General features: G+C 41.0%; 1 long non-coding RNA gene across 1 annotated transcript; it reads right to left on the reverse strand.

Moving 5' to 3' along the window:
* Positions 1-18518: 18518 nt before the first annotated feature.
* LOC132616087 (uncharacterized) lies at positions 18519-21968 on the reverse strand. Its single transcript, XR_009572986.1, has 3 exons — positions 21345-21968; positions 20468-20518; positions 18519-18763 (listed from the first exon to the last, which is right to left on the reverse strand). It is a non-coding gene; the product is annotated as an uncharacterized LOC132616087 (long non-coding RNA).
* Between the last annotated feature and the right edge of the window lie 29965 nt (positions 21969-51933).

Raw genomic sequence — 51933 nt, forward strand, 5'->3', positions numbered from 1 at the left:
GTTAAGACATGAATCATTGTGTGTTTGTTTGTTTGTTTAAAGGATTTCCTGTTTAAATGGTTTCAAATGAAGTTCATAACTTGTTGTGGCTTAAACTCTGCTTTTACTAAACTTCTGTGTTGTATCAAGAATTGAAATCTTGATGTCCTGTCCCCTATTTGGTACTGGTCATGTTGTGTTTCCTGTTTTTAAGGCTTTGAAGGCAAAACTGAGATAAAAAATGGTTTTTTTTTTCAAAATGTTTGTTTGTATCTTGCTTGTTTGACCTCTTGCTAGCCTCTTAGGACTGTTTTAAAATTTAAAAGATGGATTTGAGAACTGGCCTTTTTGCTTTCTATATGTTCATTGCCTGCAAACTAGTCTAAAAGGGTTTTTGATATATCCCTTGAGTGAAACCTGGTCTCAAAAGTGGTTCTGGATGTTTATTGTTCTTGTTTACACCTGGCAGGATGTCTTTTGGATTTCCTGTGCTATTCTTGGAAAGAAAAGAGCTTGTCATGTTTAAAACCTTTTAAAACGATTCATGTTTTCTTCTGTCTAGGTTTAACTAGCTGTGTTAAGATGTGAGGATTTGGATTTGTGTTTCTTAAACCTGTTTACCCCGGATTCGGGTAATCAATTAAATTTATAGGTGGGTATAGGATATGTGCTTTGTTCTTGATGTGTGCTAGACAAAGAAAACAAAATATTTGAAGGTTCCTTGGTAGAACGGCTAATGACGACAGTTGGCTAGCGATACAAAGGTTTGTGAGCAATGTATGATACTTGATGGATGAAATGCAATAATAACAATAACAGGCGGCCTTGGCCGAATTAAATGATGAAAGAATTTGTATATAAGAATTCTTCTACTACAAATGTTCTTAGAAAGTAAGAAGAGCCAACCCCCCCTAAGGGAGGAGGATATACCCTATTTATAGCAGTGAGCCCATGGGCCTCATACAATATGAATTAATAAAATAGCAATAAAAAGGACAGCCTCTGCACGGATTTGGTGGGATTGGACTGACGGCGCCGTCTGACACACGCATAGTTGGTAGCCGACCATGATGTGACACCACTGATGCGCTTCAGCAACGGTCATAATGGACCAACGGATACACGGACAAACGGCTGTCTGGATCAACGGTGATGAACCCTCGGGAAGAGTCCCCGAACCATCGGTGGCATAAAGACCGGGCCAAATGGCGCCTCTGCTCAGCTTCGATTAAAGCGCTTATCCGGAAAGGTGTGATGCCCCTCGTGCGAACTCCCGGCCCTTTTCTTCCTCCGATCCATAGTTTCTCCGGATTGACTCATATCCGGTTTTTACCGTATACAGATAGCCCCCACACTTCCAGGACCAACGATCCATCGGAGTAACGGGAAGTGAATGAATCATACAACCGACCGCCCGGATGGCCTATCCTTATCTCCTTATTTTGGCGGGAATAGTTGTGTCACGTCTTCCCCTTTGTCGGCCACGTGTCCTGCTCCGGATGGTCCGCTCCTGTCAACCGCCTTTTGCACGTCGTTTCGGGTCGCTTCGCATTAATGATGGGACACGTGGCGATCCCCGATTGGCCATCCTCGATAACCGTTCCCCTCCTTATGCCTATATAAAGCCCCTCATTTCCTTATTTTTTCATTTTTACGATCTGCTCTTTCATTTCTTCCTCCTCTACGTTCTATCTTCATCCTTTCTTCAGCAAATCTGTTGCCAAATCTTCACTTATTTTTATGTGAAAGGGGGATTAATTTTGTCACCATTCTCGCCAACTGCCTTTTGCTTCAGTTGCTCTTCAAATCACCATTTCCTTCGTTTCCTTTGCATTATTTTCCGAAATCCTCTTCCCTTCATTCCTTCAACATGTCTGAAACCACTTCTCCAGAAATTCCCTCGGTTTCATCCCCGGGGGCCGAGGCCGTGTCTCCGGCTAAACAAAAGAGTAATCCCGAGACTACGGCCTCGGATATTATACCGGCCAAATTTAACTTCAATAAAGACCTTGAGGCGGAAAAGCCCTCTGCCGTCTCAGACCGGGGATACGACGTGAGCCGGTATCCTTCCTCCATAACCGAGGATAAGTTTGACATAGTCCGGGCAGACTGTGGGTGGAACACACGCCCGGTAAGGGTTTTTGCACCCGGGCTGGACGAATCCATTACCGACCACCGGGAAGGGTTCTTGTACGTGTACACTTATCCCTTTACCCTTAAACTCGACCCCCCGATTGATCCGGTCATACTGGATATGTGCCGGACCTATGGCGTGACTTTGGTACAGATCGGCCCAATCGTTTGGAGGGTCGTTGCTTGCCTCGGGCTGCTGGCCAACAGAGCGGAGAAGGAACTTTCACTGGGCCACCTAATACGCCTGTATTCTCCGAGAATATTCCGGGGCAGTGTCATAAAACTAACCAAGCGCAGCCGGAACCCGTTCTTCTCGAAGATGGACAAAGACCGGGACAGGGGATGGCTAGAACGCTACGTCCGGGTAAAAACCGAGGACATAATCCCGGCCGCCCATCTACCTTTTCCGGAGAAATGGAACGACAAGCGTAAGTTCGATCCTTTGAGCAATCGTTCTTACTTGTTCAGCCGCTTTTGGTATTGTTTTCTCATTGCCCTTCCCTTATTATTTTTTTTTTGCAGCAAACGGATTTGTTCCCCCGATTATTCGTAATCTGAGTGAATGGGTCACGACACTCCTCAGCCAGCTTCCTTATGAGGACCAAACATGGGCCCATTTGTCACGCGGTCGATGGATCGCTCAAAATCATGGTAACGTTTGACTTTCCTTGGTTTTTGCTGCATCTTTAGCCATTCGTGGTCGTCAGTTTTCTCAATCCTGCCTATGTCTTTGTCGTTCAGGTTTGCCGAAGGGCTCGGTGGCATCCAGATCGGATTCGGGGGTCGCTTCCCCTGCACCGGCATCCGCGTTCGACACGGCGGGTTTTTCCCGTGTTCTTGCCGAAGCTGCCAAAAGGAAACAGCCCTCTGAAAAGGGGTAACCGTCCCAACGGAAGAAGGCAAGAAGTGTTGCCCGGCCCTCGAGGGAAGAAGCGGAGCCCGACATCATAGTTCGGAGGGTCGACCGGGCTCCGTCAACGGCTCCAGTACCCGAGGAGACTGCCTCTGTTCCGCCTTTGCCTTCTATCAGCGAAGGTCTCTTGATTCTCGTTCTTCCTTCAGGTGCGGAAGAAATCCTTTTCCCGGCTCCTCTTCGGTCGGTTGACTTTGTCGACATTTCAGGTGAAACTTCTTCGGAAGATACTCCCTTGCAGAGGAGAAAGGGACCCGGGGAAACGGCTGTCACTGCAGCTGATCAAAGGACTACCCCAGTTCCGGAGACCGAAGCCCCCATTCACGCTCATCCGTCTCCCGACCATGAACTTGTTTCTACTGCGGAGCCCCCGGTCTTTGCCAGAAACATTGAGTCCATGCCAAGTTCATCTACCCCGGCTCCGAGGGCTGAAGATTTTGAAGATATGTTTTCAACCACTCCTCCTGCTACCGGTGACGCTGCGGGTTTCGGCCATCTTCCAATTCCTCGGGTCACGAGGTCGGCTAACCGACAGTCAGAATCTGGTTCTAGAGATAACCTGGTGACCATCTTCCTAGCCCCGAGCGTAGAACCAAGAAGAACCAGATCGGCCGTAATCACCGTCCCCGAGGATTGCAGCTTTCTATCGCGCCCGGTGGGAGTAGCAAGCTATTTGCGGCCTCTTGTCTCCGACTCGGACAAGCGTAAAATGACCGGAGTCATCTGGCAGTGCCTTATGAACGAAGGCATGCACGCGGGCAACCGGGTAAGACCCTCAGCCACCCTTGTATTTCAGTAGATTTTATGCTCACTTTGTTTGATTCTTCATGTTTGTTTTTCTTGCAGAGTGTGGTACTGGTCAACGAGGCCTTCATCCATGCCCAACACGAGATGGACGATCTTCGAGGCCAACTAGATGCCCAAGGCCGAGAAACGAAGAAATATAAGCATCTCCTCCGAGAGAAAGAGGAAGAGTTGGGTCGGGCGGTTGTTCTTGCCAACCTTCGTCCCGAGCTCGATGCGGCCAAGGACGAAAATTATCACTTGAAGAGTGAATTGGCCGCCATGACCGATTATAATCGAAGCCTCGAGACTGAGAAAATTGGCCTTAGCCGAGACAAAGCCCAATTTTCGTCGAGGCTGGACGAGCTGGAGACCACCGTATCCCAACTCCGAGGGGAACTGGATTTGGTGAAGGCCGATGCAACGGGCCTAGCCGAATGGAACCGGCTACTGGAATCCGACACCGCTCTGTACAAAGAACGTATGAGAGTTTTCGAAGGGAAAGCCGAGGAGCGGTCTCGGATATGTGAGGGCTTAAAAGCCAAGTTGGAGGAGGCGGTGAGCGCCAACGATGTTCTTAAGGCCGAGCTAGAAGCTGCTGTTCACATGAGGAATATTGTTGTGGCAAACCGGGCCGAGCTGGAGACTAAGTTGGCTAAAGTCGAGGCTGATTTGGAAGAAGCCTGGAAAGGCGTGGAGGCGGCCGAGGCTCATACTGCCATCGTCGCCGAGTACGAGAAGTGGAAGTCTCGGCGGCTCACCCTCGAAGAAGCCGAGCACGGATTCTCCGATCTTCCGGCCCTGATAAACCAGGCCAAAGAGATGGAGGAGGAGGCAAACCATGCCCTCGGGTCCGACTCAGATGATTCCGAACGAACCGAGTCCGATCATTCTGCCTCCAGTCATCTAGCATAGGATTTTTACTTGGCTTTTGCTTTTTGCCTTTGCTGGCCTTTTGACTTTTGATGTAAAAGTATTCTTTGTAAAAGTATCTTTTGTATATGTGAAAGTTGCACTTTTCTTGTTTCTTCATTTGAGTGCTTGTTTTCATTTGCCTTGAATTATTGGTCCGTTTTTCGGACAAGATGATCCGTAGTCATTGATTAATTCTGCCCGTAGGACTTACCAAATGTTTTGTGACTTCGGATCTTTCCATGCCCATGATAGGCGCTTCTTTAGGACCGGCATTTTTCGTGGCCGGTTCGCAATGACCTCGTTGGCCTTGTCGAATTTCGACCATAGTGCCCGGTGTAGGGCGTATAAATTGAACAATGCTGAAATAAAACCATTGCAATGGTTTCTGTATTGTAAGTGTTTGTACATATGAGAATTTTCCTTTCTTGTATCTTTGCCGCAACAAACACTAAATGGGACACGATTCATTATGATCGTTTGGTCCTTACATCGAAGGCAATGGCCAGTGGCCAGCCTTTGTTTTTGCCGTGGCAAATGCTGAATGGGACACGATTCATTATGATCGTTTGGTCCTTACATCGAAGGCGATGGCCGGTGGCCGGCCTTTTTTTTTGCCGTGGCAAATGCTGAGCTTCTTTGTTTCTCTTTATCGTGGCATGCTTCGATGTGGGTACTGTGCCCCCCTAACACTGGTCCGAGCTTCGAGGTCGGGTGAGTGTTATCAAGCCCCCACTCGGAAGGTGTGACCTCGGGTGTCCGAGTGCTGGCCCTTTATCTTTGTTGCGTAGCATGTTGTACTTGTTGCCTCATTAAAAACCTCGTCGGAAAACCTATTTTGGGACAAAACCGCACTAAGGAAAAGAGTGCAACAGGTGCTTTCAGTCCTAAATTCTAATTTTAGGATTAGAATACGGTTTCCTGCAAAAGAAAAATACGGTTAACAAAAAGTATACGGGAAGATCATACCTTAGCAGTAGTATCTTTTTAGATGGGCTATGTTCCAGTTGTTGCGCAGGCATTGCCCATCCATGGACTCCAGTTGGTATGATCCTTTGCCCGTTACACCAGTTACCTTGTACGGTCCTTCCCAGTTCGGTCCTAGCTTTCCCTCGTTGGGGTTCTTTGTATGTAAGGTGACTTTTTGAAGTACTAAATCCCCCACTTGGAAATGCCGAAACTTGGCTCTTCGGTTGTAATATCTTTCCATCCTTTGTTTTTGGGCCGCTATGCGGACCGACGCTCCTTCGCGTAGCTCATCCGCGAGGTCGAGCTTCACGGCCATAGCCTCCCCGTTTGATTCTTCGGTGGCATATCTGAAACGGAGGGTCGGTTCGCCAACCTCCACGGGGATGAGGGCTTCGGCTCTGTAAACCAATGAGAACGGGGTTTCCCCCGTGCTCGATTTGGATGTGGTTCTGTAAGCCCAGAGCACCTCCGGGAGTATTTCCCTCCAATTATGCTTCGATGCCTCAAGTCTCTTCCTCAGATTTTGGATTATCGTTTTGTTCGTTGATTCTGCCTGCCCGTTTGCACACGGGTGATACGGGGTTGACACGATTTTTTTGATCTTCAACCCTTCGAGGAATCTGTTGACCTTGCCACCCACGAACTGGGGGCCATTATCACAGGTTATCTCAGACGGGATGCCGAAGCGGCAGACGATGTGGTCCCATATGAAGTCGATGACTTCCTTTTCTCTTATCTTTTCGAAGGCCTGCGCTTCAACCCACATAGAAAAATAGTCAGTCATAAACAAAATGAAACGGGCCTTACCTAGTGCCCGAGGTAACAGACCAACAATGTCCATTCCCCACTTCATGAAAGGCCAAGGTGAGATGACCGAATGCAGCAACTCCCCGGGCCGGTGAATCATCGGAGCATGCTTCTGACACCCTTCACATTTTTGGGAAAAACTTTTCGTGTCCTCGTCCATCCGGTTCCAGTAATAACCGGCCCTGACGATTTTTCGAACCAAAGCTTCTGCACCGGAGTGGTTGCCGCAGGTTCCCTCGTGCACCTCTCTTATCACATATTCCGTTTCACCGAGGCCCAAACACTTAGCTAAAGGACCGAGGAAGGAGCGTCGATACAGTTGACCATCCACCAAGCAAAAGCGAGCAACCTTGGTCCGTAGAGATCGTGACTCCTTCGGGTCCTTTGGGAGCTTACCATCACGCAAGTAGTCGATGTACTTATTGCACCAATCCCAGGTCAAGCCCATTGTGTATATTTCGGCGTGCCCGGTTTATATGGCCGTGTTTGATAAGTGCACCGTTGCCCCGAGGTTGATTTCCTCCCTCTCAACCGAGGATCCCAAGTTTGCTAATGCATCGGCTTCGCTGTTCTGCTCCCTCGGTATGTGCTGCATGGTCCACTCTTTAAATTGATGAAGTACCACCTGTGTTTTTTCGAGGTACCGTTGCATCCGTTCGTCCTTTACCTCGAATACGTCGTTCACCTGGTTCACGTCCAGAAGCGAGTCGCACTTTGCCTCGATTGTTTCGGCTCCCATGCTTCGAGCCAATTCCAAACCTGCAATCATAGCCTCATACTCGGCTTCATTGTTAGTCAATGTAGCAGTTCTAACGGACTGTCGGATGACCTCCCCGGCAGGGGTCCTAAGGACAATCCCTAGGCCGGAACCTCTAAGATTCGAGGCCCCGTCCGTATGTAGAGACCAAATGCCCGCGGTCTTTCCCGAGGTCAGCAAAAGTTCCTTCTCGACCTCGGGGACCATGGCCGGGGTAAATTCTGCCACAAAATCGGCCAAGATTTGGGATTTGATGGTCGTCCGAGGCTTGTACTCGATATCGTAACCGCTAATTTCTATAGCCCATTTTGTTAACCTACCGGATAACTCAGGTTTATGCATGATGTTTTTTAAAGGGTAAGTGGTTACCACACATATGGGATGGCATTGAAAATAAGGTTTGAGCTTTCTGGAAGCGCTTACCAATGCTAATGCCAGTTTTTCCAAATGGGGATAACGGGTCTCTGCATCCCCCAAAGTTCTACTTACATAATAGATAGGGAACTGCGTACATGATTCTTCTCGGACCAAAACGCCGCTTACCGCCATTTCGGAGACTGCTAAATAGAGGAAGAGTGGCTCATCGGACCTCGGTGTGTGCAGCAACGGGGGGCTGGATAAATACTTCTTCAATTCCCTTAGGGCTTCTTGGCACTCCGGTGTCCAAACGAAGTCGTTCTTCTTTCTGAGCAAAGAGAAGAAACGGTGACTCCTGTCCGAGGACCTCGAAATGAAGCGACTCAGCGCCGCTATCCGCCCGTGAGCTTCTGTACCCCCTTTATGTTGTTCACAACCTCGATGTCCTCGATGGCCTTGATCTTGTCCGGATTGATTTCAATTCCCCGGTTTGACACCATGAATCCCAGAAATTTACCAGACCTGACGCCGAAGGCACATTTCTCCGGGTTGAGCTTCATGTAGCATCTGCGGAGTACATCGAAGGTTTCCTGCAAATGCTTTAAATGGTCCTCTGTTTCCAGGGACTTAACAACCATATCGTCAACATAAACTTCCATCGTTTTCCCTATTTGTTCTTCGAACATCCCATTAACTAGGCGTTGGTAAGTTGCACCGGCGTTTTTTAATCCGAAAAACATGACGTTATAACAGTAAGTCCCATAACGGGTGATGAAGGATGCTTTCTCTTGGTCCTCCGGGTGCATCCGGATTTGGTTGTACCCGGAGTAAGCATCGAGAAAACTTAACATTTCATGCCCGGCCGTCGCATCGATCATTCTGTCGATGTGAGGCAATGGAAATGAATCCTTCGGGCATGCCTTGTTTAAATCCTTATAATCGACACACATTCGAAATTTATTACCTTTTTTGGGCACCACCACCACGTTAGCAAGCCAATTCGGGTATTTCACCTCCCGTATGGAACCTATATTCAATAGCTTTGTTACCTCGTCTTTCACGAAGGCGTGCTTTGGCTCTGACATGGGCCTTCTTTTTTGCTTGACCGGGAGAAACTTCCCGTCCAAGCTGAGTTTGTGTGATGCTATTTCCGGTGATATACCTATCATATCTATATGCGACCATGTAAAGCAATCGGCGTTAGCTCGAAGAAATTCAATTAATTTACGCCTGAGCTCCGGAGTGAGCCCCGTGCCCAGGTATACCTTTCTGTCCGGTAAGAACTCGAACAAGATGATCTGCTCCAGCTCCTCCACGGTTGACTTGGTCGCGTCCGAGTCATCCGGCATGACAAAGGATCTGGGCATCCCGAAGTCGTCCTCCTCGTGCACTGGATCCGGTCCAGTATACTTTAGTTGCTATTGGGGGACCTCCTCTCCGGTTGTACCCTTCTCTTCCTTAGCCGGCTTCTTGGGTCGTGGAGCTGCCTCATCTACTACGAACATTTCCTTTGCTGCGGGCTGCTCGCCCCGGATGGTTTTCACTCCCTCCGGAGTGAGGAATTTCAGCAACTGATGCAGTGTTGAAGGAACTACCTTCATACCATGTATCCAGGGTCTGCCCAATAACGCGTTATATTTCATGTCCCCTTCGATCACATAGAACATCGTTTGTTGAATGGTGCCATCCACGTTTACGGGCAACGAGATCTCTCCCTTCGTGGTTTCACTTGCCATAGTGAACCCGCTTAATACTCGGGCCACTGGTACGATCTGACCGAGCAGTCCCAGCTGTTCAACCACTCTCCATCGGATGATGTTGGCCGAGCTACCTGGGTCAACCAAAATACGTTTGACCTTAGTTTTAAAGACAAGTATAGAAATTACCAACGCATCATTGTGGGGTTGGATGATGCCCTCCGCGTCTTCGGCATTAAAGAAGATAGATCCCTCGGTCGAATGATCTCGAGTGCGCTTTTCACGAACAACAGAAATCTTCGTCCGCTTCATTACCGGCCCTCGAGGGGCGTCAATGCCCCCCACTATCATGTTGATCGTATGTTGGGGTTCGACAGGTTCGGGCCTTTGATAAGATTCTCTTTCCTTATAATGATTTTTGGCCCGCTCGCTCAGCAGATCTCGGTGGTGACCATTTTTCAATAACCGGGCTACCTCCTCTCTCAATTGGCGGCAATCTTCGGTTCTATGACCGTGGGTTCCGTGATATTCACACACTACGCTCGGATCCCGCTGACCTGGGTCCGACCTCAATGGTTTAGGCTATCTTACATCGGGGACACGTCCAATAGCCGAGACAAGTCCCGAAGTACTAACGTTGAAGTTGTACTCCGAAAGTTTTGGCGGAACTTTATTACTGGCGGAACTTCCAGCATCGCTCCTAAACGAGAGTCCCCTACTGTTCGACGGGCGTTCAACCCGCTTGCTGCCCCGTCTAGAGAAATGGCTTGGACTCTCGATTATTTTTCCGACCTGAAATTTTGTCTCTCCGAATGGGGATATGGCCGAAACCTCTCTTTCGATGATTCGGACTTCGTTTCGTATCCCTTCCTTGGTGCCTCGAAACCTCTATTTACTTTGATCCTTACCGGTGGGAGCTCGAATTGATCGTCCTCCACCCCAATCTTCGACTCATACCGATTGTGGACGTCGGCCCATGTTACGACCTCGTATTCTAGCAAACTTTCTTTCAATTTGGCCGAAGCCACCAAACTTAGCATGTTGAGACCCTTTGTGAAAGCCTGCGCGGCCCACTCTTCTGGCACCGGGGGGAGTTCCATCTGTTCCCTCTGGAACCGGGTGACGAACTCCCGCAATAGCTCGTCGTCCCTTTGGGTTATCCGAAAAATATCAGCCTTACGGGCCTGCACCTTTATGGCACCGGCATGGGCTTTTACGAAGGCGTCGGCGAGCATTTCAAAAGAAGTGATCGAATGCTCAGGTAGATGGTCGTACCACGTCAATGCCCCCTTCGATAGAGTCTCTCCAAATTTTTTCAACAATACCGACTCTATCTCATCTTCTTCCATATCATTGCCCTTTATAGCATAGGTGTATGAGATCACGTGCTCATGCGGGTCCATGGTGCCGTCGTATTTCTGAACATCCGGCATCTTGAATCTCTTCGGGATCAACTTGGGGGCCGCACTCGGAGGAAAAGACCTTTGAATATACCTTTTTAAGTCTGGCCCTTTTAGCAAAGGTGGAACCCCCGGTATCTGATCCACCCAAGAGTTGTACGTCTCGACCCTCTTTTCGGTGGAATCCACTCGCTTCGCCAAAGTTTAGAGCATCTTCAGAACCTCGGTGGAGGAACCGGCTCCAGAATCATTACTCTCGACCGCCCGTGGCTCGTTCCTTCCTATTTCCACTGTACCCTTAGCCTTTTCAGGCCCAGCTTCACCCTTTCCGCTCTGCAGTTGGGCAATCGCTAATCCTTGCTCGGCGATTTCCGCCCTTTGTTCCTGCAACATTTCAAAGATTAAACGCAAGTTAATGCCATCGTTTGGTGCGTCCGGTTCTCTCCGGCCCCGATCCCGGGACAATGTAACGGAATGGTGAGTGTTTAGGGGGTCGGTGGCCGGTGGGACAGCGTTCTCTTGATCTACGGTATTTTGCCGGTTGAGTCCTTCCCTTGAATCAAAGGGGTTCGGATCAGCGGGGTTCGGCAATGCCCGCAGTCCGCTCCCTTCATTTTCCGCCACGATCTCGGTATTATTGACATGACCGGATTGTTCGACGTCAGCCATTTGGACCGTTTTCACAGAGATGGGTAGGGACGCTTTTGGCTTTGATGAATATAGTAGAAGTCAAGGCCAAAGACCACTATTATCCTAGCCCCACGGTGGGCGCCAAACTGTTTACCCCGGATTCGGGTAATCAATTAAATTTATAGGTGGGTATAGGATATGTGCTTTGTTCTTGATGTGTGCTAGACAAAGAAAACAAAATATTTGAAGGTTCCTTGGTAGAACGTCTAATGACGACAGTTGGCTAGCGATACAAAGGTTTGTGAGCAATGTATGATACTTGATGGATGAAATGCAATAATAACAATAACAGGCGGCCTTGGCCGAATTAAATGATGAAAAAATTTGTATATAATAATTCTTCTACTACAGATATTCTTGGAAAGTAAGAAGAGCCAACCCCCCTAAAGGAGGATATACCCTATTTATAGCAGTGAGCCCATGGGCCTCATACAATATGAATTAATAAAATAGCAATAAAAAGGACAGCCTCTGCACGGATTTGGTGGGATTGGACTGACGGCGCTGTCTGACACACGCATAGTTGGTAGCCAACCATGATGTGACACCACTGATGCGCTTCAGCAACGGTCATAACGGACCAACGGATACACGGACAAACGGTTGTCCGGATCAACGGTGATGAACCCTCGGGAAGAGTCCCCGAACCATCGGTGGCATAGAGACCGGGCCAAATGGCGCCTCTGCTCAGCTTCGATTAAAGCGCTTATCCGGAAAGGTGTGATGCCCCTCGTGCGAACTCCCGACCCTTTTCTTCCTCCGATCCATAGTTTCTCCGGATTGACTCATATCCGGTTTTTACCGTATACAAAACCTACTTGTTGAATTTATTTGCTATTCTATCCTATTTGAACTTTGTGGAGATAAAATGGTTTTTTCAACCTAGTGAAATGAATTTTGAGGCTGTAACTTGGTTACTTGTTTAATGAAAGATCTTGAAAGAGGTTGTCGCTTGTTTGTTAAACTTTAGATTGGTTCACTCTTTATGTGCACATGGAATTTGACTTGCAAAGTGTTAAAAGAGAAAGTACTAGCATTTGAAACTTGTTGTTTTGACACTAAAACTGGGAATGAGAGAGGAAGGGGGTGATTGGTATATTGTTGGACCTGTTTTGCTTTTGTGAATCATGCGACTGGTTTCTTCATTTGAGTTAACTTATTTAGAGGATTCTAGTAGTACTTGCTATAGTTTGTTCTTTGTGCCTGTTTTACTGTTTATAATCTCCCTTATGTATCTTGTTCACCTAGGCTAATTAGGATGATCAGAAAAGGCTAAAGCAAAGTTAAAAGGCTAATTTGATGTCTATACTTCTCTTCCTACTATTATTGTGTAACTTGAGTTTCTTGCCACTTATGTGCTCCTGTGTGTCTGTTTGAGCATGAAACTAGGCCTAATATGTTGATTTGAGTGTCATATTCTATATGTGCAATCTTAAGGCCTCTGGGTTGTTTAAAAACTGATCCTGGGAATTGTCTGTCCTTCTAAAATTATATATATATATATATATATATATATATATATATATATATATATATATATATATATATATATATATATATATATATATATATATATATATATATATATATATATATATATGTGCTTGTGTGCTGAGTGTATGAATTTGGTCCTACTTTGATATTATCTCTTGGCCAGAGGGAGTGTCATGCCCCTATTAGTGCTATTTGAGACCTTTTGTGCTGATTGAGAATTTGTCTTAAGCCTTGTGTTGCTTTGAGTAGATCCTATACATTATTCTGATTAGTTTGACATATATGTATCCCCTGTCCTCTTGCATAATTTTGAGAGTCAGTATAGATTAGCTATCATGTTTGGAGTTCCTATTAGGACCTGTTATTTGCTAAATCATTTCCAGCACTTGAAGTTGAACCTTAACTTAGAAATTGAGAACCTGGAGACTTAGATCATTTTCAACCTACGACCTACATACTACTTGCCATTTTTATCCTGCTATAAGTTGAGCTAGATTAAAAGTAATTTTGCATTTGAAATGAATATGTATTGTCTGATCTTGAACTTTGAACACTTAGAGGGAATAAATCTAGGCTTAAATTAGTAAGAAAACTCATAGTAACATCTACTTGCACCATGGGAATCTCTACTTGCATTTTTTGACTTGTCACACCCCGACCTTACTAGGGTGTGATGGGCACCCGACCCTTACTTAGGGTCGAGCGAACCCTCAGACTCTTGTTGCACATAAAATCACGTCAAACTTTTTAAATCAAATAAGATAAAATACAAAGCAATTTTTTTTTCCAGAAATATTCTTTCTCGTAGCTTCCAAGCCGAACAAATCTATAATCATACATAATTCAGTACATAACACAGACCGAAATATATGCTGACGGAGCCGCTTACAGACTGACTAACAATACCCACGACGCTGTCTGCAAAGTCTCTAACACAAACCCAGAAATCATAACAAACAAACTCTGACTTGGCAGCCTTCCGGGAGAATGGGGTTTTCCATCTCCGCTGGAACATCTTCTATAATAACTTCAGCTCATCTGGGAGTACCTGCACGGCATGAAACGCAGCCCCCGAAGAAAGGGGGTCAGTACGGAATATGTACTGAGTATGTAAAGCATGCATCACAAAAAAAGCAGACAGAACTAACAAACAAATACGGTATTCAGAGTACCAGACGCTTATTACTTTTCAGACACAAGGCGTACATACCTGTCGCACATATCAGTGAATAGACAGAAAGTAATGGCGTTAACCAAAGCACATAAATACTTATTCTATAATTACAGATCGCATGTCCGAAGAGGTGCAGAAAATACAGAATACAGAACGGAGTACCGAACGTACAGAGGTGATGTCACACGCCAGACGGGGTACAAAACGTACAGAATGCTCAGATGATGTCATATATCGGACGGAATACAGAACGTACGATTTACTAGAGTGCTTACTTTCCGGACACAAATTATGCATATCGGAATCATATAATATTTCCACAGATAATAGATCCCGGCCTTGTGATAAGGGACGCAGTAAACAGAATCATCATATGTCAAAATCATGTGTCAATATATACATATGCAGATAGCAGATAACAGATCCCGGCCCTGTGATAAGGGACGCGGTAACAGAACCCGGCCCTCTGGGAAGAGACGCGGTGAACAGAATCATATGCCATCCTGGCCGCCATCCCCATATCATCATATACAGATAACAGAACCCGGCTCTCCCATCGAGGGACGCGGTGAACAATGCAGAGGAAACGCACGATAATAGAACCTGGCCCGGGACGCAGTGGACAAAGCAGAAGAAGGGCACGATAACAGAACCTGGCCCGGGACGCAGTGAAAGAGTCATTAAGTCATGCACGAGCAGAGTCATGAGAAACCATATGCACATAAATCCAGACTCGATGGATAGGTACACTTGCCGACATTCGAAGGCTCAGAAGCGGATTTTGGGTTCTTCCAATTTAGTATCAGGAAGTTATGAGCATTTGAAATACAGAAACCTCTTCGGACTTTTAAGCGATCCGAGATCGTACATAAAGAACATTAAGACTTACAGAGAATACTCAGATCAGAAGACTCATATCCAGATACTCATAGCCGAATACTTATATCGGAATACCCGTATCAGAATACTTATACCAGACACTCGTAGCAGCATACCTAACTCAGGATATTTATATCAGAATATTTATATCGGGTTATTTATATCGGAATGCTTATATCAAAATACTTATATTGGAATATTTACATCAGAATGCTTATATCAAAATATTCGAACCAGATCATTCATAGCGGAGTGGTTATATTAGAATAGTCGAGTCGGAACACTTATATCTGAGTTACTAGATACCTATAGCAAACTCGGAACATTAGCCAAAGTTTCCCTTAATTATCGTACGGAAATAGGACAAATAAAACAATACAAATAGGTCTCGGGGGTTGTGGGCCCACCTTGGGTCAAGTCGAGGCGACATACGTAAAACTATAAACATTTGGTCTTATAAGGTCATCTACGAAAGTTTCAGGGCAATCCAGTTCCGTTGGTGGAAGTTACATATGTTCAAACTAACTTTTTCAACTAAACATAATATGCCTAATTCAATTACACTGAATGAAAAAGGGTCAAACATAAGCTCGGATTTCTAAGAGTAGAGTCATCCCCGAGGCTCGAATCATAGCCTATCACATCTAGGACATGCCAAGAGAAGAGAGGGTAAGCCTTACATACCTGAGTTGCGCTTTACGCTCGTCCAGATTCAATTCCCGTTTCGCCCGGAATCTACAAATGGTCATTTTTACCAAATGTTAACTATAAGTCTTTTGGCATTCAATCTTGAATTAGTACTTGTCTACCGAAATTTCGGCAGCACCTCCCCTGTAAATACAACGCCCCGAGAATTTAACTCGGCATAGAATATCAACAACAACAACACAACAATACCAACAACATCAACAGAACAATACCAACAACATCAACAGTCGTCACAAAACACACTATAACGTAAATGGTCTTCTTTTCTACGTAAGACGACAACTTCCATTGTAACTTTACCATTCCAAGCTAATATCAACATTTCAATATTCATTTACTAATCAAAATCATTCCAACACAATTCAGAAGTGTTCCATATCATTATACAAAATAATTGCAAAATATACAAGAATCCCACCAAAACCATAATTCATCCGAAACCTCCAATTATCAACATAAACATCCGCAACACATTTTTTTTCCTTCCAATTTCACTTACAACCATCACCATTTGCGTCTTACAACTTAGTTTCCTCAATTACATAATTTATAATAAAATCACATACTTTCCAACAACAACTTAACCACAAATTTTGCATACTAACTTAAACTAAAATTCTTCCATTTGCATTCAAAGGCCATTACAACACAATTAACATAATAAATTGAAATTGTTCATTCCCCTCCATTACAACACCACACGGCTACATATATATATATATATATATATATATATATTCATGCAACTTCCATATTTCCACCAAGTCTACTCCTTTCTACATTCTACAACATCAACAAGACCTTTATAACATATAAAAAGGGATTGAATCATACCTTTTTCTCCCAACTTCTTCACTTGGCTCAAGTGTTAACTTGATGAAACGAACGACTTATCTTTCGAATTAATTACACCACGTTGTAGAGGGCCCTTGAATTAGTAGGAATACAACAAGAAAATAATTTTTGGGGCAAGATTTCATGGGGGAAAAATCACCCTACCTTGGCCGAATATGCTTGCTTCTCCTTTTTTTTTTTTTTTGTTCTTCATCTTCTTTCTTTTCTAAGGATGACCACCCCTCTCTTATATATATACTTCCACAATCATGTGAGAGGCACATGCCTCTCTCTAGAATTCTCCTTCAATTTCTAGGAAAAAGATGACTTTATTTTTTGTCATCTTTCTTTTTTTTTTTTTTTAATTTATCACATGGCCAATATGGCCTCTTTGGAACTTTCATGAACCTTGTGTAAAATTACCGTTTTGCCCTTCGACTTTTCTCAATATTACCACTTCGCCCTTAACCTTCCACATTATTTCCATCGGTCATTTTGCAAATTTCTCTTTTTACCATGGCCTTTCCAAATATTTCCATACTACCAATGTTCATAAATAATATTCCTAACAACTTGTACCTTAAAATAATTTTTTAAAAAAATGGTCTTGCCGTAACTTGTCACGACGATCTCGAAATATCCGAACGTGCAAAATGCGGGCTATAACATCCTCTCCCCCTTTAGAACATTCGTCCTCGAATGTTCAACTAACCCCACGGGATGTTATAACCGTTCGGAGGGGGGTTTCCTCTTGTAATTGTTCTTCTCTTTGAGCCCGTTCCGTATCTTTCATCTTACTCTCCTTGGCCTTTACACAAATCCTCAGTTTATGTCATAAGTTTCCCTTCTAGTACTTGAGAATATGGTAATCCCTTTTTTTGATCTAATATAATGCGGTCTCCCCCCCCTTTAAGGGGCTCCTTATATGCCAATGGTTCTTCTTTTCAACTCCGTGGACAACATAGCAAAATTCCTTATCATAAGTTTTCCTTTCATTTTTCGTCGATACCCTCACATATGAGATATCATACATGTTCATATACATATACACATATAATTAGTATCAACTAACCCGCAAAATACTTTCAGACGCTATTCAAGCCTATCCAAATTCCAAAACTGCACTGCACTTTCTGTCTCTTTTCTAGTCTAGCCTGTCGCGTGCCACATGGTTTTTTACATTCTCCAACCATTCCGTATACTCCAATTTCACTCTGGTTGTTCTAGTTTTCCATTTGTCTCTGATAGCTAAATCTTTGGAATGTCATGCATACTTCCCAGGGGGTCACCCATCCTGAAATTGCTCCCACCTAAGCACGCATAACCTCGAAACCTTGGTGGAATTTGGCACCTTAACGCTGATATAATCACGTCCACTTCCTTGTATGTCCTTTACTACATAATCTGGAGCAAGTCAAGATTTTACAGATTCTGAGACACATTCGTAACACGTCCTTTCTTGTGAAATTACTATTTTACCCTTTTCGGTCTTCCATACCACCTTTACAAATTTTTATCATTCGAAATATGTACGCAGCAAATACCAACAATACCTTACAGATCATACGGCTATATATCACATCCTATCCGCCCAGAACTTTCTGTTTCAGGTAACAGAACGAATATCTCCAGATTTTCCCTTATAACCCTTCCATATCATTTCCCATCTTCTTCTGCAGTATGTAAGGCTTGCATATAAGGGATCTCATGTCCTATGACTTGGCTCTATCGCACGATCTATGACAGAAAGAAGGTCAACAATCCCTAGATGCCCCGTAGCCTCCTGTTTATAAATGTGGCGCGCTTCACACCATAAACAGGACTCTACCGGACACGACTTTCCAGACAACCCCTAGGACAGACCTGCTCTGATACCACTTTGTCACACCCCGACCTTACTAGGGTGTGATGGGCACCCGACCCTTACTTAGGGCCGAGCGAACCCTCAGACTCTTGCTGCACATAAAATCACGTCAAAATTTTTAAATCAAATAAAATACATAGCAATTTTTTTTCCAGAAATATTCTTTCTCGTAGCTTCCAAGCCGAACAAATCTATAATCATACATAATTCAGTACATAACACAGACCGACATATCGACTGACGGAGCCGCTTACAGACTGACTAACAATACCCACGACGCTGTCTGCAAAGTCTCTAACACAAACCCAGAAATCATAACAAACAAACTCTGACTTGGCAGCCTTCCGGGAGAATGGGGCTTGCCATCTCCGCTGGAACATCTTCTATAATAACTTCAGCTCATCTGGGAGTACCTACACGGCATGAAACGCAGCCCCCGAAGAAAGGGGGTCAGTACGGAATATGTACTGAGTATGTAAAGCATGCATCACAAAAAAAAGCAAACAGAACTAACAAACAAATACGGTATTCAGAGTACCAGACGCTTATTACTTTTCAGACACAAGGCGTACATACCTGTCTCACATATCAGTGAATAGACAGAAAGTAAGGGCGTTAACCAAAGTACAAAAATACTTATTCTATAATTACAGATCGCATGTCCGAAGAGGTGCAGAAAATACAGAATACAGAACGGAGTACCGAACGTACAGAGGTGATGTCACACGCCAGACGGGGTACAGAACGTACAGAATGCTCAGATGATGTCATATATCGGATGGAATACAGAACGTACGATTTACTAGAGTGCTTACTTTCCGGACACAAATTATGCATATCGGAATCATATAATATTTCCACAGATAATAGATCCCGGCCTTGTGATAAGGGACGCGGTAAACAGAATCATCATATGTCAAAATCATGTGTCAATATATACATATGCAGATAGCAGATAACATATCCCGGCCCTGTGATAAGGGACGCGGTAACAGAACCCGGCCCTCTTGGAAGAGACGCGGTGAACAGAATCAAATGCCATCCTGGCCGCCATCCCCATATCATCATATACAGATAACAGAACCCGGCTCTCCCATCGAGGGACGCGGTGAACAATGCAGAGGAAACGCACGATAATAGAACCTGGCCCGGGACGCAGTGGACAAAGCAGAAGAAGGGCACGATAACAAAACCTGGCCCGGGACGCAGTGAAAGAGACATTAAGTCATGCACGAGCAGAGTCATGAGAAACCATATGCACATAAATCCAGACTCGATGGATAGGTACACTTGCCGACATTCGAAGGCTCAGAAGCGGATTTCGGGTTCTTCTAATTTAGTATCAGGAAGTTATGAGCATTTGAAATACAGAAACCTCTTCGGACTTTTAAGCGATCCGAGATCGTACTTAAAGAACATTAAGACTTACAGAGAATACTCAGATCAGAAGACTCATATCCAGATACTCATAGCCGAATACTTATATCGGAATACTTATATCGGAATACCCGTATCAGAATACTTATACCAGACACTCGTAGCAGCATACCTAACTCAGGATATTTATAACAGAATATTTATATCGGGTTATTTATATCGGAATGCTTATATCAAAATACTTATATTGGAATATTTACATCAGAATGCTTATATCAAAATATTCGAACCAGATCATTCATAGCGGAGTGGTTATATTAGAATAGTCGAGTCGGAACACTTATATCTGAGTTACTAGATACCTATAGCAAACTCGGAACATTAGCCAAAGTTTCCCTTAATTATCGTACGGAAATAGGACAAATAAAACAATACAAATAGGTCTCGGGGGTTGTGGACCCACCTTGGGTCAAGTCGAGGCGACATACGTAAAACTATAAACATTTGGTCTTATAAGGTCATCTACGAAAGTTTCAGGGCAATCCAGTTCCGTTGGTGGAAGTTACATATGTTCAAACTAACTTTTTCAGCTAAACATAATATGCCTAATTCAATTACACTGAATGAAAAAGGGTCAAACATAAGCTCGGATTTCTAAGAGTAGAGTCATCCCCGAGGCTCGAATCATAGCCTATCACATCTAGGACATGCCAAGAGAAGAGAGGGTAAGCCTTACATACCTGAGTTGCGCTTTACGCTCGTCCAGATTCAATTCCCGTTTCGCCCGGAATCTACAAATGGTCATTTTTACCAAATGTTAACTATAAGTCTTTTGGCATTCAATCTTGAATTAGTACTTGTCTACCGAAATTTCGGCAGCACCTCCCCTGTAAATACAACGCCCCGAGAATTTAACTCGGCCCAGAATATCAACAACAACAACACAACAATACCAACAACATCAACAATCGTCACAAAACACACTATAACGTAAATAGTCTTCTTTTCTACGTAAGACGACAACTTCCATTGTAACTTTACCATTCCAAGCTAATATCAACATTTCAATATTCATTTACTAATCAAAATCATTCCAACACAATCCGGAAGTATTCCATATCATTATACAAAATATTTGCAAAATATACAAGAATCCCACCAAAACCATAATTCATCCGAAACCTCCAATTATCAACATAAACATCCGCAACACATTTTTTTTTCTTCCAATTTCACTTACAACCATCACCATTTGCGTCTTACAACTTAGTTTCCTCAATTACATAATTTATAATAAAATCACATACTTTCCAACAACAACTTAACCACAAATTTTGCATACTAACTTAAACTAAAAAAATTCCATTTGCATTCAAAGGCCATTACAACACAATTAACATAATAAATTGAAATTGTTCATTCCCCTCCATTACAACACCACACGGCTATATATATATATATATATATATATATATATATATATATATATATATATATATATATATATATATATATATATATTCATGCAACTTTCATATTTCCACAAAGTCTACTCCTTTCTACATTCTACAACATCAACAAGACCTTTATAACATATAAAAAGAGATTGAATCATACCTTTTTCTCCCAACTTCTTCACTTGGCTCAAGTGTTAACTTGATGAAACGAACGACTTATCTTTCGAAATAATTACACCACGTTGTAGAGGGCCCTTGAATTGGTAGGAATACAAGAAGAAAATAATTTTTGGCCGAATATGCTTGCTTTTCCTTTTTTTTTTTTTGTTCTTCATCTTCTTTCTTTTCTAAGGATGACCGCCCCTCTCTTATATATATACTTCCACAATCATGTGAGAGGCACATGCCTCTCTCTAGAATTCTCCTTCAATTTCTAGGAAAAAGATGGCTTTATTTTTGGTCATCTTTCTTTTTTTTTTTTTTTTTTTTTTATCACATGGCCAATATGGCCTCTTTGGAACTTTCATGAACCTTGTGTAAATTACCTTTTTGCTCTTCGACTTTTCTCAATATTACCACTTCGCCCTTAACCTTCCACATTATTTCCATCGGTCATTTTGCAAATTTCTCTGTTTACCATGGCCTTTCCAAATATTTCCATACTACCAATGTTCATAAATAACATTCCTAACAACTTGTACCTTAAAATAATTTTTAAAAAAAATGGTCTTGCCTTAACTTGTCACGACGATCTCGAAATATCCGAACGTGCAAAACGCGGGCTATAACATGACTACTTGAGATTTGCCACAATCTTATTTTGAACTTAAGATGACCCTGAATCTGAGACCATTATTGTGTTACTTCATTTCTCCTATTAGTCTATTTTGAAAATAAGTTTTACTTGACTTAAGTTAAAATAGATTGGAGGTACACTTAGTTTGACCATGTTTGATCCTAATCCTACCGATTAGCTAAACTGTCATCCTAAAACTGAATTCAATGTGTTCCTTGCAGCTTTTGAATGTTTATTTATGAGTAGTCCAAGTTTTGCTTGTATTCTGTTGATTCCTGATTAGTTGTTCTTAACCAATGCCCCCTTAGTTCCCCTTCAGTAACTTGTGTGTTGTGTTACTATGTTTTCTTAACACTCAAAACAGTGATGTTGCTTTACTCACATAATTTTGTTCATTTTTGGGAATTAGAATGGTTAAGTTAGGACATATATCGAATATTTGGAGGGTATGCAACATGTTGCGTTGCCCTCCAGAAGAATGTATACCGGTGTATACTTAGTGAATATTGCAGTTTCCTACCTTAGTGGAATTTTGAGGTGTTTGGCCTTAGGCCTCTAGTTCTGGGCCCTAATCATTTTGTTTCTTTTGGGCTACTTGGTTACGTGTTTCTAAGATCAATAGTCCCTTAGCCTTTATTAGGCCACCTTTTGCGATATTTGCTACCAGTCTGTGTTATCTTACTGGGCTTGGCCCAATGTTATTTGTAATTCATTTTTGTCTATGTAATAATTATAATTTAATTCAATTCTTGTACTTAGTTTAATTTACGAATGTGTACTAATGTTGAGTATACCCTTCTATGTTTTTGTCCACCTAAAACCCTGTTGGGGCCCACTAATGTGTCTACATCGAGTCAACCCAATTTGGAGCAAAAATGGAGCATACGTTTGGACCCGAGGATTTCCCAAATGCATAATATATTCTTATTGGGATTGGTCGGCCCAATGCCTTTATCTCTTTATTTATGCATTTAAATTCGGTACTTGCGTGTTTATTTATAAATTGGAACCCTTAAGGTTCTTCCACATTTAAAGTCGCATAAAATTGGTTTTAAAACCACACAAAACTGATTTTGGAAACTTTGATATAGCTTGTAACTTCAAATGATTCGATTTAGTATAATTGGGACAAAAAATGATCAATTTAGTAAATAATGGGACTGATTTGAATAATATTTAGACCTGTGAACTGGTATGAATTTATGGACTATGCGGGTTGCTTATGGACTTATGGGCAGATTTGAAACAATATTCAAACTTGAGGGACTAATTTTAATTGGTTAGGCTTAGGCTAAAGAAATAATAAAATTTGGCTCAAACTTATAGAAGGTAGAAATAAAAAAATGGACTCCATATATATATATATATATATATATATATATATATATATATATATATATATATATATATATATATATATATATATATATACAATACTATATAAACTATATATTCAACCTATTTTCCTAAAACTATTTTCCTATACTTTAACGATTTTTTCAATACTATTCTTTGGGTGGACTTACGTAAGGTCCTACTTAGGCTAAGAGCCTTCAGGTATCAGCCTAAGTATTTTAGTCTGACACCCCAGGCGCCCAATTTTGGGCAAAAATTTTACCACTTTTGATTCTTGAAACGTACTATTTTGCATAAATGACTAATATTTGAGGAAATATTAAATAGAAACTATTTTTATCACAAACCAATATATATCTATATGAACATATCATTAGAACCCGTAGATAAACCGCAATTGAGCGAATCCTTAACACCGGGATGCCTAACACCTTCCCCGGGGGATCACCAGAGCCCTTACCCAGACTCTACGTAGATTAGGTTTCTTTTAAAATTATCATAAAAATAATTTTTTTAAATGAACCCTTTTCAACTTGGTTTTCCTAATTTCCTAAAAATTAGGCGGCGACTCTAAAAATAAGTCCATATAAAGTACCATTACGTAGAAGTATATTTTTTTCTTTTTCCGATACGATTGACAACCGTACTTCCCCGAGACACTTTCCTTTTTAAATGAGGCAAGTGCAAATGCGAATCGAAAAAAATACGACACGCTACAAACTCTAGGCAGCGGAGATTGATGGAACTGTTGAAAGATTACGACATCACCATTGTGTATCATCCTGGTAAAGCAAATATGGTGGCTAACGCGTTGAGCGGGAAGTGGGCTAGTACAAGAAGTCTAGCTCGTTTGATCTTTTCAGAGCGCCCGTTAGCTAGAGAGGTTCAGACTCTGGCTACCAGTTTTATGAGGCTGGATGTTTCTAACACGGGCAGGGTATTGGCTTGTGTTGAGGCTCAGTCATCATTTCTGGAGCAAATTAAGTCTAAGCAGTTTGAGAACTCTAAGTTGTGTAACATTCGTTGTTGCGTGGTGAGGCCAAGAGGGTCGTGATTGACAAAACGGGGGGTGCTGCGGATTAAAGGGCGAGTTTACGTGCCATGTGTGGGTGATTTGATTAAAACTATTCTGACAGAAGCTCACAGTTCGAGGTATTCCATTCATCCTGGCGCTACTAAGATGTACTGCGATTGAGAAACCACTACTGGTGGACGAGGATGAAGCGTCATATAGTAGAGTTAGTGGCTTAGTGTTTGAACTGCCAACAGGTGAAGTATGAGCATCAGAAACATGGGGGTACACTTCAGAGGATGCCCATTCCTGAGTGGAAATGGGAAAGAATAGCAATGGATTTCGTGGTTGGTCTCCCAAAAATGTTGGGAAAGATTGATTCTATCTGGGTTATTGTTGACAGGTTGACTAAGTCTACCCATTTTATTCTGGTGCGGATAACTTATGACGTGGAGAAATTAGCCAATATCTGTATTCTTAAGGTGGTTCGACTACATGGGGTTCCTATCTCCATCGTGTCCGACAGGGTCACGACATTCACATCTCGATTTTGGGAGCATTTGCATGAGGAATTGGGGACTAGGTTGGACCTTAGTACAACTTCCACCCTCAGACTGATGGGCAGTCCGAGCGGACCATTCAGGTTCTTGAAGATATGCTTCGAGCTTATGTGATAAACTTTGGTGGTCATTGGGATCAGTTCTTACCATTGGCCGAGTTTGCATATAATAATAGCTACTCGACGTGGCTCCATTTGAGGCATTGTATGGGAGGAGATTTAGGTCTCCTATTGGGTGGTTTGATGTGTTTGAGGTGAGACCTTGGAGTACGGACCTTATGAGATAGCCCTTAGAGAAGGTGAAGGTGATTCAAGATAAGCTTCTGGCAGCATAGAGTAGGAAAAAGGGGTATGTGGGCCGTAAGGTCTGAGATCACGAGTCTGGAGAGGGAGAGCAAGTATTATTGAAGGTCTCACCCATGAAGGGTGTGATGAAGTTTAGGAAGAAGTCCAAGCTTAGCCCGAGGTACATTGGGCCATTTGAGATTCGCAAGCGTGTGGGGGAGGTAGCGTATGAGTTGGCTTTAACTCCGGGTCTATCAGGCATTCATTCTGTATTTCACGTTTCGATATTGAAGAGGTATCACGGCGATGGTTCGTACATATTCCGTTGGATTAGGAACTTGACATATGAGGAAGAGCCTGTTGCTATCTTAGATAGAGATGTTCGTAATTTGAGATGGAAGGAAATAGCCTCCGTGAAAGTTCAGTGGAAGAATCGCCCAGTGGAGGAAGCTACTTGAGAAACAGAATCGGATATGCATAGCAAGTATCCTCAGCTTTTCGCAGATTCAGGTAACTTTTCCTAGATTCCCTATCTTTGTCCGTTCGGAGACGAACGGTGTTTTATTTAGTATTTGGTGTAACAACCCTCTAGGTCGTTATGGAAAACATAGGATCACTCCACCAAATAGAACCTTCCCAAGGGTAGAACTAGCTAATAGAAACTCGATTGTATAAGCCTAAGATCTGAAAACTTGGCTTGCTTGTGATTGTTGTTTGAATGTGTTAAGCCCATCGAGGGCTGACGTAGGAAATTAGAACTCTGTTGGGAATTCCGAGGCCACAGGTCAGTCCGTATGATATTTTTATATCTATGTGCACGTTTTGTTTGTGTTTGTGAGGCCTCGGATGAAATATTAGGTGGTAGAGTTGAAAAACTGCGAAATTAGCCAGCATACTGGTTTTGTAGCACCGCTGCAGCGGAAGACGTGCCGCTGCGGTAGGACAGCTGTAGCGGCCAGCTTCTCGCCGCAGCGTCAGATTTTTGTTGTGTCCGCTCTGGCAGGCACTGGACCTCTATGGCGATGTCGCTATAGCAGGATCAGGCCCACCATGGCAAAGGAAAGGGTTGGTATGGTCCGCTATAGCGGGCACTTGGCCACTATAGCGACCGCTGCAGCGATGATTTGACCACCGCAAAGGTCGACGGGAACAGAATATCAGGTTTTAAACACTTAGTTCAGAATTCTTTATTCATAAAACTCCAAAACAGTTCCCCACAAGGACCTAGGGCAACTTTCCAAGCTAGGGAAAGAATATCCTGGAGAGGTAAGTCTCAACCATTCCTTCCATCATTACGTTATCATCTTCATGATTATCATCCCTTTTATGGGTCTCCAATTGTGAATTAGAAATAGTAACCCTAGAACCTAGTAAACCTTCTATAGTTGATGGGTTATGATTGTTATCATGTGTTTATCATCTAATAGCTGGGGTTATCACCTTTTAATCAAGAATTGAACCATTAGAGTCATGAACTAAGTAAATTGAGACTTAGGGTTTCATAAAAATGGTAGCTTGACCATGGAAACTGATTGTTATAGATGTTTTGATTAAATAGCCTTATAAATTGATAATTTGTGGTTGCTAAGGAAAATGTTAGGGTGGTTTACACATAGAAATCATTCACCCATTGGAATGGGGCTAAAGGGAAGGGTGTTCTTAAATTGATTTTGTGACTAGAGCGATTATGAGTTATTTAGCATTCTAATTGCTAGACTTTGAGCGTTTCGGGGCTTTACGGAAGAGAAAGGTTGTAGCGGAGTAATCTGCATTATTCCAGCTCTACATTCGAGGTAGGTTACGGTCTACTTGAGTTAAACTTTGATTAGTTGATTGCATGTATTGTGAAATTGGTAGGAGAAAGCATGTCTAGTCTTCAAACATGATTGTGTGTGGTTGAACTTCCTATATGCCATTGATTAAGTAATTATGTGGGCTTCGTGCCACTATTCATTGTGTTGGAACTTACAGGTTGGTGGGGGTTGTGATGAGAATATGATCTTCTTGGTGGAATTGAGATACAAATGATAATTTGATTATTGAAAATAATGTGACACTAGATACGGATATATATATATATATATATATATATATATATATATATATATATATATATATATATATATACATATATGAAAAGGCTCATTTGACCGGGGGTGAGTATGTGTCCTAGTTGTGAGATCAGGTACGAAGAGTGAGTCGGAACGAGTGGTACATGGACACCATGGGCCCCCTGCAGGTCATGACTACTGAGCAATGACATCAGTTAGCATATGTGTACAGCGTGTATTTGGTTATTGTTGGTAGACTTATTTCCGTTTCTTATTTCCATTGATTTGACTCTTGATATCATTGGGTGACTTGATTGTTAATATCCTTGGTTGTCTTGTTGATTGGGTTAATTGATTATGTGTTATTGGCTGGCTTATCTATTTTATTGATTTTATGACGTATGCATGATACTAATCTTAGTCGGCCTATGATATCCACCGATACATAGTGTTTGTACTGTTACTACCTTGCTGTATTCTTTTGAGTGCAGATTGTGATCCAGAGACTGCTACCCGACCTTATATCTAGCGTTGACGTCGTTTGCTGACAGATTTAGGGTGAGCTTCTATCCATTCCAGGCCGCCCAAAGATCTTCTTTTATGATGTCTATTTCTATTCCAGACATTATTGGTTATTTATTTAGACAGCTTACATTCCTTAGACATGTTTTAGATTAGAGCCCTTGTACAGTGACTTTCGAATTTTGGGGTTGTAATAGTTAGGACTTCCGCATTTACTTCATTATTTTATGGCATGACTTAATTTTGATTTATCTTGTGCATGAATGGTTAATAACTGATTGAAATGGTTAAGATAGGAATGGACTTGAATGAATAGATGGCTTACGTATTGGTTCGCCCACTAGGAGTTACTGTGGGTGCCAGTCATGGCGGGTTGGGTCGTGACACAACTATAAACGATTAGAGAGTAAAAGTATTACCTCTTTGAAGTTTAATCCTCTTGAATTTGGATCCTAGGGTTCTTTTGTCCAAGACGAAGATTCAATCGATAATCTATGGAATAGATAAGGATTCTAGCATTAATCTTTGTTAGATTGGTGCAATAATCAATGGGGTTTGAGTAGGAACTCACCTAGGATGCTTTATGAAAGCCCTAGGGAATTTTCTCCCCAAAAAGACGGTTTAGAATGAAATGGGAAAAGTTTTCCGGAGTTGGGTATATATAAAATTCGAAAAAAGGTCGTTTCAAGCATAATTTGACCTGGCAGTGTTCGATAAAATGGGCATAACTTCTAGCACGAAAGCTCCGTTCAGCACTCCACAACATATCGTTGGAAATATATTTCAATGATCTATAACTTTCATATTTTCTGATTTTTCAAATTCTTAACGAATTTTCATGAAATTAGGCTGGAAGGCAAACGTATTGAAAACTTAGCCGATTCTTTCGAATTTTGAAGCACCTTACTATTAGCCATATTGCGGTGATCATATCTCCTTGTTTTGATCTCTGATTGGCCTGGTACTTGTTTGGTTGGAAAGATATTTCTACATACTACAACTTTCATTAAGGATACTTTCCCAAATTCCCAACTAATCTAGGGGTTATAGCTGCCTGAATTAGACGTATCAACCATTTTTGCAAAAAGTTCAAACCTTCAGTTTTTCCACTAAAAATCTAACGATACGAGTCTAACCTTAGTTATAAGATATGAGGTGTAACACGATTGGTTGAGTGGCACGAAACTCCCCTTAGTGTTGTTGAAATTCGTTCTGAAGTTGAAGGATACAATGTTAGTAGAAAGATTTAGTAAAAAAAAAAAAGTAGTTATTATTGTTAATTAGTGACTTACCTAGGTTCGCTCAGCCCTTAGTTCAACCCATTGGTTTGTATCATAGGTTTTCTTCATCTTCCTCGTGTGAGTAGTCATGAAAATCTCATCTTGAGGTACTGCCTGACTCTCTGGAGCTCTCCAAACAAATCAAGTTTAACAACTAAAAAAGTAAGCAAAAAGAAAAGACCAATAACTAACTAGAATTCATTCAGATACGAAGACAGACTAAACAGTGATCTAGATATATATAAAAAACAAGAAAATACCAATAAGTAACTAGAGTTCAATTAAGAAACATATGGATGTGGATAAAAATATAAAAAAGAAGAGAGGTTTTCTTTTGCTTGTAACTAAAGCATAAAAAAAAGGAGACATACCAGCCTCTACCTTACGTCCACTTGACTCATGACCCCATTAGTGTGTAGCGATCCATCCTTCTCTGAGGTTCTTGTGGCCTTCCCAATAGCACTTTGTTGAAAAATCTTCAGATCAGTCGCCCTGTAGTGCAGTAGCTCCTGCCAAAAATCATCACATATCCACTTAGGCTGCAGGCAATGGATGCACGCTCTACGTAACGCATCCTTAAATATCTTCCCGCCTTTTCTCTTGAAATTATGCGCTATTAACACATCCTGACTGGAACACAAGTCTTTGAATAACAAACTAATTTTTGTCATAGGTTTCCAGATTCACTCAGGCAAGCCACTAAATGCAATGGGGAGTGAAGTTTCCATGAAAACGTGACAGTCATGGCATTTCATCCCATGTATCCGACCTTCCTCTATATGAACATGTATTCCAAAATTTAATGCATGCCCATCTGACCTCTTCAAGTTCTGGAGCCACTCACAAATCTTTCACTTCTACTCCATTTTGAAAGAATCCTTACGCTTGAAGACCCTGTTCTGTTTTGGCTACAACTATAACTCTTTTCGTCCACAATACTCGAGCAAGTCCATTCTAGTCCTAATATTATCTTTGGTCTTGCCCTTCACATCCATCACTATGTTAAACAAATTGTCAAAGTAATTTTTTTTCAATGTGCATGACATCAAGATTTTGGCGCAGAAGATTATCCTTCCAATATGGCAATTCCCAAAATATGCTCTGCTTTGTCCAGTTATGGTAAACCCCATACCTATCAAATCGGTACGTTTCTTCTTTAGTAACCTTTGGGAAGTGCTGAACCCTCTCCTAAATATCCTCACAAGATAGTATTGGAAGTGGAAAGTCTTGTTCAATTGTATTATTCTTGAATGCATTTTTCATTTTCCTAAAAGGATGATCCATCGGCAAGAACCGATGGTGACAATCAAGCCAAGTATTTTTTCTTTTTCTTTTTTTACCATTTGTTGAAGTGAATGACTTAGTATTTTCCATGCAGTGAGGACATGCTTTCTTTCCAGCTGTCATCCACCCAGACAATATCCCCTGCGCCGGAAAATCATTAATAGTCCACATTAAACCTGCCCTCAAATTAAAATTCTGCTTACGCGACATGTCATATGTCTCTAACCCCTTCAACCTACAACTGTGTCAGCTCATCAACCAAAGGTTGCAAGTACACATCAATCAAAACTTTTAGATTACGCAGGCTTGGAATAATGCAATTAAGGAATATGGACTAGCCATACACTTCTCAGGGGGGAGATTATATGGGGTTATGAACACAGGCCAACAAGAATATGGAGCAGCAGAAACAGAATGGGGAGTGAATCTATCCAAACATAAACCTAACCTAACGTTATGTGGTTCAGCTGCAAAGTCTGGATAGGTTCTATCAAAATTCTTCCAGGCCTCACCATCCAATGGATGACACATAACACCCGGTGGCCTTCTATTTTCACTGTGTCATCTCATATGAGGAGCAGAGCTATTAGATGCATACAAACTCTTTACACTTGGTATTTGGCGAGCGCAAAACGCACTATAAATTAAGCACTTCGCTAGTCAAAGATAGTATAGTTTAAGATCGTCTCCACAACAATTGGTACAAATAATTACTCAAATGGAACCTTGGTAAATATTATTCAGGAAATAAAAACTTGAGTATGTTGTGGTTATAAACCACAATTATCGACTATAATGTAATTAAAGACAATTGACAACAAAAGCAAAGGTTACTATTAATATGAGAAGTAAGGGCAGTAGACAAGACAGATGCAAGATTTTAGCGATTAGCTTCGATTCGTTATATCATTCTCCTCTAAATTTTATTGAGTCTCTTGAATTCAATAAGTAATTAGTTTATTCTAGAATCTAATAAACATCTTCCGATTATTTATACAGATTTGACAAATAATGCAAGCCCTAAGAATGTTCAAAAATTATGGATAGAAATAGATCTTTAGACAACTTCTCACGAATATCGTCAGCTTATAACCCAAGATAAATTTTTCAAGAGTCTTTTCTGATTACTCAATAAAATCATTCAATCATGAGCTAAATCAGATTTATATTAAGATAATTCATAAAACAGTTTCTCTTCCTATTGAAGCATCCAAAATTATCTCAATAATCAAATAAGACTACTATCCATGATTTCAAGACTGATGAAAAGCCTGTGAACATATGCAAGAAAGAGTTAAAGGTTTAGTCTCAAGAAAAACGTCTCTCGAATATTTTCCTCTCTTGGTTCAACCAATAATTCAATAAGTTCTTTCGATTACTTAGAAGAATCACCAATTAAAACCAAACAAAATAATGCAAAGATATTCACCAAACTATTCCTCTTTCGATTAAATAAAATAGTAAATAACTCTACAATTCAATTCAAATCCCTGTTAACGAATTCAAGCAATAAAACAAGAATTGAATGTAAAAACGTCAATCAATATACCATATCTGTCAAAACCCTATAAGACACTACTCCATAATAGAATAAAGAACATAGAAGAAATAGAAGAAAAAACATTACAACCGACGATTGATCCAAACTTTCGAATTGAATCGAATCGTGATGGAAAGTAACGAATTCAGCCGTCTAATCCTCTTCTACGCTCCTCCAATGCCTCCTAGGTCAAAAGTCCCCTAAAAATAGTGTTAAAGGACTATTTATAAATGTGTGAAAATTCCTAGATGAAATAACCAAACGAGTTGGGAAAAAATAGCTCCAAAACAAAAGCCCGCAGCCGCTGGAACAAGTCACGGTAATGACCAATGACCATTACGTCTGCTTGTGTCGTAGCACATTTAGATATTTTGCTGCCCTTACACTTTACGTTGCCAGCTAATATCTTCAACTTTGTTCCTTAGGATCATTTGCTTATGATGAAACCAATCATTAGGCAATAATTTCAATCATTAGCCCACTCTTGTTTGCCACATATAAAACATAAGAATTGTCTTCCATTCTCATGTGCAACCTTTTATATATAAAAAATATTTCTTCTTTTTCAACTTCAAAAAATTTCTGCTCATTTTGTTCCAACTCTTCATCTTCACACGGCTTTATTCCTACACATTAGAATTAGAGTATTAAGCACAAATTAATATAATTTATAGCTCACGCACGATTAAAGTGTAGTAAATAAGAGACAAAATATGGCTAAAACCCATGTTTACAGCCACTCATCAGTATTAGAGGTAAATAATGTATCGCCTTAACAGCAACTCTCTTCCCACTGCGAGTATCCTTAAACGATCACTAGCACAAAACTTACAAGATTCTAGACCGGCGTCATCATTATAGTATAACATGCAGCCATTTTCACAACAATCAATTCTCACTGACGAGAGTCCCAATTTAGACACCAATCTCTTTGCCTTATAGTAATTATTAGGTATCTCTAGAGTCAGATCAACTAATTCATGCATGTGATCAATCACAGAATCCATTTCCCCTCGTGGAACATTGTAATCTTCTTTGATACTCAGTAATCTAACAGTGATAGATAATTAAGAGTGGGTACAACCATCATGTAAGGGCCGACTAGCTCGATTTAACTTTTCATAAAAACGTCTGGCCTCTTCATTGGGAAGTTCTTCAACATGGCCACCGGATTCAAAGTCCGAATGCATGCCATAAGCATCCTGAACCATGTCGTGCATTCTAGAATTCTGGACATTAGGTTCTACTGCCCTACTACTTTCACCAACAAAAAAGTTCTGTAATCTACCGAAACTATTAAACGCTTCTCCATGATAGTCCAAACTGTATAATTACTTTTAAGACCTTGATCAAATAGATGTAGCCTAACAATCTTTGGGGTCTCGAAATTTATACATTCACATTTTGAACAAGGACACCTAACCACATCATTAGCTGTAAAATCTTCAATTTTTTTTGCATAGTCAACAAAACCATAAACACCGGCTACAAATTTATCCCTCAACCCAAATCACCCAAGATTAGTTTTATCATACACCCAACTACGAGATTCCATCTACACAAATAGCACAAAGTTTGAACTTGTTAAACCATACTTAGTTTATATGATTAGTAAAAGAATTTTATTTCACAAGTATTCTCCCTAGCTCTAACAATTCTCAAACATTGATAAAAACAACAACAAATAGCTACAAATGCAACAAAAGCAGCATTCAATTGCAATTTCAATTTACAATTAGTAAAATTTTAACAAATAGTTACAAATGCAATCTTTAAACACAAAATGCAATCTTTAAACCAAAGTAATTGCAATTTCAATTTTAATACTACAATAAATAGAGTTAATAAATCTACTAATTAAACTACAACTATACAAAGTAATGCAACTAATAATGATAAAATGAGATTGAAAACCCAAAAAAAAAAAAAAAAAAACACTAACCTCACAAAACAGTCGGCGTCGGCTGGAGGCTGCTTCGGTGGTTTAACTGGGTGGCGTCGCCTGGGAACACCGGTGGTAGGGGGTGGCCGGAGATGCGGTGGTGGGGTGGTGGGAATTTTGAGGGAGATGAGTTTAGAGAGAGAGATATGCGATTGTAAATGGGGTTTTCACGATCTGCTGAGTGTTTTTTACATAATTTTTTCGACAGCATGAGGTTCAAAAATATTAAGTCAAATTTGATTTAATTATTTCGACCTCACGAGGTGAAATTTGATTTTTTTTATTTTTAATTATTTGTTTTATATTTATATAATTTAATTTTGTATAAAATAATTTTTTTTTCCATTTATTGTTTGTACAAAAATTAATTTCGACCTCATGAGGTTGAAATTATATATTTTCCCATTAAAAAATCAACCCCGTGAGGTCAAAATCCTATAAAAACAAATTATGGAAATTTTGACCTCACGAGGTCGATTTTTTTAACCAAAAGTGAGATCAAAATTTTCAGTCGAAAATGCCTATTTTTTTAGTAGTGACAGTCAGTGGCCTAAAGACAAATTTAATAAGATATTATAAATATTTTAACTATTACTCTATTAAATTTTTTAGATGCAAAGATATATATTTATTCTTTTAAGGATTATAATTCATCAGACACTTATTTTAATGGACAAATTAAAATAATTGATTCAGAAAAATTGAGTTTAAAATGGAATATAAAATTGTCATAAACAGGAAAAAAGGAGAACAAGGGTACAGGAATAAGAAGAAATCAGACCCAATGGGGGTAGGTATGTATACTAATTAATGAAAGATAGAAACTTAACCTAATTTGCTCGCTCATCTGAACAACTCAAACTAAAATTTAAAATGAAACCTTTTATTTATGATAATTAGAAAAATTGTACATTATATAAAATAAAACACCATTTCAGAGTCTTTTTAATATAAAAATTTATAATTTTCTTGTATAGTGACATAGTAATGCATTAAATCTTCTTTTCATATAATCATGTTTTTATTTCAATATTTCATGTTACAATTTTTTTTTTATGTTCTTCAGCAATAAAAGTCTTCTTATAACGACTAAATAATTACTAATAATTACTATACGTATCATAAAGTTACAATTGTTCATTGTTTTCTTATATAGTCATGATATTATGAATGTAATAAATTTTCTTTTTAATTCTTAAAGTTTGTCAGACATTTTAGTGAAATGACAACAAAACTTTGTCAGATATTTTAGAACTTTCAATTAAACTACTTAAATCTTTATATCTACCAATAAGATTTTGACAACAAAAACCAAGGTATTGCATTGCGACAAATGACTTTTATTTTATTAATTTGAAAGAACTTTTCCCCAAAGTTATATAATAAGACATGTGATACTGACTTTTTGCATGCAAAGCTACAAGCTATAAACATATACTCTCTCTGTCTCAATTTATGTGATACACTTTTCTTTTTAGTCTGTCCAAAACGAATGATACATTTCCTTATTTGGCAGCAATTTAACTTTAAACATTACCTTTTACGCTTAAGGAGATAATCTATAACCACACAAATATCTTTGGTCTATTTTAGATCGCAAGATTTAAAATTCTTCCTTTATTTCTTAAACTTCGTGTCCAGTTAATCTGTATCACATAAATTGGGATGGAGGGAATAGTAATTACTAGTTATTTAATTAGCAATTTTTTTGGGGGCCTTAGACTATTAGGGGACTAAAGAAGATGCTTTAGTGGTCTTACCCGGGTAAATTTTACCACATTTGATTTCATAATAATTTGTGTTCTAAGATACATTGCGTAGGAAGAAAATCACAATTGCAATTATTAAAACAATTAGATTTAATATGCTCCAACAAACAAGATGATAATTCCACATAATTAACTTTTTTAATGTCGACAATACTAGTAGTATTAACAGGGGAGAATTTTATACTATTTCCATAAGTAGCACCTAAATAAAAGTCGTAAAATATTTTCCCCTTTTCCCCAAATAAGAACCTAAAATAAATCAATTAATGGGCTCGGATCTAACCCGGCCATTACTAAGGTATCTACAGTTATGCCAACTCACTTAGGGCGAGACTTCTTCCGGGAAAAGAAAGCAACCGGAGAAGAAATCGCACACATATGGCACTGATACAAGAATGAATTGCATGCACACAGTGGCATCTTTCGTCGTTTCTAGCGAAGATGAGATAGAACACGGAACTCTGTTGGATCCAAAATACACTGGTAAAATGGCTAAAGATTTTCCCATTAAACTCGATCTGTTCCAAGAATTATTAATCGCTTGTTTGGAGCGGAACGAATCCATTCTTGTATGTGCACATACCTCTGCCAAAAAACTACAATTGCAATGTATTTTAGATATAAAGAAATTTTAAAATACACTTCGCCATTGAAGGCGTTAAGTAGCCAGAAATACAGAGAGTTTCGTTTTTGGTTCGGGGATGTGGGTGTTACACCCCGTACTTTTATACGTTAAGTTTCTTCGTGAGTTGGTTGTTATAGATTTGGTATACAGAATTATCTTCGAGGTTTCATAAGGTTAGACATGTTCATCTTGAGTATATAAGGGTTAAAGTTCATTCTTAGTATGTGATAGAAGGATTAGAGGTTAAACGAATCGTCGGGAATGTGTATCGCGAAAAGTTGGGTTTTACGGATAGATATAAGGACCGTATAATTTTTACGGACCGTATATTTGGTTAACCCCCACCGTAAATTGATAATAGTGGGGGTGAGCCACTATTGGGATTTTATGGTCCAAATATACCGCCGTATAATTTTTACGGTCCGTAAAAGTGGGTCGTAAATCTAAGTCGGTGCCAGCTTCTTCTTTTTTTATATATTTCATACCCTTCTCATTTTATCTCATTTTCCTCATTTCTTAGACCCCAAACACTTTTAGAAACCTCTCCAACATATGTGACAAATTTCCCCAAGTGAAGTTAAGGAAATTAAAGTGAGAATCATGTGCTAAAGGGTTCCAAAGAGTTATTGAAGCTTGTTTCTCCTTCTTGTTATGGCTTTGGAGGGTACTTCAAGGTGAAGCAACCTTGTAATTGGAGTGTTCATGAGTTTTTGAGGTAAGATTCCATCTTATTTCCATGTTTATAAGCTTATGTGATAGTTATGCTAGGTTTGGAGGAAAGGTTCAAACATGAACTTGAGTTATTTTGAGTTGTAATCTAATTTGACCCACATTGATAGTGTTCTTTGAGTAAATTCTTGATGTATGGATAATAGTTGATATTGGGATTGTGTTAAGGTTGTTATACTTGGTGTATGTGGGAGAAAGAGGTGTAGAGGTGTCATATGTGAAGTGTGTATCGGACCGTTTTATTGTACATCTCTAAATGTTAATGATATGAGTTTAAAGAGGATCATATGAGGTTATTGTGTTGATTGTTGATTGTTGGTTGTTAGATGGGTTGTGATGATTAAGAAATAGGGGAAATGCAACCCTTTTCGTTTTAAAATCAATTTATCGCTTGATATACGTGATATACTAGTACCATCTAAGCTTGTAAATGCCTTCCTCTGCTATAGGATTGGAGTACTAGGTCGACGAGTTCGTTGTGGGATTGTGTGGACGACTTGAGGTATGTTAAGGCTAACTATCCTTCTTTGGGCATGATTCTTATGAACGAAACGTAAACGTAATGCTTCTCCGTAATTATTCTATTCTTAGTAGCTAGGGATGTTCCAAGTTGATTTATGTTCTAGAAGGTTGTTTTCAGTAAGTCCTTCTACAGATTCAGTATGATTCATAGAGTCACTTGTTAGATGAAATGCTATCTCATAATGATGTTCGGAGGTGTAACAACCTTACATCACTCCGACAGATTCAGGATGCACTCGTATTGTCACGACCTTAATTGTCGATCGTGCAGTTACCTACCTTATTAGCACTTGTAGGCGAATCCTTACCCGTTAACCCATTAATCACTAGCCACTTTTAACCTCTTTAATCATTTATACTTAAACAATCAATGAGCATGTGAATGAATAAATAGTCTACCAAGTCATAAATAATAAATAATATAAATGCGGAAGTCTTAACTATTACACCCCCAAAATCTGAAAGTCATCGTACAAGGACTCTAACTAACAATGCCTAAAGAATGAAGTATATCTCAAATACAAAACAAATAATGTCTGGAATGAAAGTAGACATTTGGAAAGAGAGATCTTCAGGTGGCATGGCATGGATAGAAGCTCACCCTTGGATCTGATTGAGCAAACTAGCTTCAAGCTAGAGATGTAGTCCGGATGAAATCTCTAGAATACAATCTGCACTCAAAAAGGGTGTTGCAAGGTAGTATCAGTACAAACACTATGTACTGGTAAGCATCATAGGCCGACTAAGATTAGTTCACGTATATAAGCATAAAATTAACAAGATAAACAGATAGGCACTTAATACTCAAATCCAAGTCACAGAATATCCCATAACTGAGTCAACACCTAAGATGAAGCTTCTAACCCACAAGTCTGTCAAGTTTCAATAATCTCACCTGATAATCACAAGTCCAAGTTTCTTCCCTAGGTAGAGTCACTAATCCACAATTTAACTCAGTCAATGATCATATTAATACCACAACAGCCGTTTTAGCAAACCACACCAAAATCAGAACTAAACGAGCCATATAATAATGCAGAATGAAATGTGATGAGGTGCAATGCAAAATATGATGATGTGCAATGCAATGCAATGCAATGCACTGGCCAAATGCACACTATATATATATATGCTAACTGATGTCATTGGTCAGTACTCATGACCTGCAGGGGACCCATGGTGTCCATGAACCACTCGTTTCGGATTCACTCCACGGACCCGAGCATAAACCTCCGCTCCGGAACGAACCTCGGATGCAGGCCATAGCAATGTACCTCTTGTTGCCGGAATGAACCTCAGACCACCAGCTTACAACTAGGCCACATCCTCACCCCCGATCAAATGTGCCTTTTCATATGTATAGTAACACTGTCACATCCCCTCAATGATCAATTCATCAAGTACCATGTATCAAATAGGATCACAAGTTCAACAAGAAGATTATATTTACTTCTTCACTAATTTCACATCACAATGTATATCTCAACGTATTCCAATTCATTAGTATGTATGGACTATGAACAATTAGCAATATCAATGTCAAACACAAGGCATCATGCCACAAGTCTTTCATGAATCGTTTCCGAACCATTTCCACCATATATGAGTGTATGAATGCATATATGAGTGTAATCATGGTAAATCAATGAAAACCAATAAAGAAACTGTGAAGGTACAAGTCACAAGCCACAAGTCATATCAAGACTTGGATCAACTCAGTTATGAAATAAATCATACAAACCGTCTCAACCAACATAATAGTCTATGTCCCTCTTTACTTCCACATGTAGCAAGTACGCCTCACAACTAAGTCTTGTATTACCAAGAAGCTCCACTTTTCTATATATTATCATCAACAGTAAATCATACATCAAGTATTCATCTACGTACTATCATAAATATATAAATCACAATTCAGGTCTAAACTCAGTATCCTTCCTTTCTCCGATGATATGTGTCACAACAAGAGAGAATTGAGTACAACACGACAATTTAGGTAATAAGCCCAATCACAATGACAGGGCAACGAGCCACCATCAACAACAATCAACCTAATATAAATCCATCCTAAATCGCCACATTATGAATACAACTACACCTTCATAATGCTTAAATAACGGCGACAAGCCCACATAATCAGAAGTCATACCAATCTAGCTAATATCCAACCAAAACACCATATTCGAAGACCTAATCATGCTTTTTCCCGTCAATTCTACACAATACATACGTTCCGCTAACAAAAGTCTAACTCAAGTAAGCCATAACCTACCTCGAATGCAGAGCAGGAGCCACGAACTACTCCACACGAGCCTTCTGTTTCGAAGCGCCTAATAACGGTCAAAGTATAACAATATGATGCTAAGTAAGCAACTGTTAGAACCCGTATTTTTGTACAGTGGAATAATCCGGATTTATTTATGATAAGCTAAGGACAATTTTTTTTTTTTCTCGGGATACAAAGTTGGGATTCTCGAGCATTCGATTTTATTTTGGGATATAAGTTGTGCATGAATTTATTGGTATGGAATAATTAAGAAAATTTGGGACCAAAAGTGATAAAATTTGAAGTTGAAAATCATCCACTTTTTCGATGGTTGGTCGTGCTTAGTGGGAGAGGGACCCCACACATTTTTGTGTCATCTTTTAATTGGGACAACACATTAATGTGGGCCAAGGGACATTTGTGCAATTCATTTAAGTGGTAAAAATATGACCATAAGTCATTCCATTCATTCACCACACTTGACACTTAGAAAAGAAAAAAAAAAAGGGGAAAGTTAAAGACCTCTCCTTGGAGGTTCACGGCCAACACCAAGAAAAATCAACCTCCATTTCTTGTCCTTCCAAAAATATTTTGTTGATGCTAACCCACTATATTAAGGTCCCTAAGTAGAGTGGAAGCATCGTTGGAGCGATCAACCTATTAATTTTTCATCTTTTGGAAAACCCTAGCCTATTGGAAGTTGAAGAGAAAAAGGTAAGATTTGATCTTGTTTTTGTGTTATAAAGGTTATATTCATGTTGTAGTATGTTAATATGGTTGAAAATCATGAAATAAAGTATGTTGAAGTTGAGGCCATATGTATGAGGGTGGGGCGTGTGATGGGTGTGTGTGTTGTGTGATATTGAAACTATGAATTAATGCCTAATTAGTATATTATGACCATTGTAAGGTGAAGAACTTTTGAGAATCATCCATGTGGGTATGTTAGTGTGCTAACCGAAAATGGGTCACCTTATGTGCCAAGAATTGAATTAGTATCGCTTATTGTTTAGCCGTCGTCGCCATGAATTCTATGTTGGAAATGAAAGTTTATTGACTCAAATTGATGTTGTAAATATTGCGGACTGATTTGGAGGTTGTTGTACATTTAATGTAAATTATGTATTGATGAAAATAGCGTTGTTAGAATGTAAAAATTGTAGACACAAACCATGATTTGGAAATGAAGAAAAGTTAGAGGGGCTGTCTCGGTTAGGGGCTGTTTCGGGTAGCTTGGGAAAATTGATGGATTGTTGGAAAATTTGTATAAACTGCTTAGAATTTCTTGAAATGTTTTTGGTATGGGTTCGGGTTAGTATGTGAGCATATAAGCATCGATTTTGGGCTTGAAGGTAAGTCGTCGAATTGAATTTATGAAAGTTGATAAATGATGGCAAGAGAGCTATTATTGTTGAATTACCTTTCGGATTAATTATTAATGTTGTTTGGTTGGTTGTTGTGGTTGTTGTTGATTGATATGGCCGAGTTAAATTCTCGGGATGGCCTAATTACAGGGGAAGTGCTGCCGAATTTTTCTGTAGAATTTAATGATTAGCTGGAATGAATGGCTAAATGCCCTTATCTAATATTTGGTGTTCGTTGGCGTATTGTAGACCTTGGGGAGCCCGAGGCGTAGATTGGATATTTACTTAAGATTGGCTATCTTGAGTGCGTTCGAGGTATGTAAGGCAACTTCCTTTCTTTTTGGCATGTCTTAGTTTTTATAGGCAAAATTAGAGCCTTAAGGAAACTTCCAAATCCGAAATCCGAGCATGTTATGCTCCGTATATGTTCCTTGGCACTCTTATGTATGATTTGATGAAATATGAACCTTTATGTATTTGAAAAATCGCTTTTCGAACTTTGCGCAAAAAGGTTTCACTTTAAGGAACTTTGAAATATCCGAATGCCATATCTTTCACATAAATGCTCGGATTGCTCCAATATATTTTTATAAAATTTGCATTACGTATAACGAGTATGTTTTCCATAAGCGGGCCCGACTTGGGTAAATACCCACCCGTGGGTCCCGCAACTTCCTTTTATGAAATTCGGGAGATTTTGAAAGAATTTGTTAAGGCTATTATTCGATTTTCAAATATGATCGTTTTGCTTATGTTTGAATTTATGATATTGATTTTATGCATATGACTACTCACGACTCTATTCGTGCACTTTGTTATTCCCTTCGCCGAGTCCCGGGCCGGTTTTGTTATCGTGCGCATTTTGATATACTCCGGAGTTATGCTGTGTTTATGGTTCACCGAGCTACTCGCAAAAGAGGGTCGGGTTCCACCTATATTTGGTGTTATGTTGTGTATGGCGTTACGTTGTGATGTGATATGTGACGGGGATACGGAGATTTGAAATCTTTCTGGTGTTATGCTGTGTTATGGCGCCATCGACAGGCGGGCGACCATATTCTTTTGTACCCTATGCACGACTTACATATTTGAAACTAAACAATTTGATAAGATTGAGTTTGCACTCATGTTTGATACTCCCATTTCGTTATGCCTCAGATTTGCTTTCTGTACATTCTGCTTTGCATACTCAGTACATATTTCGTACTGACCCCCTTTCTTCGGGGGCTGCGTTTCATGCCCGCAGGTACAGACGCACAGTTCGGTGATCCCCCAGTGTAGGATACCCCTTTTGCTGTTGGAGTGCTCCCCTCCCTTCAGAGCACATCTTTTGGTATACACTTTTGTTCGTTATGTTGTATATATTCGTTCATGGGTACGGCGGAGCCCTGTTCCGCCATATGATTCGTTTGGTCTGCTTAGAGGTCTGTAGACTTATTTGTGGGTGGGTGTGCCTACTTCTGTACAGTTGTGTCCATATGATCTCCTTCGTTATGGCAGCCTTGTCGGCATGCATTTTGTATATGTTTATGGCAGCCTTGTCGGCTCGCACATGTATATGTTGTTCTATTGGCCCTGTGTGGCCTTTGTGGTATTTGCTGTGTACAGGGTTATTTTGGATAGTCCGAAAAACAAAGGAAACTCTGCCGAAATTTTTCTGGAAATTGTCTAAATTTGAAATATAGCCTTGATGGCTTCTGTTATATACTTGAATGCGTTTGATAAAATTTTGAGATAGCATTTGATAGATGTGTTTGGGTGCCCAGATTGGGCACTAGTCACGGCCTACGGGGTTGGGTCGTGACAGAAGTGGTATCAGAGCGGTTTGTCCTCGGAATGTCTACAGACCGTGTCTAGTAGAGTCTTGTTTATCGGTGTGTTGTGCACCACATCTATAAACAGGAAGCTACAGGGCATTTAGGATGTTTCCTTTCTTTGAATCTTAGATTGTGCGATAGAGCTGTGCTATTAGGATGATTATGTTCTGATCTGTTGTTGTTTCTCTTTCAGTGATGCCTCCGAAAAAGGCGACGGCCGCCCAGACGAAAAAGGGCGTGGTAGGAGAGACCAGCCGGGCTCAGAGGGGTACTCGAACCCTCGCTCAGATGATGCGTGATATTGCGTCCCGGCCAGCAGACTCTGCTACATCTTCATCGTCAGAGGAGTCTGGAGTAGCTTCACCATTAGCTCCAGAGGCTCCAGCTCCCACGCCTCCAGCTCCTCAGCCAGGGGCGGAGGACAGGACACTGAGAGAGGCTGTGCAGTTATTGACCACTCTGGTAGCGGGACAGGCTCGCAGACGCGGGCGGAGAGATGATGATGATGACGGCAGGCGTGACAGCCTAAGGGTTCGAGAGTTTCTATTATGTGTCCCTCCAGAGTTTTTCGGGTCTAAGCCCGACGAGGACCCCCATGACTTTATTCGGGGGATGCGGCGCTCACTAGATTTGGTCAGGGCTTCAGAGACTGAGTCTGTTGAGTTGGCTTCGCATAGGCTACGGGATGTTGCTGCTCATTGGTATGAGTCCTGGGAGCTATCCAGGGGTGAGGGTGCTCCCCCAGCTACCTGGGACGAGTTTGTGACTGCTTTCACTCGCCACTTTTTGCCCCCAGAGTTACGGCGGGCGCGGGTTGACCGATTTTTGCATCTGCAGCAGAGGGGTCGGAGCGTCTGTGAGTATAATATGGAGTTTGATTCTTTGGCCCGGTATGCACCTGCCATAGTAGCAGATATGGCCGATCGGATGCACAGATACGTGATGGGGTTAGACCGCTATTTGATTGATGGTTGTATGGCGGTGGCATTGCAGACAGACATGGATATTCCCGACTACAGGCTTATGCCCTGGGTATGGAGGACCGACATAGATCTGATTATTCCAGCAGAGATCGGGACAGGAGGCCGCCCAAGAGGGCCAGATCCGCAGGTTATTCTGGAGATTCTCGAGGCGGACAGCCTCAGCAGCAGCAGCCAGGCAGATATTTTCCTCCGTCAGGTCGGGGTACGCAGTCAGCCGGCAGGCGATTTGATAGTGCAGGACCATCTGGGGCTGGTCAGAGTTCTAGAGCTTTAGGTTCACAGACAGCCAGAGGTCCCAGCCAGTCCAGACCCCCCAGGCCTCGTTGTTCTTATTGCGGTAAATCGCACCCAGGGGAGTGCTATCGAGCTACTGGGGCCTGTTTTTCTTGCGGCCGTCAGGGCCATATTATGCGTGATTGTCCGATGGCGAGTGGTTCTGGCAGTACAGTTCAGCCGACGGGATCAGGCGCAGGTTCATCTTCTACTCCCTCAGCTGTGGGCCCTGTGGGGCGAGGTATGCTGGTACAGGCAGGTCGCGGTCGAGGGCGCGGCAGTGCTTCAGGTTCTAGCGGTCCTTCGAACCGCATATATGCATTGGCTAGCCGCCAGGATCAGGAGGCTTCGCCAAATGTTGTTACAGGTACTTTACTGGTTGTCTCTCGATCTGTGTATGCATTGATTGATCCTGGTTCGACTTTATCATATATTGCTCCACTTGTTGCTAATGAGATTGGGATAGAATCCGAGCCGATAGAGCCTTTTGAGGTAGCTACACCTGTAGGGGATTCTGTTATAGCCAGACAGGTTTATCGGGATTGTTCTGTTATCATATCTGATCGTTGTACTAAAGCTGATTTGATAGAGTTAGATATGCTAGAGTTTGATGTTATTATGGGCATGGACTGGTTAGCGTCCTGTTATGCTAATGTTAACTGCCAGCAGAAGGTAGTTCATTTCCAGTTCCCAGGGGAACCAGTGATAGAGTGGTCCGGGAGTACAGCATCGCCGAGGGGTAAGTTTATTTCATACCTCAAGGCTAACAAGATAATTCAGAAAGGTTATATTTATCACCTGGTCCGTGTACACGATACTACAGCCGAGGCACCTACTTTGCAGTCGGTTCCGGTTGCAATGAATTTTCAGATGTATTTCCAGATGAGCTTCCGGGTCTCCCGTCTGAGCGGGAGATAGACTTTGCTATTGATTTGTTGCCAGATACGCAGCCCATATCTATTCCTCCGTACAGGATGGCACCGGCAGAATTAAAAGAATTGAAGGAACAGTTGAAAGATTTATTAGAAAAAGGTTTCATCAGACCCAGTACATCACCCTGGGGAGCACCGGTATTATTTGTAAGAAAGAAAGATGGGTCACGGCGGATGTGTATTGACTACAGGCAATTAAATAAGGTGACCATAAAGAATAAATATCCCCTCCCCCGGATTGATGATTTATTTGATCAGTTGCAGGGTGCCAAATATTTCTCGAAGATAGATCTGCGTTCGGGTTATCACCAGGTACGGGTACACGAGTCTGATATTCCGAAGACTGCTTTCAGGACCCGGTACGGGTACTATGAATTCAGAGTTATGTCGTTTGGGCTGACTAATGCTCCAGCGGTATTCATGGATTTGATGAATCGGGTATTTCGACCTTTCTTTGATACGTTCGTGATTGTGTTTATTGATGATATATTGGTTTATTCACGATCAGCAGAGGAGCATTCTGATCATCTGGGGACAGTGCTTGGCACTCTTCGGCAGCAGCAATTATATGCTAAATTTTCGAAATGTGAATTCTGGCTAACTTCTGTGGCATTCTTGGGGCATATAGTCGGAGCAGATGGTATTCAGGTTGATACGCAGAAAATTGAAGCTGTACAGAATTGGCCTAGGCCTACTACACCTACAGAGGTACGCAGTTTTCTGGGTTTGGCCGGTTATTATAGAAGATTCGTAGAGAATTTTTCTTCCATTGCGGCGCCATTAACTAAGTTGACTCAGAAGGCAGCGAAATTTCAGTGGACGGATGCCTGTGAGCGCGGCTTTCAGATGTTGAAGCAGAAATTAATTACAGCTCCAGTTTTGGCTCTTCCAGAAGGACCAGACGGGTATGTGGTTTATTGTGATGCCTATGGTACGGGTTTGGGTTGTGTGTTGATGCAGCACGGTCGAGTCATAGCCTATGCTTCTCGGCAGCTCAGACCGCACGAGAAGAATTATCCCACACATGATATGGAGTTAGCCGCGGTTATTCATGCTTTGAAGATTTGGCGGCATTACTTATATGGGGTCCACGTTGATATTTATACGGACCATAAGAGCCTCCAATATATTTTCAGACAGAAAGAATTGAATTTGCGACAGAGGCGGTGGTTAGAGTTGCTGAAGGATTATGATGTTGATATTCTCTACCATCCAGGGAAAGCTAATGTTGTTGCAGATGCGCTTAGTCGCAAGTCCATGGGTAGTTTGATTGGTGTGCAGTCTGATAAGAAAGAAATAGTTCGTGATATTCATCAGTTAGCCAGCCTTGGAGTCCGTTTGGCAGATTCTGGAGATGCTGGAGTTTCTGTTCGAGAGGTGGCTGAATCATCCCTTATGAAAGAGGTTAAGCAGCGTCAGCTCGAAGATCCTTTTTTGGCACAGTACAGAGATGTGGCCCTTAACAAAGAAAAGACTCAGTTTGAAATTTCGCCTGAAGGGGTATTATTATGTGAAGGCAGAGTATGTGTACCTGACGTTGCAGGGTTGCGACGGCAAATTATGGGTGAAGCACATAGTGCTCGATATTCTGTTCACCCAGGGTCGACGAAGATGTACCATGATCTCAGATGCCTATATTGGTGGGACGATATGAAAAGAGATATAGCAGAGTTCGTTGCTCAGTGTCCAAATTGCCAGCAGGTTAAGATTGAGCATCAGAAGCCCGGTGGGCTATTGCAGGAGATGGAGATACCGACGTGGAAGTGGGAGATCATTAATATGGACTTTATTACAGGTTTACCTCGCACTCCACGGAGGTACGACTCCATTTGGGTTATCGTTGATCGGCTGACAAATCAGCTCACTTTCTTCCAGTCCGGACTACATACTCAGCTGAAGATTATGCCAGGCTATATATTAAGGAGATTGTGAGACTGCACGGAGTTCCTGTGTCTGTTATTTCTGATAGAGGTGCCCAGTTTACAGCTAAGTTCTGGCGATCATTCCAGGAGGGATTGGGGACCCAGGTGAGTCTGAGTACAGCATTTCATCCCCAGTCCGATGGTCAGGCAGAGCGCACTATTCAGACATTGAAAGATATATTGCGTGCCTGTGTTATTGATTTCAGAGGTAGCTGGGATGACCATTTGCCGCTTGTTGAATTCGCTTATAATAACAGCTACCACTCCAGTATTCAGATGGCACCATATGAGGCCTTGTACGGCAGGAAATGCAGGTCTCCGATCGGTTGGTTTGATGTGGGTGAGATTCAGTTAATTGGTCCGGATGTGGTCCAGCAGGCAGTCGATAAAGTCAAACTGATCCGAGAGCGACTATTAGCGGCCCAGAGTCGACAGAAATCTTATGCTGATAAGCGACGTCGACCGTTAGAGTTTCAGATTGGCGATTGGGTGTTCCTGAAAGTGTCAACGATGAAAGGTGTTATGCGGTTTGGCAAGAAAGGAAAGCTCAGTCCGAGATATATAGGGCCGTATCAAATTATTCGTACAATAGGCAAGGTGGCCTATGAATTGGATTTTCCAGCTGACTTGGGAACGGTTCACCCGGTATTTCATGTTTCTATGCTTCGTAAGTGTATTGGTGACCCTTCCAGAGTCTTTCCTGTATGTGATATTCAGGTCACAGAGGAGCTATCTTATAAGGAGCATCCTATAGCCATATTGGATCGTCAGGTAAAAAGGTTGCGGAACAAAGATATGGCCGCTGTTAAAGTGCTGTGGCGGAACAATAACCGAGAGGAAATGACCTGGGAGGCTGAGGAGCATATGAAGAAGAAGTATCCTCATTTATTTTCAGAGCCTGCAGGTAATCCAATTCTCTATTTGACTATATTGTTTGATAAATGATTGTATTGTTGTGATAGTTAGTAAGGAAACTCCCCCAAATTGTTGTATGACGGGTAAGGTTAATCTGACATTCGAGGACGAATGTTCTAAAGGGGGGGAGGATGTTAGAACCCGTATTTTTGTACAGTGGAATAATCCGGATTTATTTATGATAAGCTAAGGACAAAAAAAAAAAATTCTCGGGATACAAAGTTGGGATTCTCGAGCATTCGATTTTATTTTGGGATATAAGTTGTGCATGAATTTATTGGTATGGAATAATTAGGATAATTTGGGACCAAAAGTGATAAAATTTGAAGTTGAAAATCATCCACTTTTTCCATGGTTGGCCGTGCTTAGTGGGAGAGGGACCCCACACATTTTTGTGTCATCTTTTAATTTGGACAACACATTAATGTGGGCCAAGGGACATTTGTGCAATTCATTTAAGTGGTAAAAAGATGACCATAAGTCATTCCATTCATTCACCACACATGACACTTAGAAAAGAAAAAAAAAAGGGAAAGTTAAAGACCTCTCCTTGGAGGTTCACGGCCAACACCAAGAAAAATCAACCTCCATTTCTTGTCCTTCCAAAAATATTTTGTTGATGCTAACCCACTATATTAAGGTCCCTAAGTAGAGTGGAAGCATCGTTGGAGCGATCAACCTATTAATTTTTCATCTTTTGGAAAACCCTAGCCTATTGGAAGTTGAAGAGAAAAAGGTAAGATTTGATCTTGTTTTTGTGTTATAAAGGTTATATTCATGTTGTAGTATGTTAATATGGTTGAAAATCATGAAATAAAGTATGTTGAAGTTGAGGCCATATGTATGAGGGTGGGGCGTGTGATGGGTGTGTGTGTTGTGTGATATTGAAACTATGAATTAATGCCTAATTAGTATATTATGACCATTGTAAGGTGAAGAACTTTTGAGAATCATCCATGTGGGTATGTTAGTGTGCTAACCGAAAATGGGTCACCTTATGTGCCAAGAATTGAATTAGTATCGCTTATTGTTTAGCCGTCGTCGCCATGAATTCTATGTTGGAAATGAAAGTTTATTGACTCAAATTGATGTTGTAAATATTGCGGACTGATTTGGAGGTTGTTTTACATTTAATGTAAATTATGTATTGATGAAAATAGCGTTGTTAGAATGTAAAAATTGTAGACACAAACCATGATTTGGAAATGAAGAAAAGTTAGAGGGGCTGTCTCGGTTAGGGGCTGTTTCGGGTAGCTTGGGAAAATTGATGGATTGTTGGAAAATTTGTATAAACTGCTTAGAATGTCTTGAAATGTTTTTGGTATGGGTTCGGGTTAGTATGTGAGCATATAAGCGTCGATTTTGGGCTTGAAGGTAAGTCGTCGAATTGAATTTATGAATTTGTTAAGGCTATTATTCGATTTTCAAATATGATCGTTTTGCTTATGTTTGAATTTATGATATTGATTTTATGCATATGACTACTCACGACTCTATTCGTGCACTTTGTTATTCCCTTCGCCGAGTCCCGGGCCGGTTTTGTTATCGTGCGCATTTTGATATACTCCGGAGTTATGTTGTGTTTATGGTTCACCGAGCTACTCGCAAAAGAGGGTCGGGTTCCACCTATATTTGGTGTTATGTTGTGTATGGCGTTACGTTGTGATGTGATATGTGACGGGGATACGGAGATTTGAAATCTTTCTGGTGTTATGCTGTGTTATGGCGCCATCGACAGGCGGGCGACCATATTCTTTTGTACCCTATGTACGACTTACATATTTGAAACTAAACAATTTGATAAGATTGAGTTTGCACTCATGTTTGATACTCCCATTTCGTTATGCCTCAGATTTGCTTTCTGTACATTCTGCTTTGCATACTCAGTACATATTTCGTACTGACCCCCTTTCTTCGGGGGCTGCGTTTCATGCCCGCAGGTACAGACGCACAGTTCGGTGATCCCCCAGTGTAGGATACCCCTTTTGCTGTTGGAGTGCTCCCCTCCCTTCAGAGCACATCTTTTGGTATACACTTTTGTTCGTTATGTTGTATATATTCGTTCATGGGTACGGCGGGGCCCTGTTCCGCCATATGATTCGTTTGGTCTGCTTAGAGGTCTGTAGACTTATTTGTGGGTGGGTGTGCCTACTTCTGTACAGTTGTGTCCATATGATCTCCTTCGTTATGGCAGCCTTGTCGGCATGCATTTTGTATATGTTTATGGCAGCCTTGTCGGCTCGCACATGTATATGTTGTTCTATTGGCCCTGTGTGGCCTTTGTGGTATTTGCTGTGTACAGGGTTATTTTGGATAGTCCGAAAAACAAAGGAAACTCTGCCGAAATATTTCTGGAAATTGTCTAAATTTGAAATATAGCCTTGATGGCTTCTGTTATATACTTGAATGCGTTTGATAAAATTTTGAGATAGCATTTGATAGATGTGTTTGGGTGCCCAGATTGGGCACTAGTCACGGCCTACGAGGTTGGGTCGTGACAACAACAAACCATGCATTTAAACAAGAACAATAATTTGGGGAAGAAAACCCACTTACTTCTACCCTTTTCAATTGGTAAGACGATCCATTAATGGTGAATTTATCATAACTTCTATCTCTACAATCATTAACCTTCAATTCATGGGTTTTCATTTTAGGACAAAACTTCTATTTTTATTAGAACCCTAAGTCTCAATTCATTTAATATATGGTTCTAAGGACTCAATTCATGATTAGGAGGAGTTAATCCAAGCCATTAGAGGATAAATAAGTGATAACTACCATAACCCATCAAGTTTAGAAGGTTTATAAATTTCTAGGGTTTCTATTACAATTCCACCATTAAAGACCCACAAAGGGGATGACAATCATGAAGGAGAAATGGAATGATAGAAAGGAATAGATGAGACTTACCTCTCAAGAGTTTCTTGCCCTAGCTTGGAATTTCGCCCGAGGTGCTTGTTAGGAACTATGTTGGAGTTTTATGAATTAAGAATGGGAGACTAAGTGTTATAAAACCAGGCTACTGTTTTCTGTAGACCGCAACAGCGGTCGTTTCACCGCTGCAGCGGTCTCGCTATGGCGGTCAAGTGACCGCTATAGCAGACCAAGGGAATCCGCATCACCGCTATAGCGGTATCGCCGTAGCGGCCACCGAGAAAATGGATGGCCGCTGGCAGCGGTCCACCCACCGCTATAGCAGTACCACCGCAGCGGTGAGCTTGACTTTTTGTCTAGTTTTTCCCTCTATCACCCAACATTTCATCCGAGGCCTCAAAAACACAAACAAAACATGCACATATACATAAAGACGTCATACATAAAAACCCTATATATATACACCTTGAAAAAATATGATATATTTTAAAAAGACCCCTCAAATATAATTGCAAAAGTATTTCAGTTGGTAGGAGTGCCCCTGAGTGCTCACTGGTCACCACCCGAGATCAAATTTCAGCTCCAACACAATTTTTTTCGCCTATATACTTGTATTTTCACCACTGCTACGCTATTAGTGACCGGTCCAACACGGTATTATCCCTCAATCGTCATTAAAAATTTTGTTACCGTGTATGTTAAGATAATGGTGCCCCCACCGTCTTAAAATTCTGGGTCCGCCTCTGCCGAGAGAGCTCTTCAATATCTCTACTCTACTAACCATGTCACTTGAAGTCAATAACCTTTCGGGTAGTCTTCCATCTGCTTCAATCTACGGGACAACAAATCTAGGTTTTTTTGGTTCTTTTTGGGAATAACATAGGTGGAGTCATACCCAACTCAATCTCCAATTCCTCAAATCTAAAGGAATTATATCTTAGTGAAAACAAATTCAGTGGCCAAATTCCTAACTCGTTGGGGGATTTGAGACAGCTTGAACGCTTGTCTTTGTACAAGAATAACTTATCGTCTCCGCATCTAAGTATCTTCTCTTCATTGGCGAACTGTGAATCTTTGAGAGATATACAATTAGGGGATAATCCTCCGAATAGTGTTCTTCCTGAATCC

The sequence above is a fragment of the Lycium barbarum genome, chromosome 10 (assembly GCF_019175385.1).
Source record: "Lycium barbarum isolate Lr01 chromosome 10, ASM1917538v2, whole genome shotgun sequence".
NCBI classification, from domain to species: domain Eukaryota; kingdom Viridiplantae; phylum Streptophyta; class Magnoliopsida; order Solanales; family Solanaceae; genus Lycium; species Lycium barbarum.